Source organism: Ptychodera flava, chromosome 2 (genome assembly GCF_041260155.1).
Source record: "Ptychodera flava strain L36383 chromosome 2, AS_Pfla_20210202, whole genome shotgun sequence".
Taxonomy (NCBI): domain Eukaryota; kingdom Metazoa; phylum Hemichordata; class Enteropneusta; family Ptychoderidae; genus Ptychodera; species Ptychodera flava.
In genome coordinates this window covers 18,616,594-18,680,156 of record NC_091929.1, presented here as the reverse complement: position 1 = coordinate 18,680,156, position 63,563 = coordinate 18,616,594, and the positions used below count along the sequence as shown (strand labels likewise).

At 37.4% G+C, this 63,563-nt stretch overlaps 2 protein-coding genes across 4 annotated transcripts; one reads left to right on the top strand and one right to left on the bottom strand.

The window, feature by feature from the left end:
- Window positions 1-4,678: 4,678 nt before the first annotated feature.
- Window positions 4,679-19,275, bottom strand: LOC139116016 (V-type proton ATPase subunit E-like). 2 transcript variants are annotated; one of them, XM_070678523.1, is made up of 8 exons: window positions 19,076-19,229; window positions 18,583-18,648; window positions 17,032-17,141; window positions 14,833-15,058; window positions 11,485-11,571; window positions 10,581-10,594; window positions 10,065-10,152; window positions 4,679-6,023 (listed from the first exon to the last, which is right to left on the bottom strand). In XM_070678523.1, exons 1-8 carry the CDS (start codon window positions 19,106-19,108, stop codon window positions 5,961-5,963), a joined length of 687 nt encoding a protein of 228 aa, XP_070534624.1. In that variant the 5' UTR covers window positions 19,109-19,229; the 3' UTR covers window positions 4,679-5,960. The 2 variants fall into 2 exon arrangements, with proteins under 2 accessions (XP_070534624.1, XP_070534617.1); XM_070678516.1 differs by lacking the exon at window positions 10,581-10,594 and having other exon boundaries at window positions 11,478-11,571; window positions 19,076-19,275.
- Window positions 19,276-20,658: 1,383 nt separating this feature from the next.
- LOC139116007 (nucleoporin Nup37-like) lies at window positions 20,659-41,777 on the top strand. Of its 2 annotated transcripts, XR_011548215.1 has the most exons (8): window positions 20,659-20,903; window positions 26,423-26,547; window positions 28,546-28,618; window positions 35,401-35,586; window positions 36,258-36,439; window positions 36,637-36,766; window positions 37,154-40,233; window positions 40,712-41,315. XR_011548215.1 is itself a non-coding variant. In XM_070678500.1 (7 exons), exons 1-7 carry the CDS (start codon window positions 20,751-20,753, stop codon window positions 37,268-37,270), a joined length of 966 nt encoding a protein of 321 aa, XP_070534601.1. In that variant the 5' UTR covers window positions 20,676-20,750; the 3' UTR covers window positions 37,271-41,777. The 2 variants fall into 2 exon arrangements, 1 of the variants encoding a protein (XP_070534601.1); XM_070678500.1 differs by having other exon boundaries at window positions 20,676-20,903; window positions 37,154-41,777.
- Window positions 41,778-63,563: the final 21,786 nt, after the last annotated feature.

The following is a 63,563-nucleotide window of genomic DNA, read 5'->3' as shown; positions in this document are numbered from 1 at the left end:
GTTTATTGAATCACCTAGATCAGATCAGACACTGTGTATCTTTCTGTAACATGGTAGTGACTTCCATTGCTCTGTCAAAAACCCATCTCATTTGGTTTCAGTGTTTAGGAAGTGTTAGTTTCTGTGTTCCTTGTTTATGTAATTGTTCCTTAAACCAGGATTTGACCAAAGATGTTTGTTATCTTTACTATGTTGTGAAAAAGAAAAATATTGTATATAAATCAGTATATTTCTGCCAACTTAACCTTTTCACCCCATTGCCCTGTAATGGCTTCATCCAATTCATGGAATACAATGGAATGTTCCAATGTCTGGATGTGAAAGGGTTAAACTGACCAATCAGTGAGTTATGTCTACACTGCATAAATCACCTCCCTACATACATCGATTTGACAAGTCAGAAACAGTCCGTGTGAAAATACTGACAAATCACAAGTGACGCTGTTATTCATTTAATTGAGGTGTAGACGGTTTGATATGTACAAAACGACAGGAAGAAAAAATTGAGAAAACAAGAAAAATTTGCTGAGGGATTGAATTCATTTGCATTGTGCAGTGTGGACTGGTTTCAACAAATGTAAGAATTTCATCTTTTTGTAAGGTGATCAACAACATGCAGTAGTATACTTTGATGATGTATACCAATTGCATTATATCAAGAATACCAAAAAAGTGATACGAAATGACAATCAGTAAAGCCAAAAATTTAGCATTTTTGAACTGTTGGTTGAAATATTCACAAACCAAAGAGTCATCTGGACATGGCCTATATGTGCCCTTGTATAGCGCCCTCAAGTGTTCACAGCACGTTTTAAACCTCCAGAGGGCAAACTGTTCTATCTTGAAATAGCTGTTTTATAAGAATTATCTGTTCTTTAGACATCCTTTATTGGCATAATGTAAGGAGTGACAAGATTTGCATGTAAGAATAGTATGAGGCTGTAATTCAATGTTAAAAAGTCAATGTCATTGTCAAAGTCAGCAAATAATGGCTACATTTTTATGTGTTGAACATCCAAAGGTTTTCTCCTCAGTACAACCATAGATGGTAAAGGTGTGTTCATTTTTAAAGTGATTTAAACAAAGAGATACTCCATGGAATTCTAAAATGCTTACACATGTCACTTTGAGTAGAAATTTCATCAACTTTGTATCGCAGAATATTTTTGCTTTATTCTCCTGTCGAGACATTTGGTGTTGTATTCTGTCAGGGCATTTATTATCATTGAATCAATAGATCTGATTCTGTATAGATCTGATTCTGTGTGGCATTAGATTTCTTCAACAGCAATCATTTGACTGTTTGTAAAGCTTTAAAAGTGTTCAAAATTTGATAAGCAGGTTTACTTTCTGTAAGTAAAGTCACCGTCCATGGAGGGACGGTAGTAAAGTGCTGTATTTTCAAGTGCTTCTGAAATAATGTAAAATTTTAATTGAAAAGTTTACAGTGGCGTTAAGTATCAGTACTGTGGATGTAAACAAAGAGAAAGAAAAAAATTGTGAACTTATTTTAGTTTGGATTTCTTTATTTAATCTTTGACCTGCATTATTGATGTGTGTGCGTGTATGCATGTGCATGCGTCTGCAATGTCTTGTGTGTGTTGCAATATGTGAATGGCTCAACTCATAACTCATACTGGCCTAAATAGCACCATGTGTGTGTCAAAGATAGCTATATCCTATTTTGCATCAAATTTACGGTGGCATGTTAGTAGATGACTGAGAATCAAAATTTCTGCGATGTGTTGTGAATAATTGTCAAAATTCTGAGTCTGTAAAAGAAACAAATCTGTCAATAGCAAAAAAATAATGTAATTATACATTTTTACTGCCAGGTCCTTTAACTTGTGTGTCACAAATTTTCTCAAAGTCCTTTTGAATTGAAATTTGCCCATTTGACTTTCAACATTTTCACCGCACTACTTGAACATAACTCCTCCCAATCCATTGGAAACAATAGGGAGGAACCAAACTCAAGTCATTTAAGGATAACAAAAATATATAAGTTGGTGGTAATAAAATGTCACCCTGAAGGCAGTTTCTATGATACTCCAATGTGATGATAACTCTGTGCAAGTTTTTTCGGCAGCTGATTTGGCCCAAATTATCTGAAATATATTAAGTTGACATTTCAAACCTTCACTGTTACTCTTTGCATGCTGTAACTTTGCATGTCTGTGAGTTTTGACTTCATGTGGTATTGTACAGAAATTATTTTAAAAAGATGTGTAAGGTTATTAAAGCTTTACGATTGGCTAAAAATTTTTGTTTAATTTCAATGCGTGGATGTGAATGTCATTGATGTGCAGTTTGTTTATCAGAATATGAATTTATCATCTTAATAAAAACTTTGAAAGGACAATGAATTCACTAATACCATACTGATGGTGAATTTCAAGCAAAGCTTTTGCAAAAATTAGGGATTTGGGGCAGACTTAAAGAACGACAAATTTTATAGTTCATGTAACAGAATCCTCTTTTCTTAGAAGGACGTAATATTTCGAAATTTGACAATCTCAAAGAATAAAATGTCCTGTTCTCAAAAGACTAATAACTTAAAACCTGTTCTCCTCAATTCCCAGTAAACAGGTCTACCATGTAAGTAGTTTTGGACCAAACCATTGTGGTGATAGGGTTAAATTGGTGCTGATGATTGCGTGTTATTGTAGATATTGAGGGGGATGGTATGTGTGTCCAATAGAAAGAAAGAAATCTGTGTACCTGTATGTAAATACGAATACTTGTATAATAATAATAATCGTATGAATAGACTGCTGTGTGATTGGTCACTTTTAAATCTGAATATAAACTGTGATTGGTAGATGCCTGTGGCTTGAATGTTGTGATTGGCAGAATGTTGTTACTTGCACAATTGTTACCAAAGTTTGAAAGATTTTACTTGAAATTTCACATGAAAGCGGACTTGTTCATTCCAATCAAAACCTTGAATGCTGAGTGAGGTAATACAAGATACAACATCATACAGACTGTAGAAGAATTGCGCGGTCATTCCTACAATATTTGAGTAAAATGAGAAGCTGTATTTCTGTAAGCAGAACAAAAAAATGCAGAAAAATGCTTTGAAATTTCACTCAGTGGATAGACCTTTGTGGTGGCCATTCTGACTTCATTTTGATATTTTCTCGGACAGTTTGGCTCAGATGTGATATGTCATGAGTATATTTTTCACAATTTGGTGCAAGATCATTCTCCACAAGTTGTACAAAATTTCAAGCAAGCTAGTTCCATGTATCATACGTGCAAAACCTGAAATGACCACATCATGCAATGGTGTCTATTAATTAAGAAATTCAGATTTTGAAAAATTCTGTAATTTTTCCTGCCACCAATGTTTGTTAATAAATTGTCAGCGTAGTTTGAAATCAACTTCTTTTATCAGTTTGCTATTTTTTCGTAGCCTTCCCAACAATGTCTTGACTCCTTCCAACAAAGTCAAGGCATTGGGCGTGAAAACTCCAAAAACAAACCACAACTTGTGTCCTGAACATACCAGTATACAAGGTTCATGCTGATTGGTGAACTCTAAACGTGGACCACTGGATCTTTGGAGGGACGGGTGGTCAGGATGCATATGCATATTTCCTAAAAATCAAATTTGGTAATTTCCCACTTTGAACCTTCCATGGCATACATACTTTTTTTTGAGATTTTCACACTTTTTCAGCTGTCTGATGCATGTATATTCTTTTTCCCAAAACACAGCACAGTTGCAAAATCTTCATAGCACATTTTGTTCAGCAGGTTATTACTGGTATTTCATTTTTAATCACCCTTCCCAAGATCTAATGGTTTATCCCTAATGTTCTTATGTCCCCCTCAGAGCTAACTCATCAGTTGTCTGCATTTTCTTCTGTGTCCTTCATGTCAAATGTAGCAAATACAGTCAGTCATTGGTCCACCAAGCACACGGCGACATACCTGCTCCATGTGCCAAGCCGAGCAATAATGCAATGGAAGGGCGCCCTCATTAGGTTGATTGAAACTTTACAGTGCAGTTCCATACTCCTGTATGGAACAGACCAATTTGTGAATTGTCATATTTAATGACAGTATTTTTGGTTTGGGCAGCAAACACTGGTTAGATGTGCTTGTAAATATAGATAAGTACACATTTTCATTTAGTTTCTGTTGTAATCACAGCATTTCACAACCCTCAAAAGTTTAAGACATGAAAATAAAGACCACCTGGAATCCGTCTCATATACTATGATCAATCCAATTCGCTATGAAGGCATCAACAATCACCAACGATAACAACTGTGGTTTGAACTACACCATGGTGGTGAGAGGTCAAAGCCTCCATCTGGTCTGGCACATTCCTCAAAGTTGGGTGTTTTCTTCGAGAGTTAATAGGTTAAAAAAAATGCAATGCTTTGTTAGGCCATCCCTAACTAAAGATGACAACATTTAGAGAATAGTCCTTTGTTTGTGTGGAACACAGATACAAGTAAATGAGTGTGCTCCACCCCTCACATAACATTTGTAGAACACCCCCCCCCCCCCCAGTTACTTGAAACAGCTCCATGTAAAACAAAACTTTTTTGCCTTTCCAAAGGAATAAATCCAGTTTTGTGTTGCAAGACCATGGCTTTATACTTACATGTTTGTGGTATATCCTTAAACCAGCCATCACTGAAAAAGCCACATACAATGCAGATACATTTATGGATAGCTTTTATTTCTTTTTTTGTCCCTCACAAGACACATCGACTCAACATCATGAAAAGTAAAATTGTTACATGACTTGTCTATTTACAAATTTATTGCATATATCTTCCAACCGGCAATCTTTCCTGCAACAAACACTGTTTTCAACACCTCAAACTAAGCTAGTGATCTGAATGAGTGGATAATGACATCTATGACAACAAGACACAATACAGAAATGACAATTGCAACCCAAACCGATGTGCCCAAATCTTTGATTACAGAAATGCAGTTTTGTCGGTAAGGACTTCCATAGCTTAGCAACAGCCCTTGGAAATAACCTGCAAATGCTATCAATGAAATAGCACCTTGCCATACATGGATGCAAAATAAGAATCTGGTAGGTACATGTACTTAGGTGTAAGAAAACAAATTGTGTGTTTCCGTAAACAGGCCTTCAGGAAAGGGAGTAGATCAGTTGGGAATTTTTTTAAATTTTGACTTCAGTGGAACAAATAAAGAACCCATCAAATTCATATGTGATCATTGAAAATGAGAAATAAAGTTTACGGACATTGGGTTTTAAATAGGCTCTGTCAAGTTACCGAAACACACTTTTTTCCTATTTGGCCTTGCTAAAGGTAATCCTAATGAAGAATGCAAACTTAATTGTACAGCATAATTTTCAAAAAAAAGACATACATAAAATATCGTACTTCATGATTACAGATCGCTTACTTTACTTGTTTTAACTCAGATCAAATAATAGCCATTACACTCTGTTGTTGAAATGTTTGAGAAGCTGTGGTTTGTACAATGCAATGAATCACAGATAATGCGATTGTCTTTGTAGCCGTGCTTACAGAAATCATAACTGAAATGTTTCTCAACATTTGAGGCGGGTGACAAAACCAAACCTTGCAATAACACGTTGAAATCCCACTCTTAGTGTTTTTGAAGACAATGAAATCACTTGCTTATTTACATAAATGAATTGTTTCCATGACAATGAACAGAATGCAAAAAAAGTCACGAAACTTACATTTTCCTTTCTACCTCTAGATATCAATTCTCATCTTACTTGCACAGAATATAACTTACATAGTTTTTACACACACAGAAGTCTAGAAAATTGTAGAGTGACAATTTTCAACACTTAAAATTTCAGCATACAAGATAAATATACAATTTCCCCATCTACTCTACTTTCATGAGATATCTGTATCAAGAGCAGACCAGTGGCAAGTCTTAGAATCCTCAACCAAGGCTGCTTCATCAGATATGCAAGTTCTTTAGTCAGAAAATTTCCTGTTGGGGTTGATGCCGAACAGAGCCTCTCTGATCTCTGGTAACATCTAGTGAGAGAAATGAGAGAAAAAAATATGGAAGTGTTAGACTGTTACAGAAACTTCCAGTATGATGGGTGTGTTGGACACAGTAAAGAGGGTGAAGTTAATTCAGTTCTACAGGTATATGCACAAAATAATGACAATTAAGTTCATATTCAGCTGGATAGCAGACAAGACTAATGCACTATTCACAAATTTTTATCCCCTTACCCTCCCCCATTGACAATTGCTTTATTCATGAGAGGGGATAAACCTATGCACTCAACCTCACTTCTTTGGCTGAATATCATCGGTGATACGTAACCTTTATGAGCAATTTTGAACACCCTACATGTACGTGACAATTGCTTGAAGTGTTGAGGTGCATGACAGATGTGTGCCATGAGTCCATGTTCAACCAGCACTGGCTACAGTGTTTACAAATTTGGGTGACACACTCATATCTGGACTTCACATATTTCAATACCTAATGTAGACCACCAGAACAATGCTTGCAGTGAAGACCACTGACACTAAAAAGTTCTATTTTTGCTGTACGAACACGGTCTGTTGTGCTTAATAAATACTCAGACCAAAAGGCCTACTACGGAATAAAACGTGAAAATGGCAGTGCTCTAGAGAAAGCAAACACTAAAGAAGTTATAGTTATAAACAGTTTATTGTCGTATAAACTACCGGTATTTGTGCATACACATATGCACAAGAATACACATTGTTCTCTGTACCTATACACATATGGTTTTGTTTGTACCATGATAAAATTTAATTCTGTTTAACCTATTATCTCATCCCTGTCAGGTTTTATTCAGGTCAAAGGTCTCATTGATAGCTGTACAGTGTTGAATACATGGCATAACCATAGTCCCTACAGCATATGGTGTAATGCATGTATAAAAGTAATTTTTGCTCTGCACCAGTACATGTATCATGGACCCCTTCACAACCATGGTTTGGTCCAAACCCATTGTTATCAATGGTCATGGTGGATCTGTTTACAATGAAGGGGGGTGGACAGGTTAAGATGTTGGAGAAATATCATGACACGTAAAGGGTCAGTAACTTTAACTTTTGATGAATTTTTCACTATTTCTGTTTTTTTAATATCAAGCACATTTTCTTGCTCTACTCCCCAAAGCATGTTGAGATACACGGTATTCAGCTTGTCAACTCAGCCTGTACACGTACAAACTACGTTGTTATTGTTGAAAAGTCACTTAGGGTGCACCTTGTTCTTTGGACCAATAGATATACAGTAGTACATGTATTTCATTTTTCCATGAGTGATTTCCTTCCATGGCTTGAGTTTTCCATTTGTTTTCCGGAAAAATTGCTTTTCAGTGTTATCTCCAGTATACTTTGGCCAAAGTAGAAAGACCAAAAAAATTGTTGCTCCTATATTTTTTACTCCCTTGAGATGTAAGAACTATTGGTCCATCCCTAAGCTGTTATGAAAGATCCCTATTACAGGCAGATTGTCCTCCACTGAATATGCTAGGTCTATCTTTACACAGAAACTGACTTGGCTATGCGGATGTGAAGCACACACAATTGCAGCATGCAGCTAGAGCATGACCACATGAACTGCACAGGAAAGAGGTGCAGTGTGTAGACATTAACTGTACCAACCATTGTTAAGACAGCTCAACAGGTATGAGGTGCCATCGTAGGTAGGTTGGTTGTCTTCCATTTCTCCCAGCTGTACATCATACAGCACAATGGATCAGTGCTGCAGCTGTCAAAGAGTGGGAAAAATGGCGGAAGCAGGCTGATGGGAGAGCTGCATTGGTTGTGAGGGGTGAGACAGCGAGGCTTGGATGCAGAGCTGTCAAAATAGTGGCAAAAATGGCTGAAGCAGGCTGATGGGAAAGCTGCACTGCTGTAGCTGTGGGAGTTGACACAGTGAGGCTTGGATGTGGCTCCCAGCATTAGGAAAAACGGCTAAAGCAGGCTGATGGGTTGGAGGGGAGAGCTACACTGGTTGTGAGAGATGAGAACATGAGGCTTGGATGGGTGAACAGAGCTAGACAGGGACTTGATTGTGAATGGGTTTCAACAGGTGTATGTTGTGAGATATGTTGTGAGAGTGAATGTGGAATGTGAACACATATGTGGGGTGGTAGTGTACTTGTAGGGGGAAGAGGTCCATTGCAGTGGGTTAAGTTGGCTGAACTCTTCCACAGAATTACTTGTATACCATCAAGAACAGAGCATGTGTTTGATCATCACCATGACGTGATCTTCATTGGTTTAATTCTTAGTTACAAAGGCTATTTATCAACATGCCTCTTGGTCACCGAATTATATAAAAGTAACGCACCATAAGAAAGGTGTATATGATGTGCTTCTGGAACTTTGAGGGGCTTGCATAGGATGTTTATCAGTAACCACTTGGTGGAAAAGAGACTCCATGCACACACGTAGAATGGAAGATGTAGTTTTGAATTGAAAGAACACAAGGCTCAGAAGTTTTTATGTTGAGGCAACTGATATGAGAGTCTACACTGATACAATACTGGGAGGGGTCCAGGAGATACCACTTTCTGGATCTATGTCAGTATATGTACCGTACATGAATGGTATGGGAACCTGCATTTGGGGCTTTTTCCTCCTTGGTTGATGTACAGGGGTGCATGCACCATTGCCACATTGTGAAGTGACATACATATGTCACATGATGCAATATTCAGTGTACCGGTATGGCAGGAGATGAATGTAGATCACTGGTCATGGACTGTGATGATTTTGACATGGCTGTAGTATGGTTTAAGTAGAGGAGATTTGGAAGCATGGCAGTAACCAACAGATGTGTGTATGGAATTCAAATAACTGGATGGGTATTTGCAAAAAAAGCACGAAGTAAATTCAAAATAAAAAGATATGCACAAAGGTCACACATGCAATTAAAGTACCTAAGCATTGCAGGCTGATGACAAATGAGATTTGATTTGCCCTGCTTTGCAGACAAAGCCATTTTTTCCACCCATGTGAGAACTGCCAAGTTAATGAGGTGAGCTTTGTAATTTAATGTTTAGCTGGAGCTTTGCAAGCTTAGCTTACATATCTCACATACCGTACTGGCTGATTTTCTAAATTTACAAATACTTCACTGCTACGAGACAGAAATGAAAACTGGATACCTTTACAAACAAATTCAGACAGACAATTCAAGTGTTTGAGCTAGTACATGTCAAAATGGAAGCCTAAAGGTCTATATCTGACCCTATTACTCCCCCTACTATTCTTTTCTTCAACATACATATATTTTATTTGACCTCTAGAAATTTGACCAGGTTTTGGAACATAAGGATCTGTGCATGGATTGAAATCTGTCACTATCTTCTTCATGAAAATATTTTTAAAATTTAGGATAATTCTTTTTGCCGGCTGGTGGCTTCAGTAGTTTGAATAGTAATACATAAGGCAAGGATCACACGACACATGTTGTAGCACTGCATAAATACTGTTGTAAATGGAAATAAAGAATGGTGCTTAGGAATGACTGAAGATCAGTGGACGAACCATTGGTTGTAAACTAAAGGGATTTTTTAAGGGGCTCTAAATAATTTATAGTGAAAGTAATGGTATGGCTGTTTTGTGTCCAATAATCTTCAATCTTTTCAGTGCTCTTGTTCATAGCCATCCAGCCACACATACTCAACAACATTGGTAACCAGTTCGTAACAAGTATGGAAAATTCAGTGAGTGTTATGAACACTTTGTGTTCAACAACACATCTGGCTTAGACAGTATGCTCTGTGATTCACAAACCCTTTGAGTCCTGATTCAGAAATGTCTGAAAACTTTGACATGGTAGCCCTATACTGGTACTTGTACTAGGTACACATGTAAATCGTCTTGTTTAAGAGAAAACTTTCCTGAGCAAGTTGCATTTCAATTTTGCCTAGAGGGGACAAAGCTTACACCCTTGCTATCCCTCCAAGTCCTCTCTCTTTCAACACTCTATCTTACCCTCACTAGAACATTTCCCTCAAGTAACCCCTCTTGCACTGCCCCCACAACTCTCCCCACCATCAAAATTCAACTTACCTGTTTGCTGATAAGTTCAAGTCTGCTTTCTAGAGTGTTTTCAACTCGGATCTTTCCACGCTGTGCAAGCAACACGACACCACCAGATCTGTGGGCAAATTTGAGGAAATTAGTGCATATATGTCGTGAACTGGTCAAAATCTCGTTGTATACCTTCGCTGGGTGTGCTATATTGCTTAATTGTCACCTGCATAAAGATGGAATTGTACTTATCTTTTGCACCATCTGACACCCAGTCTTCAGTCGATATTATGGAAAAGGCAGTTTGTGACGTCAAGCTCTGGATCACTCAAAAAAAGTTAAAACTCAACGATGACAAACCAAAAGTGCTACTTATTCATTCCAAATTTAGCCACACGCCATGCCATATTGATGACATCACCATTGGCACGAGTTCTGTTTCACTGACCGAATCGGCATGAAATATTGGCATTGAATTCGACAGTCACCTCTCTTACTGGAAACATATATCCACTACATCACAATCTATTTACTTCCATCTTCGAAAAATCGGACATATCAGACATTATCTCACCAATGATGTTTGTCAGAAACTTGTTCAAGCTGTACTTTCATCCAAACTGGATTACGCCAATGCACTTTTATATGGCTTACCAAATGATCACATCAAGGCGCTTCAACATGCACAGAATACCGCTGCCAGAGTCATTATCCATACCAAGAAACGCGAACATATTACACCTATTCTCAGAGAGCTTCATTGGTTGCCAGTGCAGTCCAGAATATGATTCAAAGTGCTTTGTACAACCTACAAATCGCTCAACGGTCTGGCACCAACTTACATAACCAACCTCATCCAGGAAAAGCAAACAACAAGGACTCTGCGTTCATCTGCTAAATGTCTATTGAAGGAACCAAGCTCCATCTTGAATCATATGGTGGACGAGCATTCTCATGCGCCGCGCCTCGATTGTGGAATAAACTTCCTCTTGAACTAAGACAGAAGCCTTCAGCCACTGGCTTTAGAAAGAATCTTAAAACTTACTTATTTACTGAAGCGTTTGCTTCATAACTGTTCAGTGCCTCTGAACTATGGATACATAGGATACTGGCGCTTTATAAATAATTTGATTGATTGATTGATATTATCAAATCATCATTACATCAATGTTCTCAACAGCCTTGAAAATCAGAGGGGTGGATAATTTGCATAACAATGGGTAATTTGCATATCGGTATCATTAAAATGCATTCTTTTGTTCAGTTATTAACATATGAATAGGTCGGTGAAAAACAGAGAGATGGCCAACCATTCAGAATCCTTGTATTAAGAAATGTGAAACATTATTCCATGCCAGGTTAGATTCCAAGAGTTAGCCTGTTTTCAATCAATTTGAACAACACGCATGAAGGAACCAGATGAAGATATTTCTAAGAAGTGACTGAACTTACATATCACTGTCCAGAAGTTTTCTTTATCTACAGATACATCAACAGATTTCTTTGTTTCTTTCTTGTAAGCTTCAATACACTGAGGTAGTACACTCTGTAGAGAGAACACATTGGTTAGTTTATGCAGACTTATCGAACCTGGCTGGAAATGTTTCTCGTTCATTTTCTGTCAGTAAACCCCTATTAGCACTGTCATTTTGCAGTCATGTCTAACAGTATAGGTATCTGGAACAACCTGGCAAACAGTGCCATGGGTCAAACCTTCCTGTAAAAGATAATCTGCTTGGTTTAGAGGGCCCACCTCAAATAAAATTAGAGATTCTCCAAAGATGGTGGTGATCTGCTTAGGTAGGTGTGCCTATATGTATCTCTATCACAAAATGAAATATTTACCTACAATCTGCTTGGCTGAAGATACCAGGAGTGTCTCTAACAAAAGACTAAATACTGTATTCATTAGAAAGTAATTGCTTACTCGTGTATGTATGAATTCCTCCTCTACGGTACAGTCAAACTGTACTTGTACAGGAATAATGAGAACCCTGTCAGTGTTCGCGGTAACTTTTTTCTCCTCGCGTACGGCATACGCATTAGTCAGCTAAAATTGCCTAATGGCTGTATTTGAGTGCGTAATTTCACTTCCGCACTCGATTGATGAAAAACTGACTGCAAAATACAATGTGCCGTTCATAAACCTTCAATATATTCGGATTGAATGATGTAAGATTATTTTAATAAAAGTTTAACAAACAACTTGAACAACCCCGCTGTGTTTCAAACATGCTGAAACGTAACAGCGAAGGGTATACATGCGATCGTCAAAACATCGGGCAACCCAAAGTTAGAGTTATTACAGCTTATACGTATCCAGTCTTGATGTGCCTTTTAACAGCGGATTTTTGTACATTGGCCGAACCACGGGTAAAAGCATTACGCTTTCCATTTTTTTCAAATAATTGGCAGTGCAGCAGTTTCTTGTTGTTGATTACATCAAAACCTAACCATGGATATTCAGTCTTCCACTGCTCTTGGTAGCCTGCGTGTGGTTGTGGACGGGATTTTTTTGGTAATCGGTGCATCATCATTACGGCTTACGGCTTCACTGTGGCACTGATCCCCTGTTGTTGTATCGGCGATAACAGGACAATATGTTATGGATTCCGACTTCTCCGTGTTCTCCATGTTGGGTAGCCTGGTAGTGTCTTTCGATTGACCCTCTGAATCATTTTTTCACGGACTTATGAAGCAAAGTTGAAAGAAAATAGATTTGTTTGCTTCGACGCCATGCTGCATGTGTGCTTTGATCAAATTTGGGGACAGTGAGACGCGATGAGAGTACACAGTTGGCATTTAATTTGTTGCAACATTTCTGTCAATCACTCACTTTGTGTTATAAGTTTCAGAAACTATAGCTCGCCTGAAAATTAGCAACGTAATTCATAGGACAGTTGACATGATAATGTGCCTTTGAACTATGATGCCGATTTTTCAGACCACGCCCAGAGAATCTGAAACTTTCCACACAAAATGAGTGATTGACAGAAATGTTGCAACAAATTTAATGTCAAACGGGCACTCATCTCGTCTGGTTGTCGCCTAAGCTCAGTCGCGGAGGGTGCTTTCGCAAACATTTTACTATTATCGTTTGCGTATAGAAAACTCATAACAATGAAAACAAGTCATCGTTGATGACACAGTCCCCACTTGTTAATGGGTACTTTGATTACATGTCCTCAGAGAGGATAGAGTCCTCTTCTTTAGGTCTGTGATAAAAATACTTTTGAATAAATTCGCTTGATACATGTCTGAGTTGTAGTTCAGGACATGAAAAAATCGTAATAAAATGGCCACATGTCGGCCATATTGGATCGTATCACAAAACAAATCGATGTGCATATGTATGACATAGGTCAATGTCCTTGTACCAAGTTTGAATAAAATCCGTTGAGATATGCCTGAGTTATGGCTCTGTACATGAAAAAATCGTAACAAAATGGCCGCACGGCAGCCACATTGGATCGTATCACATGAAAATTGACGTGCATATCTATGACATTGGTCAATGTCCTTGTACCAACTTTGAATAAAATCAGTTGAAACATGCCTGAGTAATGGCTCTGTACATGAAAAAATCGTAATAAAATGGCCGCCTAGCGGCCATATTGATCGTATCACAAAATAAATCGATGTGAATATGTATGACATAGGTCAATGTCCTTGTACAAAGTTTGAATAAAATCGGTTGAGATATGCCTGAATTATGGCTCTGTACATGAAAAATCGTAACAAAATGGCCGCCTGGCGGCCATATTGGATCGTATCACAAAACAAATTGATGTGCATATCTATGACATTGGTCAATGTCCTTGTACCAGCTTTGAATAAAATCAGTTGAAACATGTCTGAGTTATGGCTCTGTACATGAAAAAATCATAATAAAATGGCCGCCTGGCAGCCATATTGGATCGTATCACAAAACAAATCGACGTGCATCTGTATGACATATGAAGTAATCCTTGTACCAAGTTTGAATGAAATCGCTCCAGGCATCTCTGAGATATCTGCGTGAACGGACGGACGCACGCACGGACGGACGCACGCACGCACGCACGCACACACGCACGGACATGACCAAACCTATAAGTCCCCCCGGACGGTGTCCGTGGGGACTAAAAATGCGTAGAGACTCAATCCAATGCGTAATTACGCACGTTTTTTGCGTAAACCGAACTCTGCCTGTATAAGTATATCAGTATATAAGCCCCTACCATAGTACAGCACAAATATTGAATTCAAAACTTGATGATAGTTTGACTGTAGCAATATGGTAAGTGAAGTTGAGGCCAACTGACGAGCTGTGGATCAGGAAGATGTTTCCTTCCATGTATCAAGACAGTTTCACTGTAACTACTGGTACTGTAGAAGAACTCTTGCGGGTGAGTACATGTAGCGATATGAAGAAGATAGTATTTTTTACTTTCATGCCAGTTGATGAGATCTCCAGAAAAGACTATCGAACCTTTTCTGTCAATTTTTTGTCTTCAACAATGCCTTTCAGATATTGACAAATTTTTGATAACCCGTGGATGTCTAGAGCGACCCTAAATAACCATGCATAAATTAGCATAAATTAAGCTTGTGTAGCAGAAACATCATGTTGCATGATTACATGCATATGCCAATCCCAAGGATAACCACTGTGGAGTGTTGCTAAACCTGTGATATAGCGAACATTATTGACACTGTGCTAGGGTGCCGGTCTCCATCTGTGAGAAACACAACCCCTCTTGAACTGTTATTTAGCATGGTATGATTCCAGCACTCTACGGCAATGCATTCTGTGAGCTGTTCTTACCTCCACCAAAGCAGTGTCCTGTCTCCTAGTTTGGATAACCACCACAGATTCTAACAGTTGGAACAATCCCTGTGTGATCAGACCCTCAAGGAGTTTGCTGTATTTAATCGTATCCTTCGTAACAGTTCCAAGACGCATCCTTGCCTCTTCCAAAAGAGATTCTACGTGATCCTCACGAGCTTTCAGAACTCGTAACCTGGCTTGGTTCAATAAGTTGGAATTTTGACTGTGGATGAGAAAGAATAGTTTTCAGATTTTATAAATAACCCTTGTGTTTGGTCCGCAGTTTTGTCCCTGATGTGCTCAACAGAAGCCAGATATTACTATGGCATTTCAATGAGTACTGGTATGCTTAAGAGTCTGGATCGTATTCAAAAATATTATTATTTTAGGTATATATTAGTAGAAATTAACTCTATGTTGAAATGTGTTTTAACATACAGTGGGTTGCAATTCAGTGCCACCACAATCAACTCAGTGTGTGAAACAGTTTTAGTTTCACCAAACACATCTTATACCTTTCAGCTGTAAGCGTTATTAAAAACAGATACATGTACATTGTAGATCTAGTGTAATCAACTGTTCAGCTACCGGTCAAGCTCGAGTTGTTGCTCAATGCTGGTTTACTGTAACTAATCAATGAGTCAGTGACTTTTAAATGTGTTCTGATACCCAAGCTTATCATTTATTCGTTCGTTGACATTGTACATGTACGTACAATGTGTCTGTCTAACAATAACATAGAGAGCCAATTTATGAACATAACAAATGCACTATACTAGCACATAGAGTCACATACCAGTACATTGCACCGTAATTTTGTTTCCCACTCACAGTGATTTTTGTATCACACCAAATATTAGAATTGGAAAACAAGAAATTCAAATTAAATACTACTGTAATCTATAGTCTGACATTAACACAAAACTCAACAATGAAAAATTATGCTTGGATTTAGTAAAAACACCAAGGTGCTAAAATTGTAAATAAATGTATTACACTGATATGAATACAGTTTGTTACAAATTTGCTGATGGTCTTGAAATTTACTATTTCATTTGTACCGGTACCTTTGTGTTTCTGAAATCAGAGGCCTGCTATTTCATATGACATTATTTTGACAGAGATATTAAGTTAGTTACATGTAAATAGCAAAATTATATTCATTTCAATCTAATCTGCAGAGGCACCTCTCACCCAATAACAATGTCACACATCTTTTTTTGTAACAGCCATGTTGATAGTGTATTTATCTTGTACAGTGTGTCAGTGTGCTAAAATTAAATTGCATTTATAGCTTGGGTCTTTACAAGCTGACCCTTGACCTAATGGCTGAAGTTAATGATATGTACACTGTGGCAAAGTTGAAAACACTCTTTCATGGACCAGAGTTTTCTGAGGTTAAAGATCATGAAGTATTTCAACCTTCATGCACAGTCTACTCTTCTTTTCCTGTACTTGCAGAGAAATTCTTTGTAGTGGAATGCAAGAAACTATATGACAAGAACAATTCCATATATTCATCACAATTTCCACGTTGGATTGCTGTAGCATTCATTGCATTTCAAGGTCTCAAATTTGTTGATGGCTGATCTCTCATTCGCTGATACTACATAATTTATTGATGTATTTGAAGATATATGACTTTCTTGCGTTAAGAGTTTTTTTCTACACTTTACAACGTACAGATTTTCTATACATTTTGTGTCATTCTTGTCAATGAATCAATGGCAATGAGGACAATTGTTTTTTTTCAGTTGAGTCACCGAGTATAAGACATTTCTGTTACTACTTGGAAACTTTTGGCTATGAAGTGGAATCTTCTCGTAAATAAAGGCTGCGTATTTAAAACTATAATTTTTTTTTAAAGTTTATGCATCAATAAACCCATTCAATAATATCAGTGACAACCAACTTAATAGAATTTTGTGACACTCACAAGTCACACCTATTGCTAGACAATTTTACACATATTTGTTCAATACCTCTTTCAAAAACTGAAAATTTTCATTCCTAAATTACGAGTTGTAAGTTTGAAATTGCTACACTGGTCATCACACCATACATGTTCATGTAGTCTGTCACTGTCTGTGTGGGAGAGATGACATTTGGTTTAACAGAGCTTGTAAAAGCTAACGTACGGTGTGTGAAAGTCAATGATGAATGCAGGGGGGGGGGTGTCAAGCTTTGTTTTCTTACATTTTTTTCTGTAGCTCTAGGTTTTTCTCTTTCTTCTCATAATATTCCATGATCTTCACACGTTGCTGCTGGACCAGGCGACCTTTCTCTATATTGAACTCTTCCTCTGCCTAGAAAAGCAGCAACCAAACCATTTCAGTTTACCCGGAGTCTCATGACAACCAAATTATGTACAACTAAATTATATGGTATTATCAAGCATCAGACGATAACGTTAGCAATTATTAACTATTTGCCTCCCAGCCATCACCTGTACAGAGTGAAGCCAGCCATACCAATGGACACACAAGTTTCAATGCCATGGAAAAAGGCTAAATAGTAATCAACCACGTTTCCCGTTTTTATGACATTTCTTAACCATAGAAATGTAAGATCAAACACAAGCTAAATATTAAATTTATTGTGACGTTTTGATGGTCGATATTCATTTGATGAACATATTCTATTATTTTATCACAATGTCTTGGCTTTTAAACTTTAATAAAAAATTGAGTATTTCCAGTAAAGTTATTCAACATTCATGTTTTTCACAAATAAATACCAGAAACTTTCACAAATTCAGCATTTTTTGGCCATTTTTATCCCAAGTTTATACATATATTGCCATCAGACAGATATTCCAAAATCTAAACACTTCATTACAAATGTAGTGCGAATTGATAAATACATTTTGACAAACTTTTACACTTGATTCGATTTCCTGCATTGTCCCAATATTGAAACAAAGGGAATTAAAGTTAGTGAAAATTTATTTCACTTCTTAAAACAACTAGAATTTTGAAATATCTTAGTCTAAGACATACTGTATATAATTGCAGGTTAATTAGAGATATATTTAGAAATACTAATGCCCTTCTTTTTTGCCTGTTGGTGTTATTTTAATATTTGCAAGATGTAGCAGGAATACAATACAGTTCACTCTACAATACTAAACACTCCGGAACAAATATATTGGTATATAAATCTTGGGTAATTTCTTTATCTTGTACCAAAATTAGCATTATGACCCAATGGATTTTATTATTGATTTGGAAAGAGAATGGTTGAAATTTTAAATAAAAGTTTAGGTCTTTCATTTTCAAGGCCCGAACTACCTTAATCAGCAATAGTGGGGTCACATTATGATTTGATTTTGCAGAATGATCACATTTTAGAAACTCCTGCTACAGCAAAAATCTGGCAAACTCATGCATGATAAAAAAAATAGTGTAAGAGGTTTTAAATAGGGTTAGCCTGGTTCCTGGAAGCAGACGCTATTTTGATTTGGCCCAACTAATCATTGATCATATTACATTTGTCTAACTGTGGCACAGAATCTTCAAGTTACCAAACGGTAAGTTTGAAAAGCCACAACAATTTAGATAATGAAATCCAAACTGATGTATTGCAACCAGACAACCATTATGTATTGCAGCCAGATAACCGTTCTTATTCATTACATAAACTGTTTATTTTCAATAATATATGAATGTGGACATGAATACAATTTACTTCCAACTATCTCAATTACCATGCATGTCGTTTTACACATACACATACATACATACATACCTTCGCGTCGATTTCTTCAGCCTTTTCATTGGCTTCCTGGTCAATGAAGGCCATCATATGTTTGATCTGAAACACAACATTTCAAAGGGGTTTATTTTGGTGCTGCGAATGATCGGAAGTAATGTGATGCTGGTAGTAAAAAGTGTAACACATTTTTGCTTGGTACGGCATACCCGCATGTTGAAACTATGTTTGCCGGCCGGTTCCTGGGTACATTGGTGAATGTGCTTTGCAAAAACGAGTCATTCTGTAGGGCCTTTCTCACTTGATATGAATCATACTTATCAGATTTTTTCCTCAGATCCCTGAGGTTTTTTGAAGAAATGTCGTTACATTATGTTTTCCACAATCATTACACTGATCGCTTTTGAGTTCCAGTCGCCCAGACCAAGGTACGTACCAGAAGATGTCCGGACGAACACCATCAAAATGTTATCAATGCTCTCTCAGTGGCACAGTTTGGAATTTTAGACTATCTGGATCCAAAACATACCTGTTTCTGCACATCTGCGTCACTCAAAGCCATTTTGATGTCCTACGTTTGGTAATTCACGACAAAAAAAATCAATTCGTTACATCAACCGAGTTGCCCTCAACCGATCCAGCTCGCCCACGATTAAAATGGCTGATGATCACATGATCATGTGAGTATGGTTGAGTGTACTTGTAAGAAGGGGTGTACGTTGTTCTATATGTGGCTGTAAGACAAATAATACATTTTTCATGGAAGAAATGTAAACCAAGCACGGTAAATTTATATAAAATACTTTTTTTGACTTGAATATTTCATATTTCATACATTGTTTGACAAAAACTTGAGGTATATCATGTTATTAGCATACTTATGTTCCCACAACCCTTATTCAGTCACCCACTGTATTTGGTCACCTGATCAAAGAAACCCATGACCTGCATAGCCGGTAGCACGCTTCAGATTGAGAATCTATTTGCAATCATTGTATTTTGTTCACTGTGTACGATAGTATTGTTTTACTATTTGTGTCAATTAAATGTCGACTACAGTTTCTTGTTCTATTCCAGAAGATATGTTTTTATGGCATGATTTGTATGTTACCTCTATTGCGTGAGATACACATCGTTGAATTGTCAACTCAGACTAATATTAAAACTGTATTGGTAGTGTCGAAAAGTAAATTCTGGTCCGGACTACAAATTACAATTCAAATGTAAACGTGATATTACATTATACACATGTATACATGCTGCGTTTACGTGCTTAACGGTTGTTGTTTCTGTGTTTCAACAGTCGAGGAGTAGAAAAAAACTTAGAATATTGATATACCAAAGAAAAGTAGTAAAGCAATATAAAATGTTACTCATTTAACTGAAACTTGTATTAAACATCTGTAATTTACTGGAGAAGGAAAGCATTACAAAAATGACAAATATGGTAATTATGATGTACTGTATAAAGTTGTTGTTAACTAAAAATCGAGCAAAGAAATGACAAATACATGAACAAATAACTGACAAAACACAAATACTGATTGAATAAATAAAAAAGGAAAACAATAAATTGAATATGAATTGAAATAATGGACAGAACAACACATGCAACATTTGGAATCACTTCCAACTTTAGTGATACTGACATCACACTTTGAATATCATGTTGCATTTGTTGTTCAGTCGTCATTTACTTCAATTCATATAAAATTTATTGTTTTCTCTTATATTTATTTGTTCCTTTGGTTTTTATTTACTTGTTGTTCATCTCTAACTTTGTTTTTGTTTTAGTTTTATTGGTGGGGTATTTTTTTAGGGTTTTTGTTTTTGTCAAGTTTGTTTGCTTGGTTGTATATCCTGGCTTCCCTATGCTTATACATTCTCGATTATTTTTCTATCAAACTGTCAATCAAAATGTGCAATTATCGTATCAAGTCATTATCGTATCTATGTCGTAGCAATATTTTGATGAAATTTAAAATATTTCATTTACTCATGGCCAGTGCCTGTGAGTCATGTAAAGGCTAGGCCTGCCCACGAACTACGAGCGTCACAACATACGATCTGAAAACGAATCACAGTAAGAAAATGCTGCAAAATGCCTGGCGGGGCATTCGAGGACATTGACGAGATCTCGAGAACACGACGTACCGCGTACACCTGTCGCACACATCTAATTGCACTGTGTCTTATCAAGAAAGATGTTCGATAAAACTAAAAGTGGAGGTATTACCTACACATTCGACACGCCAGACACAGTAACAACTGTTCAGTTTTGTCCGCTCGAACAGTTTTCTCAGCTGATCGCATACGGAGATTGTTTGAGAGTGTCACTTGGGATATGTCGCTTCCAGGTAAGACAATCATACTGTGGTTCCGTAGCGCACAACTTTCATCGGCGATTTGGATGGCCTTTACCCATCACCCAAAATCGCCGAGGAAAGTTATGGGCTACGGAACTGCAGCAATGAAAACGAAAGCGATCCCATTTCTTCATTCTTTACTTTCACAACAAGACAAATCACTTTCCCTAAACAATTTGTTCAGTGTTCAAATACTCAATCATGGACAGTTAGAATGTCACTACACATCCTACAACTCCTGTGGTTAAAGACATGGCCAAGGCCCCTACCCTTTAAGCATTGAAAATCAGACTGTAACTGCAGATAACTGATAATTTTCAGAAGCTGGACCGAAATGCAGTGAGGGTGAAAGATATTTTCTTTCACCCAAATTTTGCAGTATTTCAAGATCGTTTTTTTTGGAAATCATGGCTTGGCCAGCAACAACGTAGCCGTCAATGCAGTATAGTGGTAGGCTTTGCCTGTAACTTGGTCATGCAAATGCTTAACTTTTTACTTACGTTTTTGCAAATTTTTAGACTGTGACTTTTGACCTGGGTCAAAGGTCATAAAGGTCTCTAAAATGGGGTCCTAAAGTAATGAGATTTTAGGTCTAAAATTGGCCCAAGGTTTTTTACGTGTGGCTGCACACCCCTACCACTGCTCTGAGCAAGAGTACCCCTCCATACGTCATCAAGGACAATTTGTGGTTTATGTAGTGCCTGACACGTCAAGAAACAACATCCATATTAGGCGAGCGGCGAAACAACAAAAAGGGCCTTATTTTAGGAGTTTAATGTACCCACCTTACATACGGCCACATCATACGTCATTTGAAAGCTTATCATCTCTACTTTAAGAATAATGACGATGTGGAGCTGCCAATTAGGGCCATACGACCTTAATTGCATAATTCACATGGGTACCCAATTTGCATAAGTGCGATATAAAATTAGAAAATTCACTGTTAACTACTGTAAGCATACTTTTAAACTATCGAGTGATATATCAAATGAAAGGTATTTGCATGTAAAATAAAGGCTTTGATATCCAAAGACATATTTAAATTGATTTCACTGAAATATTTTCATATTTATATTGAAAATAATATTTTCCTCTCTTGAATAACAATATTTTAAAAATTTTAACACATACAGCGACAACATACAGCTACATCATACACCATTTTAAAGCTTATTATCTCTACTACAAGGAAATTGACAATGTTGAGCTGTCAAGTACGGCCATAGCCCCTAATTTGCATAATTTACAAGGAATCCAAATAGCATAAATGCAATATAAAAATACAAATTCATTTTTCACTATTCTAAACATACTTTTAAACTATCGAGTGATATATCAAATGAAAGGTGTTTGGTCGTAGAATACGAAAAGGATATCGAAAGAGATATTTAAATTATTTTCACTTCAATATTTTCAAAATATATTGAAAAAATATTTTCCCTTTTTTGAATATCAATATTATAAATATTTCATCACATACAGCCACATCATACAGCCACATCATACGTCATTTAAAGCTTATTATATCTAATTCAAGAAATTAACAATGTTGAACTATCAAAAAAGACCGTATCCCTAAATTTGCATAATTTACACGGTTAAGCAATTTGCATAAATGCAATTTAAAATTAGAAAATTCATTAACATACTTCTAAGCTATCGAGTGATATATCAAATGAAAAGTATTTGCATTTTAAAAAACAAAATTGACATCCAAAGAGATATACAAAGTGATTTTACTGAAATATTTTCATATTTGTAGTGAAAAAGTTATTTTCCCGTTTGAATAACGGTAATTTAACAATTTTAACAGCGGAATAAATGCAACCACATTTATTATGATTTTCAAAAAGTGCATAGAACACTGGGAACAAACAGCTGAAATGAGGTCTGGAAATGAATATTTTGTTTGTTTAATGTATGTTTCAAAACATATGAATAGCTCTTCTTGTCTGCATTATTATTCGATATCAATGTCTAGTTTTTTATAGGTCAGAGAGTGTTTCTCCAAACATGCCCTTTGTATGGAGTATAAATACCCATTCACAGCATATGGAAACCTTTTAATGTTACTCAAGTATATATATATATATATATATATAATATATATATATATATATATATATATATATATATATATATATATATATATATATATACAAAAAATGTACACAAAATGTATATATATACAAAATGGTTTTATATGTATATAATATATATATATATATAATATATATATATATATATATATATATGTGTGTGTGTGTGTGTGTGTGTGTGTGTGTGTGTGTGTGTGTAAGGTTAGTGACTTGAACGCCGACATTTTTTTGTAAAGATGTGTTCGGAAAATATCACCAATTACTATTAAGTCCTAACATAAAGAAAGATCCCCATGAACGACACTATTGTAGTTGTTGAAAAGTAACTATGTACCCGAAACATTCTGTTAGAGTAAGCTATAGTCAAAGTTATGGCATGATTCTTGATCCAAGTCATTCATGGCGATACAAAGTCATGCATTTCCAGTACATCTAGTAATTCTACAAATTTATCATCCTCTTCTTAAACAGTTTTGTCATGAGTAAAAGGGCTGCCACAGTTATCGTTGCCTTGTGCATGAAAGATTAATTTCACAGCAGACACATCTGGTGACATGTAATAAGAGAAAGCAAACTCAACACATCGTATATATCTTATAGCGGTTTGAATTTTGTGTATTTTACACTTGGCTGTTTTGTTTAAAGTGTTGATTTGCCATGGCGAGACATACCCCTAATCTACGTATCCTGCCCTGAACCCGCACTGGAGTGGAAAGACTACTGTGAAACTGCGATCCTTTGATGCTAACTTTCGAGAATAGAGTTGTATTCATCAGTCGCTTAAAATTCATTTTCGGTTGGTGAAACGTGTACACTTCTTGACCACGTTGTTTCACTGAAGTTAAGTTTGTTCAAATCAGGAAGCTGGAATGTCTACTGTTTCGGTCTGCTTGTGTTTGTGGATGCATATGTGAATCGGAGATCGAGCTGTTGTAGGTTTTGTTTGGCATAGGTGTAACGCTTATATTCTGTTTTATATGTATGTGATTAGGCTACGTTCACAAATAATGATGGTGAGGGACGGAGGAATATGGGGTGGAATCGAAATTTTGAGGGATAGTAGAGGAGCACTTGAAAGTTTTGATCTGCCTGTAGGGGACCTGAAAATGTTTTGGTTCCCTTTTACTTTTTGCGATTCCAAGGTTTCGAAAGCAAAACAATGAAAATCGAATAACAATTAAATGTCATTTGATTGTTCTAAAGTTAGTAATAATCAAACAAGATCTAGAATTACTTTTACTTTTTATTTTACTTCATTATACTTTTATCTCGATAAAATCTTGTATTTTCTATCGTATTGTTGTGACATAATTGTTCTAATGTATCGTAATGTTTCGCCTTCAACAAATCCTTGAATGTTGCCGTTTGATTGCATGAACTGGAATCTGGTATCTGTTGGTTTTGTGTGTGTTCTTAAGTCGAGAATGTTGATTTGTTGCATCGATGACCTTCACAGATAATTGGGTATAAAGGTGTGATTTTTTGGGAAGAGCTTTCGAAAATTCCAGAGTAGAATGCATTTTTATGTTTGATATGAATTTATTAAGCTCGTGTTAGGTTCCAATGAAATTTCATACATTGTCTCAGAATATCAGTCGGAGTGATATTTGTTCTCTATGTTGCTAAATTATACTTATTTTGTATATATTTTATTCTTATTTTGCATAATATGGGCATTATTCGTATTTACTGCACAATTTTATGAATATTAAAAATAAGTCAAGATATTCGCGATTTAAATAAAATTATTCAATAAGAATATTTTAGATACATGTTTGGAATTCATAGTTCTATTCTACATGCCAATACCTTTCATTTGATATATCACTCGATAGTTTAAAAGCAAGTGAAGAATACATAAGAATGGATTTTTATAATTTCATATCGGACTTTTGCAAATTAGGTACCCGTGTGCATTATGCAAATTAAAGAATTACGGCTCTATTTTGCACCTGCATTTTGTCAATTTTCATGAAGTAGATGTAATAGGCTTTCAAGTGACGTATAATGTGGCTGCATAATGTAGTTGTATGTGTTAAAATTATAAAAATATCGTTATTCAAAAAGGAAAATATATTTTTCGATGTAATTTTGAAAAAATTTCAAGAAAATCATTTTAATATCTCTTTGGGTATCTATTTTGTATTCTACATGCAAATACCTTTCATTGATATATCACTCGATAGTTTAAAGTATGCTCAGAGTAGTTAATAAATTCCTAATTATATATCACATTTCTGTAATTTGCTTACCTATGTGAATTATGCAAATTAGGAGCTATGGTCAAACTTGACAGCTCAACATTGTCAATTTTCTTGAAGTAAAGATAATAATCTTCCAAATGTCGTATGATGTGGCTGTATGATGTGGCTGTATGTATTTAAATTTTTAAAATCTTGTTATTCAAAAGGGGAAAATATTTTTTCAATATAAATATGAAAATATTTCAGTGAAATCAATTTAAATATCTCTTTGGATATCAAAGTTGTATTCTACATGCAAATACCTTTCATTTGATATATCACTCGATAGTTTAAAAGTATGTTTAGAGTAGTTAACAGTAAATTTCTGATTTTACATCACATTTATGCAAATTGGGTACCCGTGTAAATTATGCAAATTAGGGGCTATGGCCCTACTTGACAGCTCACATTGTCCATTTTCATAAAGTAGAGATAATAAGCTTTCAAATGACGTATGATGTGGCTGTATGATGTGGCTGCATGTGTTAAAATTTTAAAATATTGTTATTCAAAAGGGGAAATAATGTTTTCACGATAAATATGAAAATATTTCAGTGAAATTAATTTAAATATTTCTTTGGATAACAATGTTGTATTTCACATGCATATACCTTTCATTTGATATATCACTCGATAGTTTAAAAGTATGTTTACAGTAGATAAGAATGAATTTCTTATTTTATATCGCATTTATGCAAATTAGATACCCTTGTGAATTATGCAAATTAGGGGGTATGGCCCTACTTGGCAGCTCCACATCGTCAATTTTCTTGAAATAGAGATAATAAGCTTTCAAATGACGTATGATCTGGCCGTATGTAAGGTGGGTACATTAAGTGTGAAAATTAGGTGAGTCTGCCGCTCGCCTATATAATAGGTTTGTTTGGCCACCCACATTGGCCTCTTGTTTTACCATTTGTTTTCATTTCTCTGTTTCTGCATCGTATTTTTGGTCTTCCATGACAGCTTACGTGGATGTGTGAATAAAAATTAATGCTCAGTGACAAAATGATCAGTCAGTTGATGTGCATTCTTGCTATTTTACAAAGAAATATTGTTGTTGCATTATATTCATACATTTGATCATAGAGTTTCAAGAAATTCTGGAGGGTCTATGATTTGATGTCATGCTTTTCTCACACACATTCAACATCTTCCTACACAGGATGAAGACTCAGAGATTGATGGTTTTGAGTTTGAACATCTCAGAGATTTTCATCATGGAACAAGGGTAACAACAATAGCATGGAGCCCAGAAACTTCATTAGAAACTCTACCAAGACAAGTCAAGTAAGTTCTAATTCTTTTTAAGGTAATATACATCCTCCGAAATAAAAGACTTACACTTTTGCTCAAACTTTCCTCAATGTATCTTTCAACCATTCTCTTTCAAAATCAAGAATAAAAATTGGGCGTCACTGTGTAAAGTTTGATACTAGGGGAAACAAATTACCCAAGATTTACAGATATTTGAAATTCAAAATGGCCGCCATCCCAGTGTTAACTCTATGGAGAAAAGTGAAATTTCGATTTTCGAAAAACTAAGACGTTGAAAAGTTTTCCTTCACCAAAAGCTTTAAAATGAACACCCACAAGTGGTAGATCACAACAGAATTGATATAAAGTTTGAAAGTCTGAGTATCTGTCCCCAAGGCGCGATCTTCCTTAGGGCAAAGAAATATAAAAAGTTTGTTTCTCATCCTCAGGGGCGTCAATTCAGACCCGCCGTGTCAACCCTTTTTCTGCTCATGAGGAAATAAAATGAAAAAAATAAATGCGAAAATACCCGATGATAGTGCATAACCACAGCGCCGTATAAAACAGTTCTCTAACTGCTGTATAAAACTGAACGTCACGCGTTTGAATGTGAATAGCGTGGCGGCCGGTCAGAGTCCTAATTAGCATATCAATAGAAGTCAAAGTTCGCTGCTGGAGTGAAAATCATGAGTACTCCTTGGAAAGTCAGCCGCATTACCTAAACGAACCAGAAATTTTGTTCACAAAAGGAGTTACAGAATGAGCGATAATCAGAGTTCAGGCAGGTTAGGTCATTTTATTAAATTCCACTCACTTTGGTTTATTTTGCCGTTCAAAGATCCGATACATGTGGTGTCGTCGAAGACCCACTTTCGCTCGCAGCTATCTGTGGCGGGGGTTGACCTTTGACCCACATAGCACAACAGATGTCCCCCATATACATATACAGTGGAGAATTCTACAGCCTACAGGTCAGGTCAAGGGACATGTTGTAATGGAGCACAATTTTTTATGGGTTTTAGGTCCATGATCTAAAATAGTTTGTTCTACTGGTCAGGTCAAGGGACATGTTATAATGGAGGAAGATTTTTTATGGGTTGGAGGTCCATGATCTAAAATAATTTGGCAGAGACCTGTGCCGAGATGATGATATTTTTCATCTCCAGCAAATTGCATTGGAATACATCAATGTTCATAGCCTTCCATTCACTGTCTGTCCTTGAAATTTCTGTTTGATTACTAAGGTGGTAACATTTTTTAAAATACTTTCATTTAATAGATGTTTTCACAGCAACACTCTCATTTCCTTTCAAATTATTTGCAAAATTATTTAAATTTTGAGACATCTCTTCAGGAAATTCAGATCACAAACCTGCATACCTATATGTGAAAATCAATAAATCAGTCATATCAACCTGTGAGATGCTTTACCTCACATTGTGCAGCAAAATTTGAACTTTGTAAGAAAATTGATATCTTGTAATGGAGGTAGTAGCAGTAATGTGGTACATACATGTATACCGGTCGTTTATTTGTTAACACATTCAAATAGACTTAAATTTTTGACAAATACCGTACATTAACCCTTTTCCTGCCAAGTCCATATTTCACCACCAGGTCAAGATGGTTAAAATTAATGAAACACAACATATTCCATATGGTGTATTTTAACATAATACTGTACATTTGACAGCTGTTTAAAATATAAATACTGTAAACTTGATTTTTTTGGACTAAAGATGCTATAACATACCAAGCCAAGTGGGTGAAAATACGTCATGTTTTGGCTCAATACCGCTTTTTACTGACTTGGCTGATTGGAAAGTAATAGTCTTAATACTGTCTGGCAGAAAAGGGTTAAGGACCTACAGGAAACTTATGTCACATCCTGTCCTTGTGGTGGTTCAGACACAGAACAAGTACCGTAGCTTTCAAACAATATGGTTAACTGATTACCATTGATACACTGGTAAGCAAGAAAGATAACAAATCGTTCAGCTTGTTTATTTCCTTGTTTTACTTTGTCTACAGATTTTGTACAGCAGGAGCAGACAGTAAACTCAGATTGTTTTCATCAGATCTTAAAAGTGAAGACACTGTTACGGTAAATAATATCAATATTTTCATACAACAAAATATCTAACTGTCATTAAAAAGGATAATTCTTTGTGATATTATACCATACAATCAGAGTTCCTACAAAGGCTTATTTATGCAATAGTTGTGCAGTGTCTCCGACTTCTCTCAAGAGAATTTTCGTGTTATGAACAAGTTTAGTTTCAGTCACTTTGATTGGTGTTAGTTGGTAAGAATAAACTTCAAAACTTCTGCAAAAGATGTGATATATAGAGTTATAGTGCTCATTGTGGCATGGTTTCTACCAACACACGGTACTTGTATGCGGTAGTAGGCACATCCAACCGTACCGGTAGTGTTTGTGTCCTTCGCATGAAAACAGCAAATATAGCACAACATGTCAATATTAAGAGAGAAATTCCTGTTTTATAACAAAATCTCATCTCAATGTTGAAATTTGCTTTGATGAACAAGCATTGTAATTTATTTCATACTGATTTGTCATTCTTATAAATTTACTATGCATGCCATACCAGCTCAGCCTATTACTCTCCGTCTGGATATGCTTACGATCCCATCCGTCGAACAACTATGCCAGCCAAAGGACGTCCGAAGACAGCCAAAAAATCTCAGCGTCCGAATGCTCACCCAGCTTCCAGACCCCATGCGCAGCCTACACAAGGCCGGCCACTCGCTCCCTGTCTCGCTCCACTGCAAGTGCAGCGTTGGATACTATAACTGCGAATACGGAACACGTCCATGGTACTACACGTATTACTCACAATCCTGCTAATCGGCCTCAGGCAAATGACGGTCCTGGCATTAAAACCGAGTTCGGACACACGTCTCCTTCAACAGTTCCATTGTCTGCAATGGTTCCGTCGGCCAGCATTTCGGCGGGCAGCGTCCCAGCCAACAGTACCACCAAGAAGATAGTTATGTAACAACTGCTATGTTTACGCAGCTGCAAGACTCGGTCAACAGGATATCCAATATCCTGCAACGGCAACTTCGACCAGCGGCCACTGAGTCACCTATGAACCCTCTGACGTCACTTCCCGAAGTTCCACTCCAGAACGGAAACAACACAATCCAAGATGGCGGCGCCCATCGTTCTAACAACGTCGATGTCATCCCCTCCACATCGTCGTCCAACAACTTGCTATGGACCCGCGGAACGCCTTCAGAAAGCCTACCACATATCGAAGTAGTGTCTCCAGCGATTCGCCGCGATATCCTGGCAGGTAAGGATGTGAATCTTGCCTGTTTACTCATCCCCGGCTACGGTTCAAGCGACGGCCAACGTCACATCGTCATCGGCGACGAAGCCCTATCACTAAAACCGCTATATACGATTCGCGAGTAGCCCGCTCGCTTACCATCCAGGAATTCATCCTAGCCTTCTCCATCTATAAAAACGTTATTGCGAGGCTTTCCCGAACAGACGCGCAGAGTTAGATGCGTATCAACGTCAAATCGTGGGCATGTCCAGCCGTTTCAGTGGCCTAGCATTTTACGAGTACCACCGGCGTTTTTTCCGCGAGGGTGGCAGCTTTACTTCTCAATCACAATATCAAAGTCGATTGGGCCCATCGTGATAACGACCTCTTCTGCTCTATTTTTTCTGGTCTACGGGCGGTATTGTGTAACCTCTGCGGCAGCGTTTCCCATGCTACGGAAATCTGCCCACAACTGGCCCCAGGCAATAAGAAACCGGTTTCTTCAGCAGCGACCTCTCGATCATCGTCACAAGACAGAAAAGGAAGGCTTCGTGTATTCCATCAAGGTAGAGAACTATGCAATAATTTCAATGCCTCCAGCGGCTGCACCAAGGCGAACTGTACATATGCGCACTACTGCTCTCAATGTTTCTCAGATAAACACAGTAAAGCCCAAGGAAAATGCCCTAGCAAAAACCCCACAATGAACTGACTACCATCGAAGGCCTCTACTCCAATTAATATCGCAAGTCTGATTGAACATTTAGCCCCTCATCCGGATCGGAACTTTGTCAACACTCTAATTTCAGGCTTGCAAGATGGCTTCCACACAGGTGTCCGCAATGCACCCTCGTCAACTTTCATCGGCCGTAACTTACTTTCAGCCCGCTCTCAGCCACAAACTGTCTCAGAACTAATAGATTCTGAAGTAAGCAAAGGGTATTTACTCGGCCCGTTTGAGCAGCCACCCTTTGCTAACTTCCGCTGTAGTCCTATCGGTCTCGCCGAAAAGAAGTATTCTGCGAAAAAACGTCTCATCGTTGATCTATCCTCGCCGCGTAACGACCCAGTCACTTCAAGCATTAACGAACTCATTGACAAGGAAGAATTCAGTCTATCTTACGTTAAACTGGATGACGCCATTGCCTCTATTCTCAGACTTGGAAAGGGTTCTTGGCTCTGCAAAACGGACATTGTTGATGCCTTCAAGTTGATCCCTATCCATCCATCGCTATGGCATCTATACGGTATCCAGTGGCAAGGCCGTTTTTACTTCTTCGTACGTCTCCCCTTCGGCTCTCGTTCTCTAGCCCAAAGATTTTCGACCAACTTTCAACCGCCATTTCTTGGATAGCAGAGAAGGTATACGATATTGACACATTTTCCACCTCCTTGACGATTTCCTCACCGTCGACCCTCCATCCTTTGATGCCAACCGAACAATGGCCCTCCTGACCTTGATATTCCGTCGTCTCGCTATCCCGATTGCACCGCACAAAACCGTCGGGCCCACCAACTGCCTTGAATACCTCGGCATTGAATTAGACACCATAAAGATGCAAGCCCGCCTGCCACAAGAGAAACTCGACAGAATACTCGGTCTCGTCGCTTCTTTCCTAAATTGCAAATCCTGCACGAAAAGGCAACTTCTCAGTCTACTCGGTCACCTCACATTTGCGTGTCGCGTCGTGGTTCCAGGAAGAACTTTCATTTCTAGACTTATTGAATTGTCTAAGGCCACACAAAAACTCAACTATCACATCACCATTTCACCAGAAAGAAGGCTCGATGTCACAATGTGGCACCATTTTCTCGCGAGCTGGAACGGCATTTCCATGTTCCTTGACACAAGTACAACAGCAGCATCAGACATGGAACTTTATACAGATGCCAGCGGCATCGGTCACGGCGGCTACTTCATCGGCCACTGGTTCCAAGAACGCTGGGACAGCAACTTGCGCTAAGTTAGACTCCGACCCTGCACTTTCTATAGCCTTCCAAGAACTGTATCCTATTGTCATTGCCGCTCTCCTGTGGGGCCATCTCTGGGCGCGCAAACGCATACTGTTCCACTGTGACAATTCAGCTACCGTCCACATCATCAACAAAGGACGCTCCAAGTCACCCATCATCATGAAATTAATGAGGCGCCTCGTTCTTCTGGCAGCCACACATCACTTCATGTTTCATGCCGAACACATCCCTGGGAAGTTGAACACTATTGCTGACTCTCTCTCTGTCTCGTTTTCAGATGCAGCGCTTTCGGGACGAGGCACCACACGCGAATCCAGCCCCCTGCCAAGTGCCCTCAGACGTAATGTTCCACTGAACGAAGCTGTGGCAATCTTCCAACAAGCTTCACTAAGCAAGAGGACAATCGGTTCCTATTCATCGGGGGTTCGCGCATGGAAAACTTTCTGCTCGTTGTCAAACGTTCCAGTGAATTCAACATCTCTGCCTGATGTGTCTGAAGAGCTTTTAGTCTATTTTGTTTCCCACTGTGCCACCTTCCTTCACCTGAAATTGTCCACTATCAAACTGTATCTAGCGGGAATACGCTCCTATTACATTATGAATGGCCATCGCAATCCCCTCGTGTCAGAATACGGCCATCCTTACCCACGCCTCAAGAATGTTCTCAAGGGGATCCATCGTGTACAAGGCTCAAGCACAAGACCACGCCTCCCCATTACAGCCGACATTCTCCGGCGCATGTGCAACATCCTCAACGAAGGAGTATTCGGCCCATACGTAGACCTTCTGTTGCAATCAGCATTCCTCCTTGCCTTCTTTGGGTTTCTATGCTGTAGCGAGTTCACATCCACTACCCATAAGTTTGACCCTCAGCGTAACTTCTGCTTCGGGGACATTACCACCACTGCATCCAACGGACGAGTCTCCTGTCTGTCATACGACTGAAGTCATCAAAGACTGACCAATTTCGCCGCGGCTTCAATCTGCGCCTCTTCCCCATGGGTACCGCAATCTGTCCTGTTTCCGCACTACTCCGTTTCATGTCTGTCCGTCAAGCTATGTGTCCAAGTGCATCCGAACCCTTTTTCCTCCTGCCAGAAAGAACACCTTTAGACCGCAACACGTTCACAACATTTCTGCGGACTGTTTTATCACGTATCGGCCTTCGACCGGATTTCTTCGCCGGCCATTCCTTCCGCATTGGAGCAGCCACTTCAGCCGCAGCATCACAAATTCCAGACCACCTGATCCAGACATTGGGCAGATGGTCCAGCAACTGCTATCGACTTTACATAAGAACATCAGAAACTTCCTTGCGTCATGCTTTTCAACGGCTAGCCTCCTAATTCTCATGGCACCACCCTGTTTAATTCTGGACTCACTGGGTGCACACTCAAACATTTTAACGGCTGCCTAGTCGTCATTGCAAGTCAGCCTCATTCCATTGCATTATGACTCACACGTTACATGTCTCGTCGTGTTCCACGTCTGTGTTCTGTCACCTAACGTTCCTACATGTATGTTGTTTCCACCTGGGCTCGCACAGTTTACCTGTCCCCCAGGACCCCCTCCCCCCAAGCCGTATCATTACCACGGTGATCCCTTGGGCGCGAGAACCTTGTCTTCGTTCAATGTTTCCACCCGGGCTCGTACAGTTTACCTGTCCCCCGGGACCCCCTCCCCCAAGCCGTATCACCACCACGGTGATCCCTTGGGCCGAGAACCTTGTCTTCGTTCATGTTTCCACCACCTCGTCTTCATTACCTGTTCCACCCCGGCTCGCACAGTTACCTGTCCCCCGGGACCCCCTCCCCCCAAGCCGTATCACCACCACGGTGATCCCTTGGGCGCGAGAACCTTGTCTTCGTTCAATGTTTCCACCCGGGCTCGTACAGTTTACCTGTCCCCCGGGACCCCCCCCCCCCAAGCCGTATCACCACCGCGGTGATCCCTTGGGTGCGAGAACCTTGTCTTGTTCCATCCACGTTTCCACCTGGGCTCGTACAGTCTACCCTGTCCCCCAGGACCCCCCCCCAAGCCGTATCACCACCACAGTGATCCCTTGGGCGCGAGAACCTCGTCTTCATTACATGTTTTCCACCCGGGCTCGCACAGTTTACCTGTCCCCCGGGACCCCCTCCCCCCAAGCCGTATCACCACCGCGGTGATCCCTTGGGTGCGAGAACCTCGTCTCCGTTCATCATGTTTCCACCTGGGCTCGTACAGTTTACCTGTCCCCCAGGACCCCCTCCCCCCAGGCCGTATCACCACCGCGGTGTTCCCCTGGGTGCGAGAACCCCTTTACTAACATCATTCTCAATTTCTTCCCTCCTTTTGGGTCACTTCAGTCATACTTCCTGCGTTTGGGCTTTGGATTCCATCCTGACCCCCATTTCTCCGGGAATCCCACTCCTTTCCCACATTGCGGCCTCTCAGGATGGATTCATCATCAAGGTCATTCAGACCTTGACCCCAAGGTCACCAATGACCGTTGCTCGGTTGCTTGACTGAAGGGGCCCTGTCCCATATATTTTGCTTATATATTTTATTGTAGGTTAGTCTGCTACTTCTATTTTGACTGTTTTGTATTGTAAGTTTTGATAGTACTTAGTTTGAGATCTGCGAGGGCACTAGTTCTATGCCCCTTACTGCTTTATATTTGCCGTTTCATTTTGTGCTTTATTCTATACTTTGTTGGCGTTACGTTCTCCTTTTTGCAATAAACCCTCCTGTCTTTCCTCAACTTAGCGGTGGTTTGTTCACAAAGTGGAATCTGTGTTTTATCACAGATGTGTTTTGTGATTACACCTAGCTATCTGCCTTCCTTACATCTTCACTGTCGTCCCCTTAGCCAATCGGCTCTTCTACCCATGACTGTTATCAATCCTCCTTCCCAGCCAATCAGCCACGTTTGCACACGACACTACATAATCAAGCCTTTGTCTCATCGCTCCCATTCATTCATTCATTCATTCATTCAGCCGCTGAGTTCATGCCATACCAGCTCAGCCTATCCCACCACCATCCCCTGTCTCCTCCTCTCTTTTTCCCTTTCTTTCAAGTGTCCGGGCTTTGGATTCCATCATGACCCCCATTTCTCGGGAATTCCACTCCTTTCCCACATTGCGGCCTCTCAGGATGGATTCATCATCAAGGTCATTCAGACCTTGACCCCCAAGGTCACCAATGACCGTTGCTCGGTTGCTTGACTGAAGGGGCCCTGTCCCATATATTTTGCTCATATTTTATTGTAGGTTAGTCTGCTACTTCTATTTTGACTGTTTTGTATTGTAAGTTTTGATAGTACTTAGTTTGAGTAAGTTTTGATAGTTCTTAGTTTTTAGATCTGCGAGGGCACTAGTTCTATGCCCCTTACTGCTTTATATTTGCCGTTTCATTTTGTGCTTTATTCTATACTTTGTTTGCGTTACGTTCTCCTTTTTGCAATAAAACCTCCTGTCTTTCCTCAACTTAGCGGTGGTTTGTTCACAAATTAGTTTTTAGGTTTTCAGGAGTAGTGTAACACAAGTACGGATATTTTCAAAAGTGAATTGATATCATTTGGCTAATTACCACAAACTCTGACAGGTTACCAGTTTGTCCTGTTTGTTTTCAGGTAATGGATGGTCACACAAGTTATGTCAATGATGTTCTCTTTGAACCAACAGAAGGTCAACAAATCGCCAGTGTCAGTGATGATCACACTTGCCGAGTCTGGGACTTGGATGGACTCCAGAGGGCGTGCTTTCCTTTGTACTCACCTGGTATGTCTCTGTGTTGGCATCCAGATGAACCAGCCAAGGTAATATTTCACTAAGCCAAAACAAACATTCCTGTGTGTACTGTAGTTTGGTGTTTTCGACATCAGTGACAGATCTTGAATAAGGTAGTGCTCTTTTACCCTGTATGAAACTGAGGTTCAGTGTTTTCCCCAAATCACAAATCTTGAATGATGGCAATAATCTTTTGACCTCTGTGAAACTGAGGTTTCTTGTTGTCAACATCAATCATATACAGCTTGAATAAGGCAAGAGCTCGCCCTACCTTTACTAAAACATGACCTGAAAACTCAGGCCAACTGTAAATATAGTAAGCAAACAAGTATGCCCCTATTGCAGTAAAACATTACTGATACACTGATACTCTGATGCTGGGAAATACCATCCACTGAATGCTATACAGTTAGGGTATTATAAATCACTTGTCAGAATCCTTATCTTCTTATCAATCAAGTCTATATCTGTTGAAATATGGATTGACACTGGTGCCTGCATGTCAAACAAGACAGACATTGTACACTATATAGTGTACCGTACTGGTTAAAATGGCATTTACCCGTAGTTTCAATATTGTGATGATAAGATAATTGAAATTTGAATTCTATAAAACCCTGTCATTTCATCCTCTCTTGTTGTCATTTTGTATTCTGTATTTTTAGCTTTGCATTTTCATTTCAACATTCTCTACTTCTAGCTAATGGTGGCTGAAAAGAAAGGCACAATCAGATTTTATGATCTCACAACCCACCAACCAATTATGTCACTAGATGCAGGTCATGTGACCCTAATGTCGGCTGATATCTGCTTCCTTAATCCAGTTCGCATTGGTTGTATTGCAAATGGTAATTGGATGATGTGGGATTCTACAAGGTCAAGGTGAGGTCTTAGTAATGGACTGTTGTGCATTCTTACACAATTTAAAAAATTTCCTGTAAGCCTTTCAAAACACCGTAATTTCTATGTATTACAAAACAATATTTAATATCTTTTTTCTGACATTTTGGACACCTGATGTTAGATGCATTGCATAGTAGCGAAGCAGTATTCTCAAAACATGTATCCATTTCTTTCAGCCTGCCACAGGAGAACAGACAAGCTCACAATGAGGGTGGTAGAAATTTCAGATGGTCACGAGTCAGTGAGAATCTGTTTGCCACAACAGGACACAACGAGGTCAAAGTATTCCATCTGGGACACTCACAGGTAATTTACACTTTATGCACAAGTCAGTTGTTAAACTCTTGATTTCCAAAGCACAGTATTCCAAATACACTGGTAGTGTAAAAAGTGTAGAGATTCTAGTTTAATAGGTGTTTTGTTTTACAACCATCAAATTATTCATGTTTTCTTGACATTGGAGTACAGAACATTAGACTTGACAGTGCTTGTGGTTTTAGTCTAGAGTATGCTTTATACAGTTCACTTGCCAGACTTGGTACTAAACATTTTCGCATTGGTGGGACTTTGAACAGAATTTTCTGTGGTTATTTGTGAATGAAATCTGATATAAAAAGCAGTTGTCTCATTCTTGTTTAGAAAAAGTAAAATAACTCTGCTCTTTCATCAGTAAGAATTTCCATTGGTTTTCAGGTACCTGTGTCAAGTTCATTACCAGTCACAGCAGGGGGTCTGAGTTGGCATGCTACTTTACCAGTTTGTGCTGTTGGTGGAGATAGGAAAGTACATCTATGGATGACAGAAATATGAACTCAGTCAGTGACAGATGAGTACAGACAACTATTCCACTTCTCGGTATTTCTACATGTTGCAAATTGAAAAGCTGTTTCAAAAGCTGTTCTTGAGATAATGTAAAATGGAAACAGGCTTGGAAAAATCAGTCCTACTGAGAACCTGACCATGGACAGAAATATTCTTACCATGGATGGATACATTTTGCTTAATGAAGAGTTTATTTGCTATAAAAATGGAAAGAGGTACATCTATTGTCATGAATTCAAAAGAAATGGTGCATTTTAACGGTAAAGGTGTTCCATTCCTCATCTGGTTTATCCTCGCATTATAAATTTCCTGAAAATAGATTTGCTTGGGGAATTGATATCATGGACAACTTTAAGATGTATGTACAATGCATTTAATTTAATCATGTGTACGGTATGCAGTACCACTACAGCTGTAAACCAACCAAGTTATGGCTGAGTATTGTTTCCTTCAAGCCAGAGAGATAAAAAATATGCAGACTCAGATTTCTACTTTTTATCATCTCTTTGTGAGACAACCGAACCAATCATTGAAAGATTTTCTTTTCTCTTTTTGGCAAAATTAAAGTAGTAAATTTTTTCTTTTATTTCATAATATGAATATGTACTTCCTGTGCAAATACCATACATCTTGGGAATGGAATATCAAAATATTGCTGCCAACAAATGTATTTGCTATATATTGAAACAAGAGCACTATCAGAAGCACTATTCCAGTATTATGTGAAAAAGTCCAGCAAATAAAGAATGGTGATTTGGAGAAAAATTCTTAAATGTCATGTAGCTTTCAGAACTTTTAATTGTTCCACATATCAATGCTGGAATATAAGTTAGGAGTTGAAATCTGCCTGTAATTCTGTTGTGACTGACACATTTATTGTCTGTAGAGTTAAAGTAAATGATATACACAAGTTTCATATCTTTAATCGTTATCTCAATGTAGTTTATTACTCTGAACACCGATCAAAGTACATTCTTCAATCTGAGGTTACTCAACAGAAATTTACAGAATGCTCAAAATAAAACAGGGAGGTACACTGGTACATTCATGGCGTGATTTTTTTTGATAAATAAGCGACCTATTGGCCAATAGAGCACCATTGTATTATGTAGAGACTAACTATTTTGGACAAAATATGTTGATGAAGAGGGTGGAAATCTTTGACAGCTCACTTCAGGATGGCCTGACCAAAACTGGCAAAAATAGCTGCAAAAATACACAATTGAATATTTTATACTAATTCGAAAATATCACATTAAGATCATCCCTAAGAACATGTCAACTAAATTTCAAAGCTATCAGATGAGTACGTTTTAGTAACAAATTTTTTACCAGAAAGGTCAAAATTGCCCCAAAATTTACAACATGCTGATTTCATCATTATTTACATATTTCAGATTTTGATCATCCCTATCAACCTGCATACCAAATATCAAAGCTATCACACCGGATGTTTTGCTGAAAAAAAATTTGACCAAAAATAACAAATATTGCCTTGAAGATACAAACTTGCATATTTCTGCTCAAAGTGAACAATTCTGAAACAGCTTGTCCCTAGTAACCTAAATCTTAAATATCTAAGCTGTCAGCTCAGCAGTCTTGAAGAAGATTTTGAAAGATTTTTGGACCAAAAATGACAAAAAATTCCTTAAAAATACACATTTACATTACAATTTGAACAAATCTTAATTAGGTCATGCTGAGGGAACCTGTATACTAAATATTAAAGTTGTTAGATCTGCCAGTACAGAGAAGATATTTGTCCAAATTAGCAAATTATCTTCAAAAATACAATTTGCATATTTCATCAAAATTTGAACAAATCTGATAATGGTCCCTAGGGACCTGTATTCCAAATATTAAAGAAATACCAGTAGTACTGACTGTTTTGAAGAAGAAGCTTTGAATGTAAAAAGTTGACGGACAACAGACAACACCTCACATCTGCCTATTAGATAAGCTCCACGTTGCTGACAAGGAAGCTAAAAGAAAATTGTGACTTCAACTAAAAAGAACACAGCAATTTACATGTTAAAACATTCTTGAGCAAATGTTCACATCATTGATAAATTATGATACATATGCAAAATCATAACATGATTTGATATTTAAAGAAACAAATCATGATGATTAAGAAAGTTCCTGTCAAAGCCCTAGTACAGAAAAAAGTTGTATGTCTTATAATTACACTGCTCAAGTTGGCGATCCCAGGATATGGCAATTCAAACAGAAACATGATAAAAATAGATTATCTTGGTATGAAAAAAGGCAGTTGTAATAGCAGGTAAAACCTATAAATTGTCAGAATTCATAGAGTGATAGTGTCTTACATAGTTAAAATACAAACTTTGAAAATATATCAAAACTAAGGAAACAATACCACAACAACCAAACTTTGAAAACATTCACACCATTATAGAGAAATGGTATAATACAGAAAAAATTGTATGTCTTATAATAACGTTGCTAAAATTGGCTGACCCAGGATATGGCAATTCAAGAAGAAACATGATAAAAATAGATTATGTATCTTGACATGAAAAAAGGCAGTTCTACTAGCAAATAAAATCTATAGATTGTTAGAATTCATAAATTCCTAGTGTCTTACATAGTTAAAGTATAAACTCTGAAAACACATCAAAACAAAAGAAAAGTAGCACAACAACTAAACTTTAAAAATATTCACACCATTATATAGAAATGGTTAAAACTTGTTTCCATTGGTCTCATGGAAAACATAAAGGAGATATAAATATACAAATTACACAATATGTACATAAACTAACAAAATAAAAAAAATCTTAAGAACACTGATCTATTGCATCGTGACAATGCAAAGTTGCCTTTCATTTACATGAAAATATAACAGTACATGTATCATTCCAAAAAGTCATTAGTATGAATAGTACAAGTTTGAGCAGTAATACTGTTTTTGTGTGGGGAGAAACCAAGTCTCTCTGAAATGAAAGAAAATGGTTCAATTGAGCCAAAAATGGCATACAAATGCAAAAATATATTTAAAAACTTTTTCTGTAAAGCTTTATTTTCTTGTTCTCCTTTTTAAGTCAGAACACCATGGTTTCAGGAGCTTACAATGCCTATAAAACAAAGTCCAACTTTTCTACCATGTGTCTAGACAACTTTGTTTGATATGATATGTATAGCTTTTTGTGATTATCATTAGTGCTAGCCGTTTCACCAGACAAATAGTGATCAAAGTAGACTCACATCATTGTAAGCAGTGTTTGGCAATGAGGTTGGAAGTCTGCACAGAACTCTTATCTTTGAACTTCAAGACATTTTGCAAATTTTTGATGGAACTAAATTTAACAAGATGGATTTGCTTTTGCCTTTTGAATAGATACATTGTAATATATTGGTACTATTTCTAAATTATTCGCACATGAAAAGAGCTAAATAATGAATAAGAGCATGCACATATAATAGATGACTGTGCTTATTTTATGTTGATGACATCATTGCATTGATATTTTGTTCACCTAATGGGCACCAAAATTTCCAACAATGTATTATTTCAGTTTCAAGCTTGTGAATTAAGATGTATCAAAATAATGCCAGTAAAATCCTATTGCCAAGATTTAACTTTCTTACAACATAAAGAAAATTTAGAGGGATACTTGTAGAACTTAAATATCCACAATCAGATCAGAATTTATATTTGGCACTAGTTTTGCTGAATAAGTTTGACCCTATTGTACATAAAGTGCTCTCTGTAATTTTGTGTGGATCACATTTTGTGAAAACAACAATATCTGTGTAAGTGTACATGAAGCTGTAAAATTCAGCTATGATACTGAAATAACAAAGGAATGTTTACTCCTATTTTTGCTACAATTATTATCAGGTACACCCTTGTGACTTACTCTGAGGTAAGTTGGTTATGTGGATGAAGTGTAATTGTTTAATGTTGGTTATGTAATGACCTAATGGGAACCAACACCAGCAGTTATTATTTGCCCAACGATTTTTTAGTTCTGTAAACAAATAAAACATTGATGGTTTTGATCTTAAACACTGGTAATATGGTAGATTTCCTTTGCTCTTTATACCCTACCACATTAGATGATAATGTTCTACCCCTCTTCCTTTGCAGGACATTGCAACAATAGTAACAGATTTGCCCTTTAAACTGAAAACAGCATCTCCTTGTGAGGCTGAACCACCTGTATCACTCAAGACAAAGTCATCTGCCAATAATTTCTCTTTCATTAAATCTACATTTTGCGAAGACAATGAATCACGGAGCGTTATTGTTAGCTGGCTGCATCTGTGTTCATCTGCTTTATTGACACTTTTGATGATCGCTGACTGACAACTATCATTCAAATCACACTCTTTGAACTCAAACTTTTCTAGTGACTCTTTAGTAAACAATTCTATCCACGTTTTTGAAGAGTCATCGGTTGAGGTGATTTTTCCACCTTCAATGCTTACTTCAGCCAGACAGGGTAATGCTAAAACACAGCTGTGGACATTCTCTGCCAAAAACACGCGTTGATGACAAATGCGAAATTCAGTTGATGAAATGTCAGAAAGTTTAAGACAGAGTGATTTCAGATCAGAGATACTATGCAATGAATAACAAATCTTCTTGTATATTTTAGCCAAGGAATTGCTGTCATCCAGTATAGCACGACTTACCTCGACATCATCGTATCCCATGTTAACATTTGACGTGTGGTTTAAAGTAAATCTGACTGAGATTAATTTGGACAAAGTCTTTGTTTCATTGCTACACATGCCTTGAATCGTCACAAATTTACCATCGAACTTGACTCCGTGTATGATCATCCCATCATTCACATACTTGTTAATAGTCTCTGCTAATTCCACATCATTACATCGCCTAGCAGATAATAAAACAACGCTTTCAGCAGATTGAAATTGTAGCATTGCATCTACAACTGACTTTGACAGATTATACCCAAGAGATTCCGTATTTTTGTATGAAAATTGTTGGGTATTAACTGCAGCTAAATCTTCTAAGACCTCAATGGTTGGGAACAACGCATGTGATTCTTCAACAAATTGTACTTTGTTGAACGTTACACTCTTTGAACTAGATAATATATATTGACTGTCAAACTTAATATTTGAAGTGCATTTAATAAATGCATCTAGGAGAAATCTGTCTTTATCTGTTGAAAGGGTGTTTTGAAGCTCTTGGTGCAAACTGGGAATGTCAAATTTTGATTTACAAATTCCAAACTCACAAGTGTGTTTGCTACTTTTAGCTACAAGTTTTGGGTGTTCTGAAGATTTTATTTTACACAAATGGAAACACACTGGGTCAAAATATATGTGCGTTAATTTATTCGGCACACTTTTCACCAGGTCGGTATGAACAGATTTAATAAATTCGAGGTTTCTAGCAGGCAATCCACTGATGACAAATTCTTTTGCATCAACCATTGAGAAACTTTGCATTACATCAGATGTACGGGAGTAAATGTCTTCAGTGCTCATATCAGTACCATTCAACATCTGCAAAGTCATCTTTTCAATACAAATTGATACACACTGCGCAAAAACATCCCTTAAATCTTTGCCTATGCTTTGCCTGAAATCATAATTCACTTTAATTACTATTTTGATACCACAACTATCCACCAATACAAATTGTGATAAAGACTCTTTTAGACTCAAGAGCCTGAAATTCATCTTGTTCATTCTGTAAGAAAGTCGGAACTTTCCTAACTTTACTGAGATTTCTAGTTTGCCAGTTTCATTCGGTGTAAGGCAACCCTCACAAAATTCTATGTCAACAGATTTAAGAAGAGTATTACTATAAAGACAACCAAGTATATCTACCGTTGAGTCTAAATTTCCAAGGGGTAATCTTTTAATATATATCTTGTTGGCTGATATGTGACAAACCTTGCTATTCATGAAGTATCTTGTTTTAAACTTTCCAAAGTTTGCAAAAAGTTTCACTATGCATGCTCTCGAATGGTCCACACAATTCTCACAGAATATGGCTTGAACTGACGTTAATAGCCTATTACTTTTAAGACCAACTATCAACTCTCTCACTAATTCTAAATGTAGAATAGGTATTCGTTCAGTGAAAAATATGAGCTCATTAGCAGATATTCGCGACAATGCTTTCATAGTGGTTGAAATAGAGAAGGAATTTTCTTCCTTGTTTAAGCTACTGGAACCTGTCACTTTTAATGATAACTGTCCTAAATCAACTGATTCTAGTTTGCGCAGTGTGTCAATAATATTGAATTTTAGTTTCTCCTTCACATCACAATTAATTGCAACATCGAATGATACTCTCCAATTATCAACAGATGCAAATGTTGAAAGCAAGCTTTGCAGATCTGCTAATTTGAAATCCAGAAAACCCATTGGAATCAACCGAAAGGAAGGGTGATTTATCTTCTACTTTTGTTTTTAAGCCCCCCCCTGTTCTCCAGCTAGGGGGTCTTGTTGCTCCGTCTCTTTTACATGTACCAGAACAGCGAAGACCAAGACCAAGACCGATTATTGTACGATTTACAAGGCGACAGAAACGTGACAAGATATATAAGGACAGAAAGAAGATAAAAAACACGACAACGGACATGCTGGGTTACACAGTTAAGAATAATATTTTTGTTAATGAGAATTTGACAACATATAGACGCAATTTACTCAGACAATCTAATGAAAAGCGGAAAGCTTTGAGATATAAATTCTTATGGTCACACAACGGTATTATATATGTGAAAAAAGATCAAGGTATGCGGTCAATAGTGATTCGTAACGAGAGGGACCTGATGAAGATAGTTTAGACTTGAAATATGTCAAAAAAAAATTGAAATAGTTATCTAAAATTTTTGAGTGATTTAAGTTTAGTATGGATACTTTTGTAAATGAGAATATCCAGAGAGTTGAATGTATGGAAGCTCCCAATTACTCCCTCCTATTTCAATGACACTTTTAATTCTAAACTCGATCAGTCTTTTGCAATTTCCCATGTAAATGTACGCTCACTTAATAGAAATTTCGAAGATTTCAAACTTTTGTACGAGGACTTATTGAATGAGAAGTTTAAAATTATAGGAGTCTCTGAAACCTGGAATATGAATAACAGTGACATGTTCAATCTGAACTCTTATGCATTAGAATACAACTGTCGAGAAATGGGAAGGGGAGGTGGTGTTGCTGCTTACATCCATAGTTCTCTAAAATATAAAGTATTATCTTTTCGAGTGTTGCACTCGGAGTCACTATGGCTAGAAGTTTGTGATAAAACTTACTCTTTCATTATAGGTATCATATATAGAAAACCAAATACAAGCATAAGAGAATTTGAAAATAGTATTTTAGAAGTACTGGATAGTATCAAACTTGACAAAACACATTGCATTCTAATTGGTGATCTAAATGTGGACTTCTCAAAACAAGATGAAAGTGTGGAACAGTTTTATACGAAATTGACATGTTTAGATCTTAAACAGCTCATTTAACGCCAACACGAATTACAAATACCTCCAAAACTATTATTGACCATATTTATACCAATATAAACCATTGTCCAGTCTACTCTGGTACTTTAGTTGGAGATATCTCCGACCATCTACCAGTGTTCACAATCTTTGAGAATATCCACACCAATAGTGGTGTATCTCAGACCGATACAGTATTTTATAGAAGTTATAAGAATTTTTCTCCAGATAATTTCAGACAAGAGCTGTCAAGACAAACTTGGAACAAGGTTTACATGCATAATGATGTAAATGAAGCTTATAATAATTTTCTTTCAATTTTTATTGAATGCTGTAATAGACATGCTCCAATAGTATCACGGTCACTTAAATCGGTCTTAAAACGTAAACCATGGATTACTAAATCAATAAGAAAGTCGATTAACAAAAAACACTCTTTATATGCTGAGGTTATTAAATCAGGTCATGAAATGAGCAAAGTCTCAAAGTATAAACGTTATAGAAATGCACTGACAACAGTTTTAAGGTTTGCAAAACGAGATTACTACGCTACTCTTTTCAGGGAAAATCATGGAAATTCAAAAGCAACTTGGAATACCATCAATGAAGTGCTTGGCTCTCGTAACAGAAAGCCATGTACTTGTTTGCCTGACCAGCTCATTGTAAATGCAGATGAGGGTACTCCGTTAACTTACAATAACCCTCAAGATATTGTAGATGGTTTTAACAAGTTTTTTACGGGTATTGGTCCAAGCTTGGCGAGTAAAATTTGTAGCTCTAGTTCTTCATATGAGGAGTTTCTCTCACACCCCTCAAATCAGTCTTTTTTCTATTTCCTACATGTGAAGCTGAAATTGTTAGTCAACTGAACAGGCTTGACATGAAAAAAGCTGTTGGTTATGACAATGTGTCAGCAAAACTGTTAGTCAATGCTGCAGAACACATTTCTGGACCTCTTTGTTATATTTTCAATCTATCTTTTACAAGTTGTCGATTCCCAAATGCTCTTAAAGTAGCCCGAGTAGTTCCAATTTTAAGAAAGGGTCAAGAGACATTCCTGGAAATTATCGACCTATCTCTGTGCTACCACTTCTTAGCAAAATCTTGGAGAGGATTGTAAATAATCGATTAGTTACGTTTTTAAATAAGTATAATCTCCTCTACAAACATCAGTATGGATTTCGAGAGAAACATAGTGCAAAACTGTCATTAATTAATTTACTGAACAATTTGACGCAACAAATTGACAAGGGAAATACTACAATAGGAATTTTTCTAGACTTCGCCAAAGCGTTTGACACCATTGACCACTCTATTCTTTATCACAGCTCCATAATTATGGTGTCAGAGGAAACCCCATTCGTTGGTTTACTGATTATTTAAATCAGAGATTCCAATATGTTTCAGCAGATGGTATTAGTTCTATGAAATTGCCAGTTACGTGTGGAGTGCCTCAGGGATCAATACTTGGACCGACCTTGTTTTTGATTTACATAAATGACCTACCTAATTCATCTGACTACTTTGATTTCCGACTGTTTGCAGATGATTCGAATCTTTTCCACACATACTCGAGTGATACGAAATGTATAGACCTTTCACTAGTAGAAAACCAGTTGAGAGATGTAACCTGTTGGTGTGATGCAAACAAGCTCACTATAAATATTAAGAAAACCACCTATGTATTTTTTCACCAGAAACGTAAATCTGTGTATTTACATGGTAATATTTGTGTTAAAAGTGTGCCTTTAATTCAGTCTGATCAAGCGTCATTTGTTGGTGTAAATATAGATGAGAACCTAGCTTGGAAACAACATATTACTAGAGTCAACGCACTAATTAGAATGAAGGCAGGAATTCTTTTTAGAATAAGAAATTTTGTACCACAAAATGTATTAGTATTACTTTATAAATCATTTATACAACCATACATTACATATGGTTTAGAAGTATGCGAATTACGTATTCATCCTATTTAAGGAGGTACGCTACCATTCCAAAAATGTTGGGACATTCTTGAAGATGACTTTCTGAAATAGTCTTTATGTGTACATTGCAAAGATATGAAAAAAATACGGGGTACCCATGCAAAATTTTTGAAAAAATGCATGCCAAAATTGACAGAAAACCACTAAATCTCAAATTTTGCGAAATTTGCCCTTACCAGCAGAATCTTTATTTTATCGCAAACGATTAACAGATCCCAGTGTGCATACCACATTTTTGCATTGCCAGGACAGCTGAATTAGGACAATCAACTAAAATTTGTGATGTCTTGTCTTAAAAATTAAATATTAGACCCTAAATTTATCATTTAACTGTAAAATTAGTCTTTTTTAAAAATATAAACTTCATATAAATGCAAAAAATAATTTTCAAAATGTTAAAAAGTACAGCAATATCTCTCAAACAGACAGTGTTCTTTGATTTAGAAGCAAAAAAGTTGGGGTCACCACGCAAATTTTCTTACTAAACAGCAAAAAGTGACGGAAAAAGGTGAATTTTGTTAGACCTGAGATTTGACCCTCTAGCTTACTGATATTATGTCAGAGCTACAATTGTTAATTTTTCTCTACTGATCTTTCAAAATAAAAATAACTGTCGATTTTTCAGTGCAAAAATATAATTTCGGTTGTTTTGATTCATAAAAACTTCTGAAAGAAATATTATGAGGTCACTAGCATGATTTTTTGCCATTTTGTCCTGTTATTCACGCTCACAAGGTTAGGTAGACTAAAAGGAACATGTACATCTTCTGGACAAAAGAGGGCGCTCTCCTATATAGAATGGTAGCGTACTACCTTAAGTTCCATTCTTATCACGCAGAAAATGTGTATGCGAACAATAACTTTTTCCGGATTAAGAACGCCGTCATTACCTTTATTTTTTAAATTACGCATCTTAGATGTTTATAAGCTTTACAAGCTGCTTGTTGGTAATTTTGTATTTGATTTATATCAGCAAAATGTACCACATCCCATGATAGACTATTTCCAAGTTGTGGATCATTGTTATGACACCCGTCAAAAAGTAGGGATGAATTTAACATTGCCGAAAATGTACACATGTAAAGGTCAATCGGCAATTTCGTATACGGGTGCTCAATTATGGAACTCGTTACCTAATGTAATTAAAGTTCATACTTCCAGGCATAGCTTTACAAAAGCACTGAGAGAGTATCTGTTACAGGAATACCTACAGTGAACTAGTTAAATCATAATAGTCGTCACATCATTGTGTAAGAATTTTCAGGAATACCTCGCTCTGATATCGAACTTGTATCATATAGATATAAAATAATGTTTGTAGAACTCTTTGTATGACAGCGTACGTGTTAACCTAACTAATTTAAATTTTGTAAATGGGCCAGGCTCGACTAGCGAACAGCTATATTTTCTGGCTCCACATTACCACTGAATGTAAATTTTGTATTTGCTTGTTATGACTTGTGAACTGTACTACTTTTCACGGTAATAAACCAAACCAAACATGTACCTAAAGGTTCCCCTGACAATGACATTTCATTCTCCATCCAGAGCTCACACGATCTAGGTTGGTAGAGTCCCTTCTCCATTTTACCTAGTTAGACTTTCACATTCTCATTTTTATTCCCATATTTTTCATCATTCCGTTTTTGTTTTTTGTTTTTTTATTCTGAGTACCTGTATTTTTCTAATCGCCTTTGAAGTTTTTGTTAGGTTTTGTGATGGTTTTACTTTCCTGTAGTCGTTCAACTTTCCCTTGACACGTTCTATTTTATCCGCTTTTATCTATTAGGTTTTACCCTGAGGAAGGCAATCTGTGTATTGCCGAAACGTCGGTTTTATAAATAAAGATCGTTTGAAGATTGAAGAAATTGGTCGAGTACGCCTTTCATTTTTCCACATTTTTTCGTATTACAACGTAAGCATTATACAAGAATTCACAATGGCGAAACTCGTGCTAAAAAGGGTCAAGGAACCGAGACGGCAATCCCTCTTGTGGATGTTGGGTATATGATTGTGGAGTACGTTTTGCATGAGTCACATACTTTCTTTTGAAGTTTAGAGTAAAGGAGTTTTGAAAAAATTCCAGTGATTTAGGGATTGCATAATGAATGTGTTAGTTGACGGTGCCACTCACAGGAGTTGGGGAGGGAATTCTCAAGGTAAGAGTGTCTCCCTTGTTGAAACGTACCGTGATAGTGACAAAACGACCATAGCAATCTCAAATTTTCTCGAAGACACATTGTGAAACCTATTCCATACACTGCGCTGTAATGAAAATGAATCTGCTTCTGTTTAGCCTTGCATCAATGACAAAGGTATGAAACCTTTTTATCCAGGTTTATAGATTCACGGAAACTGCATGTGGAGCGAATGGTTGTGTTCTCATTTAGTGTCAAATTAAATATCGATATTTCAAATAAAAGGGTTTTCCAGAAGTATCCAACGTAAGATTGAGCTGTTAGTATGATCTCTACAATGCAACATAGTAAATTCGTTGTACAATGAATATGTAACAAAATTCAGCTAGAAAATTAGCTAAGTACGTTTTCTTTCATGTGACTATATATTGTTACAATTGATTCGTGCTGTTACACTTGCATGTACCTGACTGTGATTTACATACTTTGGCTTTCCTCTCTCGGATAAAAGCATAATATTTGCACACTATAAAGGATAAAGAATTGACAGAAACTGTAAAATGAGTGGTGTGATCTGCTGTCTGAGTTGGAGCATTTTTACTAACAGCGCATATCTTAGTTTTCATTGGATATTCTGTTCAGTGGACCTTTAATTTACACAGGCACATTACACTTTAAATCAATATAATAATATAGATTAAAACATACAGCTACAATTTGCCACCTATATCAATAGATACAGCTCTCGATAGCTTAAATGACAAGTCAAAATATTTTAAAGGTTAATCGCTATCCACGACAAATAAACTGCACATTTCCGAATATCCACATTCATATGGAAAATAAGCTGTAGGAACATGATAATAATTTCCAATATCCCATCAAATGTTCTTGCTCAAGATCTCATAAGTGTGAGAATTCTACGAAAAGCAAGATCAATAGAAATGTAGGTTAGTAAGCCAAGGACATAGTTGTATCCGAAGCCCTTGTCTCAAAGTACTTTGCAATCTCTTGCATCTCACTGTCAGCGTTATCAGTGGGAAAGTTAAATTAAAATTGCCATAAAGCGATCCCTTTCCGGTAAATGAATGAACTTTGTTTTTTGATGCTTTACATAATCTAAATCGGTCCACTTTGCAAATTTTATTTGAACTCTGCCTTTGCTACGCAGCTTATTCGTGTGGTGATCAAAACGTCCAAATAGACATTAAAAAATTAAAATATAATTTCTGTCTAAACTGTTTGATAATTTACGTTACACAGCCATCCTAAATCTTTGAAGGAATTTGTATGATTAAAACATGTCTGATAAAATTAAGTTCTGTCGGGCTTATTTCCCTTCTGTGAGTCTTATTAGTCAGGCGCCGCCTAGTGGTCACGCCTGCATTTGAGCTAAAATGAATGTTGGGGGCAGCCTATATTTAGCCGTTATTTCGCTCTGTTTACCCACCGGATATGAACCGGAACATGTCGATGATTATTTTTCGATAACATCCCATTTGACACTTGAGGTATGATAAATGTTTCTTCAACAAATTTGCAATCCAATTTCACAATGTCAGGGGTCTGTGTTAGTGAGGAGAAATAAACCTAGGTGCTGCGATGATCTCGCTTTACCTGTAAGAATCTATGCCATTTGAAAGGGACAAATATGTGCCAACCGCGTAGGTGTTCATGGTGTATTCAAGCACAGTCCCGTGGAGGGAGTGTGATTTAAGCTAGGGTCATCTACTGTCTCTACAGAGGGATCACTTCAGCTGCAAAGCACCACCAAAAACAGACATTACTACAATGTGTTAGTATACGCAACCCTAAAAATACTTGAAATATCTCCATGATGTTATTCTACGTGTCCAAGTACATGAAACGGTTTCATACAATGAAAACACTTGCTATAATTTCACATGCAGCTTGCCTGACACACAGCCATATAACTCATTAGATATTTTAGGCATCATGAAGTACCTAACTATTGTAACGCCCTCCCTTGTAGAGATTTTATCTCGAAGCGTCCCTCTCGTGAACCAAGGCGTGTGTAGGTGCAATTGGTTCGCGATTGTACGAGAAGGAGATAGGAGATAGCGTCATATTTTTAATTAATAATTGGTAAAGATTTCAATGAGAAAAATCAAGTACGGAATATCTCATTGTGTGGCCTTGTTTAATCTTAAGAAACAATCAAAGACGGTGGGATAATTTCCACATGATGACCATTATCTGATGCATGATGATAGTTTTGTAGTTATGTAGAAAAGTATATAACTTTTGTAGAGAATGTACACTAGGGCTATATAGACTTAGACTTGAGACGCTAAGCCTTACATTTGCCATCTACATTTTTGTGTGTTGGCTTCAGTTACTGAAATTATTACGGCCCAGACTGGTAACTCATATCGTAATTCCACTAACTAAGGGCGTAACACCAATAAATGAGTTTAAATGATATAAACGTATCTCCTAGTTTTCAAAAATCAAATCCGTTACTACCTGAACCAAAGAGGTTAGGGCTTTCTAGTAAGAAGTTCAAATATGGCAACTGTTCTTTTATGTTTGTAGATGACATATCCTTATTTACCACAGAGTTATGGAAGGCGGTTAAATATTAATATTAATGTCGCCGATGTTATTCACTTGTTTAGTGCATCACTTCATTAGTCAATCATATTTGTTTCACCATTGTAGTACATTATGGCAGCAAGTTGGGTGCTTCTCCACCTTGATCATTTGATGCGGCCTTAATGTATGATTATGAATTCTGTCGTTATCGAACTCAGTAAACGTGTTTGGCTTGTTGAACGATAATTTCGATATCCTTAGCATGCCTACTCTCTTGAGTCATGCGAGTCGAATAGCAGTTTTAATTTAGAGACGTGCGCAGCAGCATGTAACGAAATCCATGGTACCAGCGACGAACGTTTGAACTGTACGGTTCGACAGCGATTACGGCTAGCACGACCTCGTTTGTTTTTGTCCGCATAAATGTACCACAGGCATGTGTAATCACCTTTCTGTTAGGCGTGTTGTCTCCACCCACGCTTTTAAATCTAGTCAGTTTTGCTGAAATCACACCCCGGTAGTGGCGCTTACATAGAAAAGGGGTGCCAATGCATGCTCCAAAAATCACGGAAAAGATGAGATTTGTTCATCAGCTAGGTCAATAAAAATGAAAAAATAGCACTTTTTTGCAAAAGCTGATCCGTGAAAGGAGTGGAATACGCCTTTATACGCGTTTATGGAATTTTACAACTCACGTGACTCATAATGATTGTCGGCAGTTTGACTTTGTAGCAGTCGCCGGTTGAGTGCCCTGTTTCCAAATGCTCATGGCTAACATTTGATCAATTTATATTTAAAAACGAAGCTACTTTTCTACAGTAAAATACATCTTTAGATATCCATAACGTTTTTGAGGACAAACTTTATTTTCAAAAGTAGTGCTCTGTTCAGCCCAGCGGTGACTTTTTCCAGAGTTCACGCTGCTAACCTTCACCGATTAAATTGAGTTTTCATCCGCATGATGCGGAGTTCCTTTTTATCAGTACTCTAAGAAGTGACGTGTTTTCAAGCATAAAATGAATTGTTTCAAATTGTCATTCTCATAGCAGCATACAATGATTTTTTGTATATCTCAATCAGAGATTTTTCACCTTGTTCAGCATTAATTTACGCCCAACAGCCAACCATGCTGAGGATAGAATGATTTGAAGGTTCGAAATTGCTTTTTAATGTGACACGGATTATGTCTCACCACGCAAAACAAAATACTTTAATTAATTGTGCAATATAGTCTGAAGTAAATTCAATGTTATGTTTTCTTCTCGTGAAAGATAATTTTGAGTAATCTTTATACCTCGAGATCTCTTAGTGTGTTTATATTCAAGGTCCAGTTAAAGGTTTGTTTTCAGAATTTTCAGTATCGTATCGTCATTAATATTATAATTAGTAACTTGAATAGATAGAAGCATACTTGAAAACAGGAAACATGACAGACTTTAATTGATAAAACACATCATTTACCGGTATTGCGTCAGGGCTTATCAGATAGTTTGAATCAAGATTTGTCTGTGCATCGGATGTTGTGAGGCTCTTCAAGGCGTCGGTATATAACCAAAAAGGGTAGGCATGTTAGGCACCAAATGAATCCCGCGTTACTACGGGGAAACAGGTATTAACATTAAATAATTTTAGAGTATCGAAACAATTCGTCATCCTATGAGTCTGTCGTTGGAGTAGCTCCGATATGTTATCTCTACCACTAAAGACAAGCAGTGACATTAAAGTACTGTAAAATTCACAAGCTGAGAAAGCATATCTGACAATATTTAAATATTACGGACATGAATATATAGTAATAACCAGAATAAAATAGACATAACTACTGTTACAGCACTTAGGGTGGTTAATCAGCCTTTATTGACATCATCTAATGCCTTCCATGAAATCAAAAATAAAAACATTAAATAACAGACTGAAAAGTTAACAAGCTTGGTAATTATAGTATTTCAGCCTTGGTGTTGTTTCGTTTCACAAGATCAACTTCAGCTTAATTTAACCCTTTGATTTTAAGAAAATGGTGTTATAAAAACTCGTAGCTCTCTCACAAGTATCCATTCCGTTGTTACTATTAATCTCGTGTTATCAGATACGGACGGCACTATGATTCGGTCTCATCATCTCTGGAATTAGCACAGCTACTATAAACTTTAAGTGTACTGGTTATCAACTCCCCTTTGTCGGCCATTATTCAACTTTGGCACCGTCGAGATTTAACCCCCCCCCCCCCCCATTCAACCTGGCTGACTTTGCAAATTATTCAGTAAATTCTTCAAAGTTCAACTGCTTCAAGTATTGGCGTGTTTGTGAATCGAAATGCAAACACGCAATAGAAGCTGATACAGGAAACCAATGAAACAAATACATGTGGTCTCATACAGTATTGGCTGTCCTAATATTATTTTATTTTGTTCTAATTGTTTATTGTACAGTTCATTGTACTATGGTCTCCTTTCGTATTTTGAATATTATTCTCTCATTGAATTTGCACTTTTATTACACTATGATTTGATTTTTAATCATTTTCCTTCACTAGTTGACATTTTTATCTCATTTTCTCATTCATTTGAATTTTTATTTCATTATGTTTATTTTTATCATGTTCTGTCATTATTATTTCATTATATTTTCATTTTTATTTAATTTTTGTTTGCATTTTTATTTCACTTTTTATTATCATTTCATTAGTTTTACATATTTTTTTTTTATTGTCAGGTTTGGTTTTAATGTTTATTTTGTTATATTTACATTTTTATGTCATTTTTTCATTTTGTTTGCATTTTTATTTCGGTTTTTTTAATTTAATTTCACTATTCTTACATTTTTATCTCCTTCTCCCCTATGTTCGCATTTTTATTTCGTTTTTAGCTCACGTGTGTAAACACGTGGGCTTATGTCATAGCGATGTCTGTCTGTCTGTCCGTGTGTGTGTGTGTGTGTGTGTGTGTGTGTTTGTGTGTGTGTGTGTGTGTGTGTGTGTGTGTGTGTGTGTGTGTCTGTCTGTCTGTCTGTCTGTCTGTCTGTCTGTCTGTCTGTCTGTCTGTTTACACAATAACTCAAAAACGCCTGAACGGATTCAAGTCAGATTTGGTACATGGGTACCATATGCTACTTGCAAGAACTGATTAGATTTTGGTTAGTGTGGCTTGCACATTAATGAAGTTATGCAATATCGTTTTTTTTCCGTACAATGCTTTCCCTATGGAGACGGTAATGACTGTGTAGACATATATCAAGAAATACGGCACAAAATTTCATGAAACTTTTCACAGATGACAATCTAAGAACATTATGATGATACTGTGAGTGTCATGTCAATTATCTTCTCATTTGCATATTTAATGAACTTTTGTTATTAGTGATATAACTCTGAAATTCCTGCACCAAACTTGATGATACTTGCAACAAATATTGATCTGATATATATCTAATTATACTTAGAAGCATTAGGCAGTGTCAAGTTAATAAATAGCTCATTTGCATATTTTATGAAGGTTTGTAATTAGTCATATAACTCCGATGTAACTTCACCAAATGTGATGAAATCTGCTGCAGATACTGATCCGACTGATATCTAACTGTAGTGTAAAGCGTTTAGTAGTGTTAAATTAATTAAGGGTTCATTTGCATATTTAACGAACTTTGTAATTAGGTATATAACTCTGAAATTACGGCACCCAAGTCAGTGAAATTGGGTAAAGATATTGTTTTGATAAATATCTAATTGTACTGAGAAGCATTTGGCAGTGTCAAGTTAACAAATAGGTCATTTGCATATTTTATGAAGTTTTGTAATTAGCGATATAACTCCAAAATAACTGCACCAAATGTGATGAAATCTGCTGCAGAGACTGATCCGACAGATAGCTAATTGTGGTGTAGAGCATTTAGTTGTGTGAAGTTAATTAAGGGTTCATTTGCATATTTAATGAACTTTGTAATTAGTGATATTACTCCAAAATTACAGCGTTAAATTTGATAAAACTTGCTACAGATGTTGATCTGATAAATATCCAATTGTACTGAGAAGTATTGAGCAGTGTCAAGTTAATAATTAGCTCATTTGCATATTTAATGAAGTTTTGTAATTGGTCATATAACTCCGAAATAACTGCATCAGATGTGATGAAAACTGCTGCACATATCGATACGACAGATATCTATCTGTGTTGTAAAGCATTTAGTAGTGTAAAGTTAATTAAGTGTTCATTTGCATATTTAATAAACTTTGTAATTAGGTATATAACACTGAAATGTCGGCACCATTATTTTGTGAAATGCTAAAGATATTGATTTGATAAATATTTAATTGTGCTATGAATCATTGAACAGTGTCAAGTTAATTTAGGGTTTATTTGCATATTTAATGCACTTTGTAATTAGTGACATTACTCTAAAATTACAGCATTAAATTAAATAAAACGTGTTACAAATGTTGATCTGATGGATATCTAATTGTCCCATAAAGCATTGAGCAGTGTCAAGTTAATAAACAGCTCATTTGCATATTAAATAAAGTTTTGTAATTAGTGATTAAACTCCGAGAGTACTGTGCGAAGTTGAAAAAACCTGCTACATATAGTGATAACATATATGTCATTGTTCTGTGAAGCGCACTACTATTAATGAACCTGTTGTAAAACACGTGAGCATATTCAGTTCATATCTGGTTCATTTTTATTGTTATGTGTTTTACAATGTTCTTTCTTATTTTGTTTGCATTTTTATACAATCAGTGTTATGTATGTAGTATGTTATAGCCTCACGTTTTCTTGAAGCTCGAAATATTCGGCAAATCTCTCAACTGCATTTTCGATTGTGGAATACAAATCGTTCACAAACACACTTAGGCCTACCTCCGGGCCATTTTAGTTTACAAGGATATGTAACTTTTTTCTCACTTTCATCAATTCCATCCCCTCCTTAACAGTGGAAAACTAATTATGTTCTACAATACACAGTTGCTCGAGGTTCGAGACACGGTGAAGGCCCTTGTAGCATAAGAAATATCATTTATTTCTAATCTTTACGGCCTTGATACGGGTTTTGCGGCCCGAGGTCGTACGGCGGAAGGGCCCGAGCGTGCGAGGGCCCGTATTCCGTACGACCAAGGGCCGCAAAAGCCGTATCAGGGCCGTAAAGGTTTTATCATATACCTTATGAAATGGTAAATATGTAGTTTACATAATATTCAACATTGTTTAGGAGATAAAAATGCGTGCGATATCAAAGATTCATCGCCATTTCTGTAAGTTTTTCAGAAATACGATGACCGCTTCCCGTCGCGGATTGACATACATAATGACGTCATTTGTTTACCTGCAGAATTCTAGAACGCGCAAAGCAACATCCGTACTGTACGTGACCAACAGAGATCAAGGTTGAAATCTAGGTGTATGGAGGACAAAAGCGTGTTGTCAGTTTCTGGTAATTTTTACTGAACAGGCACGCAGTTAGTATACACAGGATTTCACTAGAATTTAGAAATAAAAGCCGATGTCACCTGCACGGTCCCACTGTCGCCACGCGCAACTACGATCTGAGTGAGCAGACGTTTTCCTAATCTCGCGCTGGCTTTGTGTACGAATAGAACGTTTGCAGATAGCAACGCGCGTAGTAACCAGAATCGAAATAGTTCAGAAATGCACGCGATTTCCCTTATTAGGGCACCGGGCCGGGGCGTGATACGTAAAAAAATGCACGGATCTGAGGGCGCTTTCTCCCATAGCTTACACAGGCACGTGAATATAGGTATATGATAATAATCTTTACGGCGGCCCTGATACGGGTTTTGCGGACCGAGGTTGTACGGCGGAAGGGCCGAGCGTGCGAGGGCCCGTACGCCGTACGACCGAGTCCGCAAAACCCGTATCTGGGCCGTAAAGGTTTTATCATATACCTTATTGAACGGTTGTGATATGTTTCAGTATTTATCAATAAAATTTTGTTAAAGTTATGGGCGTAAATTAAAAAAAACATGAGCCACGCAACTTTGCGGATTGATATGTACGATGTTGTCATTTGTTCTGTTGTGGAACGCGTCACGAGCTTGTTCTATGCGAACGCCAATGTCACTACAGAATGAGCACAGATGAGTAGTTGATCCTGCTCGTTAAAATACACTTTCTCAGCAAAACATTGAGAGGAGACTATCAAGCACTTGTTTTAAACCAATTTTGATCGGAATAAGATTCGAACTGTCTACAATTTGCTTCAAAACTACGAGCGAAGCGCATAGACACGGGTTCGAATCTCGCGCTGACGTGCTTTCGAATGGAATGTACGTGGATAGCAACGCGCGTAGCAACGACAATGAAAAAGTTCGAAAAAGCGCGCACACTACCTTATTTGGGCAAAGTGTGCCTGGGCGTGATACTTAGGGGTTATTCGAGTGATGTGTCCGTATTTTGACTCGTTTCTGCGCAACTCGTCAAAATACGGACACATCACTCGAATACGACGCGGTATCGCCCAAACTTCGTGTAATAACCCCTTTGTCATACATGCATGCTTTGGTTATGACTGTTTTCCTACAGACGCTCCGAAATTAGCAACGAAATCAACTTGAAATCGACCTTGCTTCCTCCAGGCTGTACTTATAAAAAGTTGGTTGCTAAGGAGTGATGACAACCGTATCACTTCTTGATATTATTCCGCTATTGGGCCATTCCACTGCAAAGGAGGATTTATGGAGCACTTTTACAGCAAACAATTTAAATATTACGATGTCGACACAGGTTTTCACAATTTGAAGAAGATTTATTTTTAGTTAAAATGATGGTGGATGTAAAACATAGGCGGGAGTTCATAAAATGGGGTGTTTTCATGGTTTAATACATAACCTCATCCCTGCGTGAAAGTTATGAGGCCGCCAAAATCGGGTCAAAATACTCGCACCACGCTCAAACTCTTATCGTGTATGAACAGCTGAGAGCACAGAGCAAGAAGCTCTGCGACATCTATGAATGCACATCTCGAAGAATTATACATGTTCCCAGACGTCAAATATATATGCTGACTTTACCATCTCAGTAAGCGGATTAGTGAAAACATGAAGTGAGTACACTGTAAGCTGTAGTGTCATAACTCGTTCATGATTTTGTTGCTGTACGAATAAAAGTACATTTCAAAGGTATTCCGTCGTCTGCTCGTATATTTCCTTCCTGGCTTGCCTAAATAGAACTAAACTTCCTTTAACAACCGCAGCGAAAGTTTGACTTTCCCTAGATGGTACATTGTATCTGAAACCCGCACCGCATCGGTGCCACCAGACACGATCATGACCTGTGAACTGACAGGTACAAATCGGAAATATCATGTGCACCTTCAACCTTGTCTGTCGCGAGTATTTTCAGTGCGGTTGGATTTTCGTGGCTCATTTACGACTGTAAACGATGTAATTCACCGCCCAGATACTTTAAGCTCATCAACAGGAAACTTGTCGTAAAGCGATTCTATCATGATGCTCTGTCAACCGATATCTTTACGTGTAATGATACTTCCATGGTGTAATCTTCAGCATTGTAGACGACACGAAAACACTGCACCGTGCATCGCCACGGGACCGGCCGTGAATTGACAGGTGTCGGCAAATTATACAAATTTTCAATACGTTTGTTTGTACGTTTTTGGTACAACTGTACTTGTGCTTAAGGGCAATGCCCATGAAGTGACTGCAAACAACAGAATTTTGACCATAATCATAGTGAGCGAATAAGCTCAGCTGTTTTATATGTACATATACCAACGAAGGTCATGCATACAGCGAAGGTCACGCATCCGCGTCGCTGTAAGTAGTTCGGTTACAGTGAAAATATAAATCGTATTTTCACTAGTTAAAATATGGGCTCATATCAGTACCGTCTGAACAATAGAAGAATGGCAATACAGGCATAGCATATATGATAATATTCCTTACTGAATCGAACCATTTACAACTGTGCTCCAACAAAAGCGACCTACCTCTACATGGCAGGGCTGTGTGTTACCGTGTATGCCTCAGCTAGAGCCCCATTCCTGCCACAGCTTTGCCAAGGAGGCGTAGTCGGTAACACGCAGCTCTGCTCCGCCATACAGAGCTTACGCGACCCGAACGTGTGGCCAAGTTGGACGAAACATTTATCTTATCACCCAAGGGTAATGACAAGCTATTTTGAAATTCACTGTAAATGACCGTAGTTACAACGATAGAAACGTATCTCACATATTTCACAAGTCGAATCCGTTTATACCTGAACCAAAGAGGTTAGGCCTTTCTAGTGAGAAGTTCAAATATGGCAAATGTTCGTTAATTATTGTAGATTACTTATCTATATTTACTGAAGAGTTCTGGAAAGCGATTAACCGCGGGTATTTTACACTTGTCCAGTGTACCACTTCATTAGTCAATCACATTTTTAGCTAATCTCTCGGCAGGACGTTGGGTTTTCTCGGGCTCAATGTGTGGTGATTAATTCCGTCGTTATCGAACTCGATGTGAGAACAATGAGAACATCGTTATTGAACGATAATCTCGATATCCTAAGCATGCCTACTCTCTTGAGTCACGGTAGAATAGAGGTTTACTGAAGAGACGTGCGCAGCAGCATGTAACGAAATCCATGGTACCAGCGACGAACGTTTGAACTGTACGGTTCGACAGCGATTACGGCTAGCACGACCCCGTTTGTTTTAGCTCCACCCTGAACCTTCCGCAGAAATGTGTAATCATATAAATGGTAGACTAGCTCTCCACCCACGCCATAAAAGACAGTCGGTTTCGCTGAAATTAGACCCTGGTGATGCTCACATAAAAAACTGGTTCCAACGTAATGAGTGTTCTGGAAATAACGGAAAAGGGGAAGTTTTGTTCATCAGCTGGGTCCATAAAAAGAAAACTAAGTACTTTTTTGCAAACACTGATCCGTGAAAGGATTGGAATACGCCTTTGAAACCCGTTTTGGTACTAAATTGAAAGCTAGATTTAATAACAACGGCATCATCATGCACACACACTCTTCTCCCCAAACATGTCACGTTCCTTCAGACTGCAATGGAGGTAAACTGTTACAGTCAACAACTGTACTACGTTGATGTGTCAAGACAATCTCATTACTGAATACAACAACGGAATGGTTGTAAATGCATTTGCCATTATCCCACCCATTCCTAAATTTTATAAATGGGGGGTATTTTTATGCTTATCGCTCTCCTGTATTTCTCATATTAAGGGTTTCTTACCCTAGATATGTTATGTTCACCTGGCAAGCATTATGGATCTTTACAACTCACGTGACACGCCATGGTTCACGGCAGTTTGACTTTGTAACAGTCGCCAGAGTGCCATGTTTCCAACGGCTCAATTCTAACATTTGATCAATTCATTTTATATAACAAAGCTAATTTTTTACAGTTAAATATCTCGTTAGATATTCATAACGTTATTGAGCAAAAACATTGCTTTCAAAAACAGTCCTCTGTTCAGCTCAGTGATGAATTTTTTTCAGAGTTGCGCTACGCGCTGCTAACTTTTACCATTCAAATAACGTTTTCATACCCACGATTAGGAGTCTCTTTTCGATCAGTAATCTTAGTGGTGATGCGTATTCAAGAGCAAGATGAATTGTTTCAAAGTGTCATCCTCATGGTACAATGAAACTTCATATATCTCAATCAGGGGTTTTTCAACATTAAACCCAGTAGCTAACAATGCAGACGATATAAAGAGTTGATGGTTCGGAATCGCTTTTGAATGTGACACAGGTTATGTCTCAGCACGCCGAACGATATTATACCCAAACGAGAAAGTAGTCTGAACCAATTTCAGTGTTTTGTGTTTAGTTTCTTGAAAGATTACTTTTAGTAACTGTGGTACCTCGAGATCTCATATTAAATGTTATCTACGGTCATAATGTTGTCTATTTTAATGTACTTAGATTCACGATTCAGTTTAAGGTTTGTTTTCAAACTTTTCAGTACCGTGTATCGTCATTGATAACTGTAGTTAGTAACAGTTCCTTAAGCTGTTTACCTAACTTAAATAAATAGAAGCGTACTCGAAAACAGGAAACATATTAACACACTTTAATTCACAAGCACATAGATTATCGGTATTGACTCTATAATTTATCACATAAGTTTTGCCTAAATTTGTTTTATCACCGCATGTTGTAGGGCATTTCATGGTGTCGGTAAAATCAAACAGAGAAGCTTCTAAGGCAACACATGAATGCCGTGTTACCATGGGAAAAAAAGTATGAACAGTCAATAATTTAGCAGTATGGAAATAAGCTGACATTGTGTGTTTTCTCCGAGTAGTAGCTCCAGCATGTTATTTCTGGCATTAAAGACTCATACTAGCATTAAAGTACTGTAAAATTCACATGCTGAGAAAGTATATTTGATAAATATTTGTATTTGATAAATATTTGTATTTGATAAATATTTGTATATTGCGGACATGAATGTAATAGTAATAACAATAAACGGACCTAACTACTGCTACAGTAGTCGGAGTGGTTAATCAGCCGCTATGGACTTCATCTTATTCCTGCCATTAAATAAAAAATATTCAGACTGACATGTTGACATCATTCGTGAATATTGAACAAGATCAAAACTTGAGTTATCTTAACTCTTTGACTTGTGAAAATAGTGTTTTAAAAAGTCGCAGCTCTTTCACAAATATCCATCGCGTTATTACTATTAATCTTATGTTGTAAGTTGAGGACGACGTTATGATTCAGACTAACCGTCTCTGAAATTATGGCATACGGCTCATTTAACACGGTGATTATCAAGTTCCTTGTTTCGGTTATTCTTCAGCTTTGGTACTGTCAACATGACTCCCCCAGCATTCGTTTTGTCTGACTTTGCAAATGTAACAATAAATTCTTCAAAGTTCAGCTGCGTCGAGTATTTGCGTATTCGTAGATCGAATTGCAAACACGCGATAGAAGCTGATACAGAAAAAAATGAAACAAATACATGTCTCGATCCTTGCCCTGAAATTATTAAATGTCGATACTCGTTGTCTCATGTTAAGAGGGCCACAATGTTGTTAATCGTAAGTACATGTCTTCGTTTATTTCCCGAATGTTGAGACAGCCTTATTTACAATGTTAGACATTGGAGCTTTTACAATGTTAGACATTGGAGCTTTTGAAAAACAGCGATTAAAATGGTGTCATTTGGTGGCACTTGGGGAGTATTTTTTCAGATTTTTTTCGTATAAAAACTCAAAGGAAAGGAGATCTGAGACAGTGTACCATAACTTTTATTACAGTTCACTGATTTCAATTATGAAGATTTCATTTTTTGAAAACGAAAACGTAGCGAGAGACATACATTTATTCATCGATGTCAAAATTATCACCATAACACTCAGGTTTGGGGAGCATTTTTCAGATTTTTTTCGTACAAAAAACTCAAAGGAAAAGAGATCTGAAACAGTGTTCCATAACTTTTATTACAAACGAAAACATAGCGAGTCTAGAGACATACATTTATTCATCGATGGCAAAATTATCACCATAACACTCACGTGTTCTCATCCTGATACAAGTCCGACCGAGCCTAAAATTAGGTTGTTTTGCTTTTGGAAGGAATACACAAAAGAAATTCTAACCTCCTATAAAAACTTCAGTGTACTCTGCTGTCCTTGGTTACCCTCAAGCTCCTTGCCATGTTTACTCAGCTAAGTCGGTTACCTAATGCACGGTCCCTATGGAGGGACCGTGGCTAACGTAACGTTACGGACTGAGCCATGCATGGGCTTATGATCTCGGATGACATCACAAACTCGCGAGATTTGCAAGATCGATGAGAATTACGTTTGCAGTCTGCAGGATCGACGCTCACGCTCGCATTTTGCTTGTAAATCACTGTCAACTTTTTTCCCCGTACATTTTATTGTTTTATTTTTCAAAAAAATAAATCTTTTTCATTTCTGGCAAGGGGGCGCTCGGAATTTACAAGAGGGCGCCACGCCCCTGTTACCTTATTCAGGGAGAACACTGCGCAACTTGAAGTTGAGATACGCCTGATTGCCTCACAGGTACTAGGTCCATTCATTTATATGCTAATTTATTGAGGCACGTCACACCGTACAATGAACGTTGGTGGCAACTGCGCCGCAAATGGGCGCTAAACTCGAAACACGGAAGTA

Coding starts and splice junctions, on each gene's coding strand:
- LOC139116016 (XM_070678523.1), bottom strand. CDS start 19,108: ATGGCTTTGAGTGACGCAGATGTGCAGAAACAG. Junction 18,649..19,075: donor ACGCAGATGTGCAGAAACAG/GTATGTTTTGGA, acceptor GTTGTGTTTCAG/ATCAAACATATGATGGCCTT. Junction 6,024..10,064: donor TTGAACTTATCAGCAAACAG/GTAAGTTGAATT, acceptor TTCTCTCACTAG/ATGTTACCAGAGATCAGAGA.
- LOC139116007 (XM_070678500.1), top strand. CDS start 20,751: ATGTTCGATAAAACTAAAAGTGGAGGTATTACCTACACATTCGACACG. Junction 28,619..35,400: donor AAAGTGAAGACACTGTTACG/GTAAATAATATC, acceptor GTTTGTTTTCAG/GTAATGGATGGTCACACAAG. Junction 36,767..37,153: donor TCCATCTGGGACACTCACAG/GTAATTTACACT, acceptor ATTGGTTTTCAG/GTACCTGTGTCAAGTTCATT.